We start from the raw sequence: 72,089 nt of genomic DNA, 5'->3' as shown, positions 1-72,089 counted from the left end.
TGTGAGAAAAAATCTTTTCTAAGCTTTGATTTTTGTGACTGCAGACAAAGACTTTGACTCTGATGTAACTGAGCCTCTAAAATACTAAAAAAATAATATCTCTCATCTGCAAGAATCCTACTAATGGCCTACTGCTCTGTGTTTCTGGAGATGAGTGTCGAGTGTGTCAATTGCTCTTTGTGGCAGGAAAAGGGCTTGTCTGTCAAATGCTTTGCAATTGCCAAGAAATGTGAGGTCCCTGGAGAATGATCCCTCTGTTCACCCTCACTCTGCTCTCATGGCCTTTGCTATCTGCACCCGTCCATCTCTACACACCCCCATGCACTTCTTTCTGGGGAACTTATGTATCCTGGAAATTGGTCACACTGGCTCTGTCATACCCAAGATATGGAGAGCCGTGTAAGTGAGATCTGAGGAGTCTCTCAGGAGGGATGTGCCCCACAGATGTTGTTCTTCAGATGTTCATATGTGCTTGAAAATCTGTCACGGAAGACTGTATTTTTATCATACTCTAATCCAGAGAGACCATACAAAAAAGTATATTATTCCTTCTGCAGTATTGGTTGAAATTAATTCACATCACACGTTTGTATGTGAGGCTGAAATTAATGTTTTATATAGATAAAAGCATTATCCTTGCCTTAGTAATTTGTTTTGTTTTGTTTTGTTTTTTAATTTAGAAAATGGCTGAGTATTCTTCAGTTCCACACCTCAACTGAAGTGACTATTCCTCAGACTGTATACATAGAGGACATCTGAGTAGTAGTTGACATTTATAGTCGGGGCGTCTCCCCATAGATCTCTTTGGGTCTGAATAAGCATGTATAGACTTATTTCAGTTAAAGGAATCTTGTAGTATCAAAACATTACAGGATCCGTCTGCTGTAAATATTTTCTTTTACACAGGAGAAGGAAGGTGTATCAAAGGCTGTGTATCAAAGGTTGTAGACATTACACCATTAATAGAAGATAATATATCAAGAAGAATTCTGTAGGGCTACACAGATTGATCTCAGTATCCCCACACAATTCTAAGACAGGACGGACAAGAAATCACTTCACGTGCAAACTTAAAATAATCGGATGCTATGGTATGTGGAGTGTTAATAGATAAAGAAAAACCACCTAAAAAGCACATGCATATATACCAGATGCTATTCAAAAATTATTCAGAGGCAGTTTGCAACCAACATTAAGCACAAAGAGATTGATTCCCCACTTCACAGATTCTGATCAGAAACAGTGAGTATTAAGAAATCTATATTAGAACTCACTTGTGTATCACATGTCTGTATAACTAGGTAGTCACAGCAAACATGACATTCAGAAAGCAAAGCTAGAACTTGTCAACAGTGGAGGAAGTGCATGTAGCGGATGAGGTTTGGGCATGAAACTCAAAAGTCCAAAATACCACTTAGATTTGAGTTTTGAGGACAATAAATACTTAATGAGTTTTGGGACAAAATTTCAATTGAAAGACTCCAAAAATTATTTGTCAATCAGACACACACAAACACACATACACACACACACACACACACACACACACATAGACACACAAACACACACACACATACACAAAAAAATGCATAAGCCACAAATAACTGACTTCCTCTGTGCTGTGTGTGGCACGCTGGATTTATGCAAGATATGAAATGTATTCTCCACAAGTAAGTGAAACCCAAACTCAAGGAAAAATTTAGAATTCCTCCTTCTTTCTTGAGAAAGCATTCTGTGCATGAGCAATGCTTACATTTTAAAGTTTAAGAGGGCTGACTTGAAAACAGTAACTACTGAATCTACGTTAAAACAGCATCTCAGAGATGTGTAGTGATTCAATTTTGATTTTATGGAACTGTAGCTGCTCAGTTCTCATGATTGTAGTATTAAACCAGGTCATTTCTAGACATAACTCTGTAGGGAAAGTAAGAGCTTGGATAATTCTTCAAGTTGAAAAACCTAAGAAAGCGTATTGGTAACAGCTTAATTCAAAATGGAGAAACGTGTGCTTGGGTAAGTTCTGGTACCTAAGACTGAGCAGCTGGTTCAAAGCCAAGGAAACCATTGCATGTAAACAAGCACTACTGGGTACAGAACCTGTTACTAACATGAAGAAAGCTACGGGCTTCAGGAAATGTGCATGAGGAAGACTTTGAATGGTAGAAATTATATACAATAAATTTAGTGGTACACATTGAGAGGATGAATTTTTAAATGTTTATCTCCTTAGGAGTGTAAACATTTGAGCTAAGTAAATGCTGTATCCTAGTTAGGAAAGGGAAGTGAGTTTCCATTCAGACATTGGAATTCCCGTCATGCCGAACATGAACTTGGGAGGGTTTCAAGAAATGTTGAAGCACATCAAGAGCTTCTGAGCACCCAGAAGGAGTCTGAGAGGATTAATTTTTTCTTGTTATGAGGGATTTTCAAGTTTATTATTGGAAATCAGTCAAGAGAATTTCAAAGTCTAGAAACCAAATTCTGTACACGTCTCCTATTAGCTTTGGAAGACCGTGACCTGTAAAGGCCCCAAAATGGCACAGCTAGATTCACCTTTTAAAATGCATTACAATTGGTGACTGACTGCCTTTCCACCATGTTCCCAAGGCCAGCCGCAGGGTACGACTGTGGTGCTCAACCTTCAGCAAGAGAATTCTGCTTAGCTTAATTACTGTGTTTTGTTTTTGTTTTGAGTTTTGTTTGCTTCAGGTATTAGTACTGTTGGTTTGGTTGGAAGTTTTGTTATTCATTCTTTATTAATTTTTGTTCTTTTGGTGAATTTGCAGTTCTGTTAATGTCATGCACATTACATTATGATTGTATCATTTAAGCCCTTTTTGAAAAAAATTAATATACATTTTTCAGAATAAAATGTGTTTTTCAACTCAAAAGAAACAGGTTTTTTCTTGTGTAGTGTTGCATCCTGTAATCCCAGAAACCATATGCAGAGATAGATGACTGAAATTTGCAGGGTCTTGGGATTCACAATTGTTCCCAGCAAGCCAGAGGTACACATGTGGATTGGCCTTTCGATGTGTCTAGTGTGGCCTACTCTGTATGCCAATTTCATGATGAAAAAGGTATCCATACTGTATCCTTGTCGTCATATATTTAGCTACTCCTAAAATATAGTACTTTAAGATTTATCTCATAGAACAAGTTAATGAGAAAATCAACAGTATTGCTCTAATGATTCTCAGGAAATGAAAACACTCACCAACGGATTATAAATGAAAATCAGGAAAATCAGACCCAATCTGTCTCTGCTTTCATGAAATATCATCTCAGTCGAAACCACATAGAAGAGAAAATAAATTCCATGTTTTTAGAAATATTTTTATACTTAGCTTTTATGTTGTTGGCCTTGAATATGTATTTGGTTTTATTTGGGATAGTTGTTTGGTTCAGAATTTGATCATTACAATTATTATTGCTATTATTTCTATTATACATAAGTGTTTCACTTGATGTAAGTGCTATGTACCACATACATGCAATTCACAGCATGGTTCAGGAGTGGGAACTGCAAGACCCAATCTGGGAAGATGCTCCTGTTCATCGAGCCCACCTTCCAGTGTTGCAAAAATACCCAAGAAATCCTCAATCAACTCCCTTTGAAATATGGTCTTCTGGGATTTGAAGACATCACAGCCACTAACAACACCAATTAAATTCAAGATTACGTACAACAGCTCACTGGAGTGAGAACAGTTCCCTGGGTCATCATAGGTAAAGAAAAACTGCATAGGTAGACGCAGTGATCTAATTTCCCTCCAACAGAATGGGGAGCTGATGACGTGGCTGAAGCAGATTGGAGATCTGCAGGTATGAAAGGGGTGGCAGGAAAAACCCAAGCTGACAGCAGACATTCAGTCATGCTGAGGCCAGTGCACCTGAGAGATGATGTGCATCATGGAGGGGGACAGTATTTTCTTATGATTGGGAATTTCTACAAATTGGCTTTTATTCTATTCCTCAGTGCTAAAATCTGATGCTGTTTGCATGAAACCATGGGGGAGGGAAGCTTAACAGATCACACAGGATTGAGTATCCATTCTTCATGTGCTGACATGTCTCTACCTCTAAGCCCATTTTTAACAATCCAGTGCATCTAAATCTCCAGTGAATCAGTTACTGTTTTTCTACCATGCTGTTCTGCTGAAGTCATTTTGCAGAAGTCCACTTCCTAATGATTATTAAAACAATGAATGTTGTGAAGTTTTTTTATGATCTACACACTGGCCTTTCCCTCCCTCAAGCATGTACTTCTGCATTTACAGCTCTCAGCCAGTGTTCTCAACCTTTCCCTACCACAACCCACAGACGTCGACACTTGTATGAGGATGCTGTCTGAAAAGCAGATGAAGAGCTTTAGCATTGTTGTTCCTCACTGTAGCAATATTAACATAGACAGCAGACCATTTGATGAATTCAGCTCTGTTCACAAACTGGTTAATTGCAAGAAAATCCCAAACAGTTATGAGTTGATTCTAGTCAGAGTCCCAGAAAAGTCAAATATGAAATGCAAACTTTCAGAGCTCTCCTTCAAAGACTGCCTATGAAAGAAGGTGCTTGCAAAACACTGTCCTAAAATATTTACTCCATTCACATTTTACATTTTGCTTTGATGTCTTGCAATGTCGTTTATTAATCATGGAACTGCAGGTCTCTTCTCTGGTCTCCAGTGAGAAGGATTCATTCCTAAAAAAGATGTATCTGCAGATGACTAAAAAAATAAAAATAACGAATAGATCTTGATTAAAGTTCTGGGATAAAGATGAAACATCCTACACCAAAAATCAGATTAAAAGTAGATTATATATATATATATATATATATATATATATATATATATATATATATATAGTGTGTGTGTTTTATTTATTTATTTTTTTTTGGTGTGTGTGTGTGTGATTTGGTTGCGGTATGTGAACTGTATGTTGGGTAATTCAAGCTTTTGGGGTATTGAGTGTGTGTGTGTGAGTGTGTGTGTGTGTGAGTGTATGTGTGTGTATGTGTGTGTGTGTGTTTTGTTTTTGTTTTTGTTTTTGTTTTGTGTGTGTGTGATTTGGTTGCCTCATTCCGGATGGTATTTATAGTTTCATTCATTTGTTATGAATTTCACGATGTCATGGTATTTGATTACTGAGGGGTTCTCCATTACGTAGATGAACCACATTTTCTGTACCCATTCCTGTGGTCAAATCATCTGGATTCTTCCTAGCTTCTGACTATCATGAATACAGCTGCTATAAACAGAGTACAACGTGTGTCCTAATTTTATGTTGGGGCATCATTTGGGAATATGCCCAGGAGTGGGGTAGCTAAGTCCTCAGCATATACTATGTCCAATGTTCTGAGGAAAGCCCAGAGTAATTTCCAGAATATTGTACCTCATTTCGATCCCACCAATAATGGAGGAGTCTTCCTCTTTCTCCACATGGTGACCAGCATCTGCTGTTAACTGAATGTTTGATCTTAGCCGTTCTGCCTGGTGTATCCTTTGATTTGCATTACCCTGATGAATAATGACATTGAACATTTCTTTATGTATTTCCCAGCCATTCAAAAAATTCTGATGAAAATTATTTGTTTAGATCTGTACCCCATTTTTAATAGGGTCATTTGACTTTCTGGAGTATAACTTCTTGAGTTCTTTGTACATATTGAATATTAATTCTCTTTCAGATAATGGATGGCAAAGATCTTTTTTCAAGATATTAGTTGCCAGTTTGTCATAATGACAGTGTTCCTTGCCTTACAGACACTTTGCATTTTTACAAGGTCCAATCTGTCAACTCTTCATCGTAAAGCATAAGGCACTGATTTGGGGTTCTGTTCAAGAAATTTTCCATAGTCATCACGTGTTCAAGCTTTTCCCCACTTTTTCTTCTATTGGTGTGTGGATATCTCTTTTTTCTGGATGCCCTTAATCCACTTGGACTTCAGCTTTGTACAGCGTGATAAGAATGGATGGATTTACATTAATTTACACGCTGACATCTAGATGAACCAACACAGGTGTTTACTTGCCTGTCTCTGTACCAATACCATATAATTTTTATCACTATTGCTGAGTATTCACCTTGAGATTAGGGATGTTGATTTCCACAGAATGCCTTTTATTTTGAGAATAGTTTCCACTTCTTTGTTTTTTCTTTTGTTTTTTTTCTTATTCTAAATGTATGAAAAATTTTGTTGAAATTTTCTTGGGGATTGCATTGAATCTGTACATTGCTTTTGGCAAAGGGCCATTTTTGCTATTTCAATACTGCCAATCCATGACCATGAAAGGTATTTCCACCTTCTGAGATTTTCTTCTTTTAGAGAAAGTAAGTTCTTTTCATACGGCGCTTTCCCTTGCCTGGCTTGAGTTACATGGAGGTATTTTTTGTTGTTTGTGATTATTGTGAAGAGTGTCATCTCCATAATTTCTTTCTTGGTCTGTTCATTCATGGAAGGTTACTGATCTGTTTGAGTTAATTCTATATCCAAGACTTTGCTGAAGCTGTTAATCACGTGCAGTAGTTCTCTGATGGAAATTATGGAGTCACTTAGGTATACTATCATATCACCTGCAAATAGTGATATATTGGCCTCTTCCTTTAATATTTGTATCCCTTTGTCCTCCTTTTGTTGTCTGATTGGTCAGGCTAGCACATTGAGTACTATATTGAATAAGTAGGGAGAGATTGAATAGCCTTGTCCAGTCCCTGATTTTAGAGGGAGAACTTCAAGATTCTCTTCATTTAGTTAGACTTTTGGCTACTGTTTGCTGTACATGACTTTACTGTTGTGAGTATGGGCCTTGAATTCCTATCATTGTAAGACTTTGGCTATGAAGGGGTGTTTTATTTTGTCAAATGCTTTCACAGCATCTAATGAGATGAAAATGTAATTTTTTCTTTCAGTTTGTTTATCTAGTGGGTTATGTTGATGCAATTCCATATTGAACTATCCTTGCATTCCTGTCCTGAAGTCTCCTTGATAGTGATGGATGATCATTTTGATGTGTTAATGGATTTGGTTTCCAATGATTTTATTGACTATTTTTTGTCAATATTCATAAGTGATATTGGCCTGAATTCACTTTCTTTATTGGGTCTTTGTGTGCTTTAGGTATAAGCATAACTGTGGCATCATCGATGGAATTGGGCAGTGTTCCTCTGTTTGTATTTTGTGGAATATTTTGGACAATAGTGGTATTTGATTCTAGGAAGTGCGGATAGAATTTTCCTCTAAAATCATCTGTTCCTGGGGTCTTTTCCAAGTTAGGAGCCTTTTAATACTTGTTTCTAATTTTTTAGGATTCATGGTACAGTTTAGATATTTTATCTGATCCTGTCTAAACTTTGGTAAAATTGATCATTTGATCCAGATTTTCTACTTTTCTTGAATATAAATTTCAGTAATACTACCGATTATTCAGTAATATTTCCGAAGATGTTTTGAATTTCTGCAGATTCTGTTGTATTGTTTCCCTCTCATTTCTGATTTTGTTACTTGGATACTTTCTCTGTGCCCTTTTGTTATTCTAGCTCAGGTTTATCTATCATGTTGATTTACCCTTGGATCCAGCTCCTGGTTTTATTGATTCTTTGTAGAGTTCTTTTTGTTTCTCCTTAGTTGATTTCAGACCTGAGTTTGATTATTTCCTACCTTCTGCTGCTCTTTGGTGTATCTGCTTCTTTTTGTTTTTGACCTTTTATATTTGTTGTCAAGCTGCTAATATATGCTCTCTCCAGTTTCACTTTGGATACTCTCAGAGCTTTGAGTTTTCCTCTTAGCTGTACAATCATTGTGTCCCATAAGTTTGAGTTTGTTGTGCCTTACTTTTCCTTAAACTCTAAAATATTTCTATTTTTTTTCTTTAGTTCTTCCTCTACCAAGTTATCACTGAGTAAAATATTGTTAAATGTCCATGTGTATTTGGGCTTTCTGACATTTTTGTTGTTATTGAAGTCCAGCCTTAGGTCATATTAGTGTGAGAAAATACATGGGATTTTTCATTCTTTTCTATCTGTTGATGCCTCTTTTATGACCCACTGTATGATCAGTTTTGGAGAATATGCCATGAGTTCCTGAGAATAAGGTATATTCTTTTGTTCACTGATAAATATTCTATAGTTGCTTCTTAAATCCATTTGGTTCAAAATCTGTTAATTTCTCTGTGTCTCCGATTTTCCATTCCATAATCTGGCCATTGCTGAGTGTGGGTTGTTGAAGTCTCCCACGAATATTTCGTTAGCATGAGCTTCAGTATGATATCCTTTATAAATTTAGGTGCCCTTGGATGTAGAGTATAGATATTCAGGATAGAGAGTTGATCTTGGTGGAATTTTTTTCTCTGATGAAAATGAAGTGTCTGTCCTTATCTTTCTTTTGATAACTTTTGGTTGAATTAGATACTGGAATGTATGCTCCAGGAAGTTTCCACAGACCATTTTCTTGGAAAATTGTTTTCTAACCTGTTATTCTGAGATACTATCTGTCTTTTCACTGAGCTGTGTTTCCTTAATGCAACAAAATATACTTCTTCTTTATGTATGCAGTCCGTTAGTCTATGTCTTTTTTTATTAGAGAATTGAGCATTGGTGCTAAGAGATATTAAGGAATAGTTATTGTGGTTTTCTGTTATTATTTTTGGTAGAGGTGGAATTATGTTTGTGTGACTCTCTTCTTTTGGGTTTGTTGCAAGAGGATTACTTTCTTGCTTTTTATGGGGTGTAATTTCCCTCCTTGTGTTGGAGTTTCCCATGTATTATCTTTTGTAGGGCAGGATTTGTGAAAATATACTGTGTAAATTATGTTTATCATAAAATACCTTGGTTTCTCCAACTGTGTTGATTGAAAGTTTGGCAGGGGACAGTAGCCTGGGCTGGCATTTATGTTCTCATAGTGTTTTATAAAATCCACTCTGGATCTGACTTTCATAGTCTCTGGTGAGAAGTCTGGTGTAATTCCTGTAGGTATGCCCATATATGTATTTGACTTTTTCCCTTAATGCCTTTAATATTCTTTATTTTTCTTTGTGCCTTTGGTGTTTTGACTATTATGTGAAGGGAGAAATTTCTCTTTATTCCAATCTATTTGGAGAAATGTATGATTCTTTTATTATTATAGGCATTTCTCCCTTTAGGTTAGGGAAGTTTTCTCCTATAATTTTTTGAAGATATGTATTGGCCCTCTTATATGGGAATCTTCACTCTCTTTTATACCCATTTTTCCTTTGGTTTGATCTCATTGTTTACTGGATTTCCTGGATGTTTTCCATTAGGAGCTTTTTGAGCTTTACATTTTCTTTGATGGTTGTGTAAATGTTTTCTACAGTATCTTCTGCCCCTGAGATTTTCATCCTTTATCTCTTGTATTCTCTTTCTGATTCTTCTGTCTATGACTTCTGATTTCTTCCCCAGGTTTTCCACTTCCAGGGTTGTCTCTGTGTTTTCTTTATTGATTCTATTTCCATTTATTGATCCTAGATTTTATTTAAATTCCTTCAACTGTTTGACTGTGTTTTCCTGTGATTCTTGAAGGTATTTTGTGTTTCCCCTTTAAGGGCTTCTACTTTTCTACCCGTGTTGTCCTATATTCCTTGAAGAGTTTTATTTGCTCCCTACTCAATGTCCTCTATCATCATCATGAAAAATGATATTGAATCTACATATTGCTTTTTCAGTTTGTTGGTATATCCAACATTTGCTTTCTTGGAATAAGGAAGCTCTGATGATGCCAAGTCGTTTTGCTTTCTGTTGCTTAGGTTCCTGTGCTTGACCCTTGTCATCAGGTTCTCTCTGGTGTTTTGTGGTCTCGCTGTATCTTACAGTGGCTTGACCATCTTTTAAAATTCTGTCACTGTTCCTATAGACTTCTTTTCTCCCACCAAGATGTGGGTACAGAGATATGTAGGACCAGATCAGCAATGGGTGCAGGCAGAAACAGGAAATGTCCTGTCCCAGACTGCTCTTGTTTTCTGTGTCCTGAGTCCTCCAGCCTGGTTGCTTGGAGCAGAAGGGTTGGTCACACCTGTGTTCTCAGTTGTGTTACTATTCCTGGCCCCTGGCTTTCATCTCTGGACACAAGTAGTTACTGGAAGGATCCCCTCCCTTACTCTTCCTAGGTTCATGCATCTATAGGGTTCTAAGCAGCTTCCCCTCAGCACAGGAATATGAGCAGAGGTAATGGTTTCCCCTAAGTTCTAAGAATTGTCCATGATTCTGGGAGTCCAGCTTTCTCCCCCAACGAATTTGGGTACAGTGTGCTATTGTACTATGTCATTTCTGGGCGCAGCCAGAAACAGGAAACTTGTATCTTCTTGATAGTATCATCCTAATAAATGGACATATTAGGATAGGCATTTCCTGTGTATGAAATATATATTGAGGGGATTGTCATGGGGAGGTGGATACAAATAGATACAAATTACACTTGAATAAGCGTGGTGTATTAAGATACATCCTGACTGGAATCTGTGGAGAAGAATGACAGAGACTGTATTATGTAAGATGAATTATGAAATTGAGTGGAAAAATTCTTCTAATAAACATAATATAATTTTAAATTGAATCTTCTTTATCATTTATTTATATAACACATCTTCACTAGGCATCTAGAATTTCATCGATTATGATACATTAACGATGCTAATAAGAAAAAAACACATCTTCCATAAACAGGCATTCTATATTTTTCCTTGCATCTTAACCAGAGAACTTAGGGGAAACTGTAACCTCTGCTCCCTTAATGTAAGGGAGAGAAAGAATTAAGAGTGCTGTCAAGCATGTGCTCACAGGCACTTACTTATATAATGGGTCCATGGTCTTTATTATCAGTGAGTTGGGTGTTTGTTGGGTGTAATCTGAGTTTGAATTCTGTGATTAATTTCTATGTTTTATAAATTATTTTACTATTATTTATCTTTATAAAGATTTATGTTTTATTCAGTGACTTTATTTAACTTATATTTCATTTCAGCATTTCTGCTGAGATTAGATCTCTCCAAAGTAAATGAACTAAAGAAACTGATTTAGATATTTTACTAATATATCAGATTACCGCTGATGATGTGGCTATTTGATTATAGGAGATCCCTAACTATGCTTCCTTTGGTATAGAATATGAAGATGAAACCAAAACACATGTTAAATAATTCAAATAAGGTATTGGATATAATGGTGAATTTTGTAATTGGATGGATTCACTATCTTTATAATTAGACCTGATATGATGTAGAGAATTACAAAGAGGTAATATGTGACTATTTCAATACAAACACATACAGTGACTAATTACAGTTTCATTGACGTTTTGGTTGGGTCACAAACCTTTAACAGCTGAGGTATTTTTGTAGCCTCTTATGTGGAGTTCTCATTCACACTAAATATGTTTACTCTATAGGATGCATGAGAGTTCAGTAAGCACATGGCTAAAGTATTACATCTTGGTATTATAAGCATAGAAAAACTACTGTACTAAAATAATTTTACTTAATTTGCTAATTAATTCTTTAGGTAAGTAAGAGTAAATACTAGGATGAGAGAGGCTTCTTTGTATCTTACTATGAACATCAGTGATAGATAAAAAGAATATAGGTAGTCAATTTTTTTAAACACTGATTGACTTTTACTTCACTAGAGATTACTTTCCGCTTCACCATAAATAGTATAGTCAAATCACCAGACAAAAATATACAGTATAAATGTCAATAAATGAATGTTTGGTGTTTGTGTCCTCAATGAAATAATACCAGGGAAATAACTATCATCCAAAGAGCCAAAACAAAAGAGTCTCCATGATGTGCATCAAAAATATAAATTAAACAGAAATCAGTATGCCAAAACAGTGAGCATAAAATGATGTAGAGACATAGCCATCAACATAAGGAAGCTTTATAATATTATCAGCAAAGGTTGTGCTTGTTGGCTAAGCAGGGTTTTTTAAAACACATATACAAATGTAATGAGTAGTGCATAAAATAGAAGAATGGGTAGCATTATATCACTGTGGCTATAACGTACAAAATTACTTCCCACATAATCACCTTCCACTAAAATAATCTAGTTATTAATTCTGAAGTCATAGAAATGCTCTCAGATAGTATTAGGAAATATTAAATTTGGGGATTGCATAAAGGTTCCCTGGCTAATGGTGGTTGTTTGCCAAACTGAGCTTGAACTGCTGAGATAAATCCCTGTGACCAACATGGCAGAAGCTAATAAGTCATTTCTGAAAAGTGTCCTCTCAACTAAATAAAATACTGTAGCATTTGAGCACACAACTAATGAATAAACAAATGTAAGGGGAGAAGAAAAGTAAATGAGCAAATACTATCACTGTGGGGAAAGGAGAAGGGAGATGTGAGGGCAGTCACAGAGAGCATGGCAAATCTCGTTATTTCAGCTGCATCAATACATGAGACCTTTTGCAGAAATATGTTCACAATATACATTTTTCTTATGCTTGTTATTCTCTATAAATTGTTAATTTTAATCATTCCAGAAAAACTAAAAAATGAAAAGGTAAGGAAATCATGTTATTCTACAAGTTATGAAATCTGCAAATTTCATAAATACCAAAAACTAGAATCTATACCCTTAGACATTGAAAACTAATAACTCTATAGAAAAGCTCATACATGAGAAACAGTGATGAGCAATACCCAGATTCCATGACGGTGGAAGAGCCATGGGTTTACAGAAGACTAAAAGGAGGAAAAGTCAAAATAAGAAGAGAAAAGTATGCAGGCATAACAATGAAGGAATTGTAGAATGAGTACAATATAATACTCAACCAAACAAAAGTCAGGCATGATAAATAAAAAGAAATCTGAACGCAGGTGATCCAACTGAACCCGGCAAATAGTAGAAATACAGTTCCTAGAAGCATCCAGAAAAGAAACAGAAATTTCCCATGAAAGAGGGATAGCAATTGACAAAAATGCCAGAATAGTCTTCAAAAACATCCTCCAAAAGTGAAAGAATGTAGCTATCTAATGAAAACTCCATGAATTATGGAGATTATCTTTCAAGAATGTGTTTAAGGAACATGTATGGCTTCACATTGGAGAAGGATGTCGACACTATTGTAATCCACACTCAGTCTTAGCCACAGCTCAGCAACAGCTCCTTATGTCACCTGAAAGAGGAATGATAAATTGTGTGAAAGAACCTGTGAAGGTCTGACCCAAAGGTTCCAAGTATGTATCCCCTAATATTCCAAGGAGGTAATCTGTAAATCCCAGGAACGCTATAATGCTATAAAAAAAGCTATTTAAAATGAAAATATACAACATATAAGGCCAGATATATCAAATGTTCCTATGCTTTTTCTGGTTTAGAAAGTCAGAGATAAAGGTAAGAGTTTAGGAGATTTACATTTGAACACAAAACGAATTCTAAAAACTAATCACAGTTTGCTTATTTGAAAATCATTCAATAGAGAAGTACTTGAAATTTGAATGAAAAAATTCAGTTGTGAAGATCAAAGACATAACCTACTGTGTGCCAGGAAGGCCCTGACCTATATTTCAAGCTCTTAGGATTTTGAGAAAAGTTCTCACGTTTTTCATGTTAAACTTGTACTAACTGCTCTGAAGCTCTCACATGTGAAGTTCTGGCCTCCTACTTGTCAGCCCTTTCTCAGATTTTATGGTATAACTAAAGGCATGTGTCATTACTAGTAAATGAAAGCAAAGCAAAGCAAATAAAACAAAACAAAACCACCTTTGAAATTATATATTTTTTGTAGTGTGTGTGCCTTCATGTATGAATGTGTGCATCTCTATGTTTATTTGCATATATGTCTGAACATGTATATGTTACACTTCACAGGTGGATAACTAGAATCCAACTTTCCAGCCTCGAGTCATGGACCCAATGATGTCATGAAACTTGCACAGCAGTTACTCTTATCTTAAATCCATTTGAATTCCCTTCCAACATTTCTTTTAAAAGCAAATTAATTTACCACTAAAGAAATGATGTGGGATGTTTGCCCGGAAACCGGGAAAGGGAATAACATTCGAAATGTATGTAAGAAATACTCAAGTTAATAAAAGAAAAAGAAAAAAAAAAGAAATGATGTGAAGTTTAAATGTATCAGTATATTTTCCAGGATGTCTACATAGTTTATATTAAAAAAAAAAAACAACTGAGACACTAATTTCACTTTTTTTCATGTCCGTACATGAAAAATCAGGCAATGGTGTCTATAAATCAGACCTACAGATGAGAAAGGATGATGATGCATCTTAGTTCAGAGGAGATACTCAAGCTTAGTTTGCCTTTCACAGTAAGGTAAGTTCTTGTCCCAACTTTATATTTATAACAGACTTAATTTCTAATCTACATACAGACACAATAATTTTACCTATACACTATTTTATTCTTCATGAAAATGTAGAATATTCAGGGTTATGTTTCAGAAAGTAAGTTATTTTATTTCCTTGGAGTTAAAGAATAATACATTCTATTTCTGATTCCACATAATCAGAAATTAAAACATGGCATAACATATTGAGAAGTAAATAAAAATAAATATTTGATATAAAAATAGTGGTGATCATTTCAGGACATATCAGAGCTAAGTTTCATGGTTAGAAATATTTATGTCCCGTTTTTCATTATGTATATTTTTACGTTTATTGTTTTCTTAATTACCAAATGGTAACATCCTCTGCCCTTCTGTTTCTTTATAAAGGTTATATTTTAAAATGCTGAAATGTTTAAGATGAATTCAGTAAATAATTGGCCTACAATAAATATTGATTTGAAGAATAGATCACAAAATTTGATAGTGAGAAACTCAAGGAGAGAAGATGGGGATTCTTTTGTATTTGGAGATGCAACATTGTGATTTGCTACAGAACTGGACTATTGTGAAACCTCTGTCCAGGTGCAATGCAGTAGGGGACACTGAAACAACACAATAACAGTGAGATTCATGTCTGTATCAATTAGTTGGAACAGACATTCTTTGTACGAATGATCAAAATAATAAAAGGCTCATTGGGTTCCTTAACCCAATGCATATTTTACATGTAGATTTGGAAGTTGCTGATATTATAGTTGACATAAAAGACTTCTCTGACCTAGAATGAAACATACCTTATAAATCTAAAATCTTGTCCCGAGTCTAATGACAGAATAAAGAAAGTCATGAAATGTAGTTACAGTGCTGGCCATTTGTATAAAAATAAAATCCACATTCTGAAGTGCATTGGAAGAGCTGAGGCGACATGCTAGATTATGAATGGTTGACTGTAGCAGAAGGTGATTGCTTGTCAACCCAAGTCACAGTGACTCTCTTTGGAAATGTCTCACTGCACATCACACATCAGAGCAGGTGCTATGTCTAAACATCATAGGGCAACTGCCTTCCTGAAATGCAGAAAAATAAGTGAGAGAGGTTACCATTGCACACGACATACTCTGGCCAGAAACAGCAGAACAGTATGTCACAGATCAAAAAATTTCCTCCAATTATCAGTTTCCCTAGTCTATGTCACAGATGAGAAAATGTCCTCAATTATCAGTGTACATAGTCTATGTCACAGATCAGAAAATGTCCTTCAATTATCAGTGTACCTAGTGTATGTCACAGATGAGATAATATCCACAATTATCAATGTACCTCGTCTATGTCACAGATGAGGAAATGTCCTCAATTAACATTGTACCTAGTCTAATCAAGCCCACCTTTGTAGAGTCATAGAAACACAGTAACTATGTCTGAATGTGTAATGGAACACATACAAACGAACCTCAACTTAGCCTAGGCCTGCATCTTAGTGAGTCTCCTTTGCTTGGAAATGAAGCCTTCTCAAAACCCATTCCATAAATATTTTCTTTGTAAGAAGAGAGTAAGGATGCAAATCATCATTGTTAAGTTTGGGGAAAGATTCTAGATGATCTCCAACTGTTTGGTTTTCAAATTTCTAGAAGTACATTAAGACTATTGTAGGTGTGATCTATTTCTCCATCTTCAATATATACTGAGATGAATTATTTCCAAAACTTTGGTATGTTGATTCATTAAATTATCTCCTCCAAAACCCCATCTCCATTCCATTGTTCTGCCAATGTAATTTCAAAAACCAGCTGACAACTGACAAAGTCAATTCTCTCCATTATTTTTGTTGAGTACCCATCACTTTTCATTATCCTCTCCCTGTATCCCTTCGGCTTAATGCTGAAGTTAGACCCTCTTTATTACTGTCAAGCTCTATCATAATATCTCTTAATAGACTACTAATTTATTTTTATTTAAATAAGGACATGTCAAATCCTTTTGTTTTAACACACTTGCAGACACATTCATCAGAAAGAAAACACCCCATAAACTGATCCCACTGAAATTCACTAAACCTCGAGTGCAGAATGAATGATATGCATAATTCTGTAAGAATTTTTTTCTTTTTTTCTTTATTAACTTGTGTATTTCACATTTACATTTTGATTGTTATACACTTTCCCGCTTTCCCAGCCAACATCCCCCTACCCTCTCCCTCTCCCCTTCTATATGGGTGTTTCCCTCACCATCCTTCCTCCATTAACGCCTCCCTCCCAACAATCACGTTCACTGGTGTTCAGTCTTAGCAGGATCAAGGGCTTCCCCTTCAACTGGTGCTCTTCCTAGGATATTCAATGATACCTATGAGGTCAGAGTCCATGGTCAGTCGACGTATAGTCTTTAGATAGTGGCTTAGTCCCTGGAAGCTCTGGTTGCTTGGCATTGTTGTTCATACGGGGTCTCGAGCCCCTTCAAGCTATTCCAGTTCTTTCTCTGATTCCTTCAACTGGCGTCCTATTCTCAATTCAGTGGTTTGCTGCTGGCATTCGCCTCTGTATTTGCTGTATTCTGACTGTGTCTCTCAGGAGAGATCTACATCAGGCTCCTGTCGGTCTGCACTTCTTTGTTTCCTCCATCTTGTCTAATTGGGTGGCTGTATATGTATGGGCCACATGTGGGGCAGGCTCTGAATGGGTGTTCCTTCTGTGTCTGTTTTAATCTTTGCTTCTATATTCCCTGCCAAGGGTATTCTGGTTCCCCCTTTTTAAGAAGGAGTGAAGCATTCACATTTTGATCATCCGTCCTGAGTTTCATGTTTTCTATGCATCTAGGGTAATTCAAGCATTTGGACTAATAGCCACTTATCAATGAGTGCATACCATGTGTTTTTTTCTATGGTTGTGTTACCTCACTCAGGATGATATTTTCCAATAACAATCATTTGTCTATGAATTTCATAAAGGCATTGTTTTTGATAGCTGAATAACATTCCATTGTGTAGATGTACCACATTTTCTGTATCCATTTCTCTTTTGAATGTTATGCTGGGTTCTTTCCAGCTTCTGGCTATTATAAATAAGGCTACTATGAACATGGTCGAACACGTGTCTTTTTTATATGTTGGGGGATCTTGTGGGTATATGCCCAAGACAGGTATAGCTGGATCCTCTGGTATTTCAATGTCCAATTTTCTGAGGAACCTCAGGACTGATTTCCAGAATAGTTTTTCCAGTCTGCAATCTAACAAAGAATGAAGGAGTGTTCCTCTTTCTCCACATCCTCTCTAGCATTTGGTGTCACGTGAGTTTTTGATCTTAGCCATTCTCACTGGTGTGAGGTGAAATCTCAAGGTTGTTTTTATGTTCATTTCCCTTATGGACTAAGGGTGTTGGACCTTTCTTTAGGTGCTTTTAGCGATTTGCCATTTCTCAGCTGTGAATTCTTTGTTTAGTTCTGAACCCCATTTTTAATAGGGTTATTTGACTTGCTGTGATCTAACTTCTTGAGTTCTTTGTATATTTTGGGTATAAGCCCTCTATCTATTGTAGGATTGTAAAGATCTTTTCCCAATCTGTTGGTTGCCATTTTCTCCTAACCACAGTGTCCTTTGCCATACAGAAGCTTTGCGGTTTTATGAGATCCCATTTGTCAATTCTTGATCTTAGAGCATAAGCCATTGGTGTTTTGTTCAGGAAATTTTTTTCTAGTGCCCATGTGTTCCAGATGCTTCCCTAGTTTTTCTTCTATTAGTTTGAGTGTATCTGGTTTGATGTAGAGGTACTGATCCACTTGGACTGAAAATGCTATCTTTTTTCCATTTAATGGTTTTGGCTCCTTTGTCAGAAATCAGGTGCCCATAGGTGTGTGGTTTCATTTCTGGGTCTGCAATTCTGTTCCATTGGTCTCTCTGTCTGTCTCTGTACAAATACCTTGCAGTTTTTATCACTATTGCTCTGTAATGTTGCTTGAGTTCAGGGATAGTGATTCCCGCTGAAGTCCTTTTGTCCTTGAGGATAGTTTTACCTATCCTGTGTTTTTTGTTATTCCAGATGAATTTGCAAATTGTTCTGTCTAACTCTTTGAAGAATGGGATTGGTATTTTAAAGGGGATTGCATTGAATCTGTGATCGCTTTTGGTAAAATGGCCATTTTTACTATATTAATTCTTCCATTCCCTGGGCATGGGGGATCTTTCCGTCTTCTGAAGTCTTCTTCAATTTCTTTCTTCAGAGTCTTGAAGTTCTTATTGTGCAGATCTTTTACTTGCTTGGTTAAAGTGATACCGAGGTCTTTATATTGTTTGAGTCTATTATGAAGGGTGTCATTTCCCTAATTTTTTTTTTCGGCTTGTTTCTCTTTTGTGTCAAGGAAGGCTACTGATTTATTTGAGTTAATTTTATACCCAGCCAATTAGCTGACGTAGTTCTCTGGTGGAACTTTTGGGATCACTTAAATATAGTATCATATCATATGCAAATTGTGATATTTTGACTTCTTCTTTACCAAACTGTATCCCCTTGATTTCCTTTGGTTGTCTGATTGCTCTGTCTAGAAATTCAAGAACTATATTGAATAAGTAGGGAGAGAGTGGGCAGCCTTTTTTAGTCCCTGATTTTAGTGGGATTGCTTCAAGTTTCTCTCCATATAGTTTAATGTTAGCAACTGGTTTGCTGTATATGACTTTTACTATGTTTAGGTATGTGCCTTGAATTCCTATTCTTTCCAGTACTTTTATCATCAAGGGGTGTTGAATTTTGTCAAATGCTTTCTCAGCGTCTTATGAAATGATCATGTAGATTTGTTCTTTCAGTTTGTTTATATAATGGATCACGTTGATGGTTTTCTGTATATTAAACCATCCCTGGATACCTGGGATGAAGTCTACTTGATATTGGTGGATGATTGTTTTGATGTGCTCTTGGATTCAGTTTGCCAGAATTTTACTGAGTATTTTTGCGTCGATATTCATAAGGGAAATTAGTCTGAAGTTCACTTCCTTTGTTGGGTCTTTGTGTGGTTTAGGCATAAGAGAAATTGTGGCTTCATAGAAGGAATTTGGTTGTGCTCCATCTTTTTCAATTTTGTAGAATAATTTGTATAGTATTGGTATGAGGTCCTCTATGGAGGTCTGATAGAATTCTGCACTAAACCTGTCTGAACCTGGGCTCTTTTTGATTGGGAGACATTTAATGACTGCTTCCATTTCCCTAGGAGTTATGGGGTTGTTTAACTGGTTTATCTGTTCCTGATTTAACTTCGGTGCCTGGTATCTGTCTAGAAAATTGTCCATTTTAAATCTGTAATCCCCCAAGCCCCCACACACAGAGACACACACACACACGCACACACACACAGGAAGGTCAAAGTACAACTTGTTTGGGTCAGCTCTCTCCTTCCACCATGTGGGTCTTCTGTATCAAACTTAGGTTGTCAGGCTTGGGACAAGCCTGTGTCAAGCATATTCAAACCATGATAATGCCTTTATCACTATACGCTAGTTTTTGCTTCTGGAATATAAACATGGATTCAGGATACAAGCTATTGTCCCTAATCTCTTCTTTCAAGATTTCAAGTTCAGTCCTTGCTTCTGCCTGGCTGTATGGTAGCTGTGAGCTTTTTTTTTTTTGGCTCCTTACAGGCAGAGTCATAGAGGAGGATCAATAACATTTATTCAGTATTTTCCACACATTACTGTATTAACATGGGTCCCCAGAGCAAGGTCCATCAAGGCAGGGCAATAACAAGGCTAGGTTTACATGTTCCTAAGAATGTTTCAGGCAAGCAAATGCGACGTTGTAAGATCTTGTCTCAAACATAAAGTGCAACAAAATACAATAAATACAATAAAATATAATAAACACAAGAAAAATAAAATTTTATAGCTATAATCATAGAAAGATTATTTGTCCTCAACATTTATGCTTGCATGTCAGAACAGGATTCAATGTACAATTGTCTTAACACTCTTCCAGGCAAGCCACACATCGAGGAAGGGGCAGATGTGAGCGGATCCACACTGAGTTGTATTAACCTAAATCTGAGCTGTTCTCGCCATACTGAACGTGTTACATTTCATCCTCTGTGGCTAAGACCATGTATGGACAACCTTAAGAAACCTAGGCTCTCCTGTTCTGTCTGCAACTCATTAAGTCTCTAAGAAACCATGTTAGGAATCCCAGTGTTTTCTGTTACCATAACCTTTCTCTGCCTGAGGCATCTCATCTGTAAAATAAGAATAAAAAGCCCCTTTGTTAACAAACACTTAATGTTGCTGAGACCCGGGAGCTCTCCTTGGTACTAAACACAGAGTAGAGCCAGAAACAGATTTCAGTGCTCAAGAGATTTAAAGCTGAGCTGGGAGAGATACATAAATAATATGATTATATATTTATATAATAAAGAACTTGGAAGTGGAAAAATCTTGAAAGAAAAAAAAATAAAGCAAGGAAAGTAACAGAGAATCAAAACAGAAGGTACAGTTGTAGTTAGACTGCATTTCAGCCCACTGCAAAACAGGCAGGATGGCACAAGTCCACTTCCGAAATAAATAACTCTAAAGTTCCAATTATGTGCTCAGCAGAAAAAAAGTGCCTATTAAAGATAAAACTTTTAAAAAGTTTTGTTTTTTCCCAGACAACATCTAATGGAATTGCTAACCAACTCTACTAATTGATGAAATGTTAAAATGGTGCCACAGAGAAGACATAGTAATTAAGAATGCAAACTTCTTTTACAGAAGATCTGAGTTTGGATTCAGGCTCCCGTGTCTTGTGACCCACAACCACTTGTTATTTCAGCTCCAGGGGATCTACCGCCCCCTACTGGCTTTCTTGGACATCGTGTTCATTTGTGTACACACACACACACACACACACACACACACACACACACACACAGATAATTAAAAATTAAAAAGTAGACTTTGAAAAAGAATGTTACAGAAGAATCATTTAAGGAGACAAATAATGAGTCAGAATTTCATATCCATACACAGAAATCAGTGCATGAGTAACAGAGTAATTTAAACAGGACTAAAAATAACATTTTCAGTCATGATGGCTCTGTAACATGAAATAATAGCAATATATGTTCACTTTAGAAGTAAATATAAAGTATACAGCAAGCTAGAGCAGATGGGCAGGAATAATTGGAAATATAAGATTCCACGGGCTACGTATTAATACAACTAAAGAAGTATTTAACTTGGGGTGCGTCTGGATTCTTTGAAACATATTTTAAATAACAGGTGTGGTGGGAACGCATAAAACAAGTGTTTTAATTTTTTTAATACATCTCAATGCTGAGGATCAGGTATACCAGAACATCTGCTTACATCCTGCTACTAGAAAAAAACTGGCCTCATCTGTAGTGCCCATTCTTGTGAAGGTAAAAAAAAAAACTTGTTTATGTCTACTGGGTTTGAAGAACATGTGGACTTTGACGAGTTGGGAGCCAGAGTGCCTGCAATATCTACAAAACACAGTACTGGAGAGAACAGTGAGAGATTCAAAGAAGATCACACTGTACCTGGGCCTCCTTCTGCTGACTCTTCTACTGACAAACTGGGACAGGTAATGTCCCCACACATTCCAGGTTCTCATAAACCTTCCTCTCTTACCATATAGATCTTGGATCTTCCACTTTTCCAGGAGTTTCTGGAACTATCCAAATGTTTCCAAGAATCTATAGGTCATTCCACATTTTCCCAGGTGTCCAAAGTCTTCCCACAGATCCTGAAAAGAAATCATACATTCTCCTCTTCCAGAAGGAGTGTCTTTTTTATTCCATATTTATTAAATTGGGTATTTCTTATTTACATTTCAAATGTTATTCCCTTTCCTGGTGTCCAGGCTAACATCTCCTAGCACCTCCCACTCCCCTTCCATAGGGGTTTTCCTCTCCTGATGCACCCCCACATTCTGCCCTTTCCCAACAATCCCATTCACTGGGGAGTTCAGTCTCGGCAGGACCAGAGACTTCCCCTTCCACTGGTGCAGGACTCCCAGCTGCCGAGATGGTTCTTTTCTGCGCATGTGCACACACGTGTGTTGATGAGCCCGCAAACCCTCTATTCCTCTGGGAGAAGGTTGCCCTATAGATATAACAGCCAGAATATAGGCATCGAGGCCCTGGCAGCCTGAGAGTTCTGCAGAGACTGACAGTCTCCACTGCCCCTTCTGTGACAATCAGTGTTGAATGTCTGGGGATTCTGAAGTGGCTTTTGTTGTATCGACTGACCTGTTAGCAGAAATGTGAGAGCATCAGTAACCCACACAGAGGTGGCTCACATCTCACAGGTGACAGGCGGGGCACTTGTGCTTGCCCAGATGCCCTTTTATGGTGTGGATGTGTTTCTCTCCCTCTCCAAGCAGGCTTCGGTGCAGGGAAAAACCCAGTTATCTCTCTCTCCATGAAAGGATATTCAGTTCTGGTTTGAAAATCAAACCAACAACCATGTGTGCCATGAAACAAGAATCAGTACTGAATTTTTTACGTTTGCAAATGTATTCCGTGTGATAATTTGGATTTATAATTTTAAAATTATTACCAGCAGCTAATGAAATTAAGATTTAAATATCGTGCTCCAATTAAATGGCAGTTAAATTTTTGGCTGGATCAGGAATCAGCACATTGTTGGGTAAATACTAATCAGGCTCTGATGACATCCCGTAATTAGTTAGGGCTTGGGGGGGGGATAAGATTTCCTTTGCTACCTGCCATTTTAGCTCAAGGCAACTTTGAGGCTTCAGGCAGAATGCTCTCAGTCTCAGAAGGGTTTCCATTAGAAGGAGGAGATGGTGGAAGCAGTTCTCCCAGCTCAGGGTGAGAGTCTAACTCTAGACCTGGGTAATTAGGACAACAATTAGATCTAACTGCAGACAAACAATAGGATGCAGTTCAGGCTGATTAGACACACTAAGCCATTAGGTGGATCAATGAAAAGTCAGCATTTCTCTTCCTGAGCCGAACAATCCACACTGGAGCTGTGCTTGGTTGGCTGCAGGCTCGAGTCTCTACAGGTGCTCTCTGAGCCACCTGCAGGTATAGTATGGTATACAGTCTGGGGCTCTAGCATTTATATGTTCTCTGAAAAGTCTCCAGCATCCCAAATGTTACACACGTGCAAAATCTGTCTGCTGCTGGCAAAATCACGCCCCTGCCAGAGCACCAGGCAAATCATAGGCAGCCAGTGTTGACAATCTAAAGCAACCCCATGCCCCACAGCCTGGATTAAAACAAAACATACTCTTATAATATTTCTATGTTTTTAAATACACCAAAATTCTCACTGCCAATAGCCAGTTTCATTTGGATATTAGTATAACTGACTTTCTATCCTTTAATCCACGGAGGGCATCCTGATTAGCTTGAATCAGTCATGCTAGCTTTGTTCTGTACATGTCACTGGTGTTGAGGTGCATCAGAAGACTCACTGAGACACACCAAAAATCTTCTGAGGAAAGACGTTTTTCTGCCAGTCAAAAATAGGGAGCTGTGCAAGACAGTTTCATCTCTCTTCCTCTTCCTCCCATCCAGGGTTGGAATTCTGCTGTGGAGGAGTGTGATGTGTTCTCTGTGGATGCAGCCGCCATCTTGTGACTACATTATAGCCAATCACTGAGGGCAGTAGGATGAGAAAGATGGATGAGCCAAGAGTCCTGTGGGATGGCTGTGCTGGTGAACTGATGCTGTGTGTGCTTTGGTGTTTCTTCCCAAGTCAATCACACCCTTGGGATTAAGGGACACTGATTGGTTTTATATTTCTGTGACCAGACACATTCCCAGCAGATATATTTATTGTGTTTGCAGTTATGAGGCCAAGATTATTGCCAGCCTCATTTGAACTCATCTTCTGTCCTATCGGAACCCCACTTTGCCAGCCCCTCCCCAGGACCTCCTTAGCAATTAGCAACCACAAACTCAAAAAAGGTCCAATGTCCCAGGAGGTGGATGCGATACAGCAATTAAAACACACACACCCAGAAGGACAATGGGATATTACTTAAAATGTTTCTGCCCAAAGAAGAGTGAAGTCAATATAATTTTGAAGTTACATTCTTATATCTCCCCCTCTCCCCATTAAATGTTTGATAATTATCTGCTAAATATCTGACCTTTCTCAGGACCACAGAACACAGATGATGTCCACACCTGCCTTCTTCATGATTACTGTGGGTGTTAAGCTATAGTTCATGGACTAAAGGTATTTCCTTTTTTTGTGGAGGAAAGGCAGATAAGGTTTCTTCCAGAAACTTCACATTTCCCAAATGCAAAATGCCACCCTATTGAGAAACAATGCAAAATCCTTCATATCTCAACATGACTTCCTGTCCTCTCATTAGAAATTTAACCCACATGGCATTGTCATGGAAGGAACGTGCGCCTTAATGAGAGACTGGTGTGACAGAGGAATGGCTTTCAAAGATATTGAGGTGGGGTTCTTGGGCTAAGGAACTGGCTTAGCCAGTAAAGTTTTTGCCATGTAAGCATGAGGGTCTGAGTTCGGTCCCTAGAACCCACGTTAAAAAATAAAAGTTAGACATGGTGGCCTGGAATCCTGGTACCAGAAAGGTGGACAGATGCATCCCCGATGTTTCTGGTCTACCAGCTCGACTTGTATGTTTGGGGTGTAAGTGTGAGACTTTGCTGCAAGAAAACAAAGCAAGGCAGGGTGGAACTGACTCAGTTACTTCTATTTTCCCTGAAGAAATAGTGAGTGAACTATCTCAGGGAGGAAAGGGTTGAGTTCAGCTTGATCAGTGCCCATCAGGAAGAAAGTCAGGGCAGGAACTAAAGGCAGAGACTTGAAGGCAGCAACTGAGGCAGAGGCCCTGGAGGAACAACTGCTTACTTGCATGTTCCTCATTGCTTGGTCAATGTGCTTTCTTCTGTAACCAGGACCGCCCACACAGAGGTGGCGGCATTCACAGTGGGCCTCCACAGACCAATCATTATTCCAAAAATGCCTCACAGATCTGTCCACAGGCAAATTCAATGGAGGCAAAACAGCTGAGGTCCCCTGTACTAAAAAAATAAAATAAAATAAAATAAAAAAACTTAATAAATCCTGATGCAGGGTTACTCACCTCAATTGTTTCAGTTACGGAATGAATAAAACACGCCCAGCATCTATATCTAAATCAGCCCATAGCTGGGCAGGTGCCTCCCCTCCATGCTGTTAGAATCCACCTCCCAGCAATAACTCCAAGTTACTATTTACTAATTTCTATGCTTCATCTTGGCTGTTCTTGACTCCAAGTAGCAGCCCTCTGGGCCATGATCTCTTAGCCCTTTTATATGGCAGCTCTGCCCTTCTGCATTTTATTTCCCTTCCATGGCAGCCTCTGTCTCCCCTCCTCCACACTCCCCTAAGGCATGGGGACCCCTCTGTCCTGCTTGCTCCAGAACCCAAGCCCGGGAACCCCATATTCCTTCTCTCTCTCTGTCTCTCTCTGTCTCTCTCTGTCTCTCTCTGTCTCTCTCTGACTCTGTCTCTCTCTGTCTCTCTGTCTCTCTATGTCTCTGTCTCTCTCTGTCTCTCTCTGACAAAAGATGCCTCACAGATCTGTCCACAGGCAAATGCAATGGAGGCAAATCCTCAGCTGAGGTCCCCTGTAGTAAAATAATAATAATAATAATAATAATAATAATAATAATAATAATAATAATAATAATAATAAATCCTGACGCGGGGTTACTCACCTCAATGGTTTCTGTTCCCGAATGAAAGAAACACGCCCAGCCTCTATATCTACAGCAGCCCATAGCTGGGCAGCTGACTGCCCTCCATCCTGTTAGATTCCACCTCCCAGCAATAACTCCAAGTTACTATTTACTAATTTCTATGCTTCATCTTGGTTGTTCTTGACTCCAAGGAGCAGCCCTCTGGGCCATGATTTCTTAGTCCTTTTATATGGCAGCTCTGCCCTTCTGCATGTTATTTCCCTTCCATGGCAGCCTCTGTCTCCCCTCCTCCACACTCCCCTAAGGCATGGGGACCTCTCTGTCCTGCTTGCTCAAGGACCCAAGCCCAGGAACCCTGAATCCCGTCACACACTCTCTCTCTCTCTCTCTCTCTCTCTCTCTCTCTCTCTCTCTCTGTCTCTCTCTCTCTCCTTCCCAGCTATTGGCGGCTAGCATCTTTATTTACCAATCAGAATTAACTGCGGGCAGGTTCCCAGAAGCTAAGTGCAGACTTTCTCCTGCAAACTAATTTGGGGAACCCAATTAGTATTAGAAAACAAGCAGCTACAGTCTCTTCTTCCCAGGTGTGTCAACTTGACCACTGAAGGGAGTTGAGCCAGAGACTGAGGACGACAGCTAAGGTTGACCTCTGACCTCCCATGCTTATGCAACCACACACACGTATGTATTCATTTATTTAATTCCAGAGCAGGATATTGGCATACAAGGCAGGGAGAGTGGATTTGGGGACAAGTAGATAAAAGAGAAACAGGTATTTGTAATCACCACAGAGAGCTCCCTTCTTTCCTCTCAGAACAAAGGAGACTACAGCCAGAGTGTCCTCTGCCTGACTCTGTAGGGGCTTCTCAAGGGCAAACCCCAAACCTGCAGCATTTCCCCCCAAATCTTTGTTCCATGATGCAGCAGTGTGCATTAAGTTGAAAACAAAAACAAGAACAAAACAACAAAACTCCCCCAAATAGTACTAAAAGTACCAAGAAAGATTAAAACCATCTTGTTTAACAAGAGACACCTGTTTATTCCTGTTTGATAAACGGTGTTTCACCAATAGTTAGGATGTTTTAAAATTATTATTAAACAAAATAGAAAGAGAGTAGAAAGGACGAGAACAAGACAAGAAGCTGTTGCTGGTCCTCTGGGGAAACGCTAGATAGAATCAGGCAAATTTTAATTCTGAGAAAGCTCAGGTTTGACAATGCGGGCTGTGTGTTATTTCATGGTTTCTTGTGACCTCATCTGAACTTTGGTTTTGCATATGTGCACTGAGGCACCCTTCTGTCTTGGACCTGTGTGGTGTTTTGCATGCCCAGGGTGCCCTTCATTCCTCAGACAGATACACTCAGGATTCTGTCAGGTGCTAAGCCCAGGTTGGTAATAGTCCCACATGGTCCTCTCTTTGGTGAGCCTGAGAGAGAATGGGTCAGGGGTCAGCTAATAAAGCAGACTCTTTCATGCAAGTGGCAGCTTTATAATGTCTTATTTATTAAGAAATGGTAATTAACTTTAATTAATTACTTAAAAATTAGTTAACTAGTTAATTAGTGTGTGTGTGTGTGAACTTGCCACTGCACACGTGTGACCTCACGTCCTCAGGCCTGGCAGAAAGGGCCATGACCTGTTGAGTGTCTCACCAGCCTGGAGCAAAATCCTGACCAAAAGTGGCAGTCGGCCTTGAATGAAGTGTTTTCTTTTCTTTTCCTTTCCTTTCTTTTCTTTTCTTTTCTTTTCTTTTCTTTTCTCTTTTTTTTTTCTGAGATGGGGATTGAACCCAGGCATTGTGCTTGCTAGGCAAGCGTTCTACCACTGAGCCAAATCCCCAATCACAGGTGTTTTCTTTTTAATCTCTTTTATTATTGTTTGAGAATTTATATAGATGCATGTAAGGAATATTTGTTCAAATCCAGCCCTTCATTGCCTCCCTCCCAATTCCCTTGTACAGCATCTGTGTTACAGGAAGTGTCTAGAGAAGTGTGAATTTTTGGAAGCCTTGGGTCAGGTCTGAGCTGCTCACATCGGCCCTTCAGGGAGACCTGGTGATTAGCAGGACCATTAGCCACTTAGTGGGTGGGAAATGCCCCACTATTTCCATTTTAAATGTCTAACTAGGCCCGGTGGGATGCAGATTCTTATCACTTCAGAAAAGCCTTCAGTCCCCTTGACCCCTGTCCCCAGCCCAGTGCCAAACCTAGAGGGATCTTGTGTTTGGTGAGGATTGTCCTGGTGTGCTCTGGGATTTCTGCATTTGATGGAGGACTCTGGATGTTGGTGTGACTCAGACAGCACAGGGCTCCTGGCTTCTCTGGATTTCCATGAGAGAACTCCAGTCCTTCTGCAGACTTGATTGACAGGGTGTCGGTACTGCTATTGGCATTCCCATTAGGGGCTGATTACTACTCTGGCTCATTAACCTCTCACTGAAGTCTGGCCTCCAAGGTTTGCCAGTCAGACTCTTTGTCTTTATTCAGGGAGGGAGCACAGAGCAGGTCTTAGCAGAAAAGATGCTGTTTCTGAATCGAGGGAGAGTGTGAACTTGGAACAACTGCAGCTTTGTCTGACGCTTGATGTCTGGATTTGCCTTCCCTGAGATTTTTGCCACACCCCCATCTCTGCTACTTCCTTTCTTAGCCCTCCCTTCCTGTCCTCCATCCTTCCCCACTTCTTTTCCATGGTGAAGATCATTGCTTCATCATCTTATTATTAGACATAACAGAGGCAAAGACATTGGACCTTGTAGTCACATGACTTCATAGAGGAGACAAAGATACTCAACATAACAGGCTGAAGAGGTGGGTCCCTGCTTCCCTCTGGTGCATCCCTCCCTTTCTCAGATAATTTGAATGTGAAATGCTCCTCAGAGACTGCAAACACAGAAACACAGCTCTCACCTTAAGGGACTAAGGGACTAAAGGGTCTAAGGATGATTTATTCTGGAGCCATGTAGAGTGATCATGGTCCAGGAACACAAATTTAGGTCACCCCTTATTCCAGTGTGGACGCAGTTTCACGAAGTTTCATAGTTTTACAGAACACAGAAAGTTATAATGCAAGGCAAATGCAAAACACGTTGGTGGGCACACACGCAAGGAGGTTAAAGCAAATTGGGGGGATCTTTTCTATGTCCCCACGATGCTATCTGATGACATTCTTAGCTTTTGGATTGGTGGTTTCTAGGGGTTTACTAACTTAATAGATCCCAAAAAGTTGTTTTAAATCTATGATATATATTAGTTTTGACAAAGAGGTAGGCAAAGAATTCTGGGGGCTAAAACTATCAGGTAACTATTCTCTGGATCAGCGACGTCCCAACATCTCCTCACCACTGCAGCTCTAACCAGCCAGTCAGCTTTCGCAGACAGCTTCTTCCTAGAAATTCTCATTTAAAGGGCACACATGTTTAAACAGTCGGACCTCAGGTGCTGGCACCATTTTGTGAAGGGATTGAGGAACATCTTGGACACGGGGACAAGCTGGCAGCCATAGAGCCACTGAGGCAGACTGCGAGGTGCATGGCCTGCCTGTCACTGATCCAGCCTGTTTCTCTATATCATGGGAGCTCAGTGTACAGTGGAAACCTCTTTTATCTTCTGTCATGTACTTTGTTACGACAGTAAGGGAACTGATTAGAGCAATTAATAGCAGTTCAACTAACTAGAAGCAGTCTTGAGAGCCAAGGGTACTGTTCTGGCTTTGTGCTGGATGATGAGTTGGTGAAGATGCTGTTGTCTCCTTCCAGAATGAGGAGTTGACATCTTTACATGCAAATGTCTGTGTATGTCATTGATTGGCAGGCAGGGCCTTACCCATTGTAGCCGAGTGAAGCTGATCCCATATGGACTGGAGTTGGCTCACGCTCCATTGCTTCTGAGCCCATGAGAAGAATTGGAAGCAGAGGACGTCACTATGTGACAAAAGAGGCAGGGATGGACCATGTGTCCATAAGCCAAAGGATGGTTGCATCCTGCGGAAACAAGGGGAAGGGCAGGGACCTCTCTCTCTCTCTCTCTCTCTCTCTCTCTCTCTCTCTCTCTCTGTGTGTGTTTGTTTGTTTGTGTGTGTGTGTGTGTGTGTGTGTGTGCACTTGCATACGCACACACAGCCCTATTGTCACTTAGGCTCTAGACACTCACCTTCCAGAATGCTGAGAGAAGGAGCATCTGTTGTGATATCCCCCATGTATGGGCATGTGTTGTAGCCACTTTAGGGCATCACACTGAATCCCTTGCTGCTCTCAACATGGCCCAAGCCCAGTGGGGATGAAATGGCCACACAGATGGGGAGATGCTTGCCCTGAGATAACCCCTGTAGATCCTGTCATAGCTCTCAGCTCTCTGGGTTGAGTGGTTGTATATCCCAGGGCCCATTTGTAGTCAGGACCCTGTTCCTAAGCAAGTGCTATTCTTGATAGGATGAGCAGCCAACTCTTAGTGGGATGTCCGCTGCTGGAGCCACTGCTGGAGCTTCTCCTGGGACAGTGGCACTGCATGTGTGGGACTATTCCTCTCTTAGTGCTAGACACAAGTTAAATCCGGTCATCCCCAGGACTGCTCAGTGTGGGTCTCCTTCCTCCCCTTCTGTGTATCACCATCTGAGAATTCAGGATGGGTCTGTATGTGCAGAGTGGTGAGGACTGTTCTCTGCCAGGAGAGCCTCTCTTCTCTTCACTTCCACAAAGCTTCATGTCTCATTCATGTCAGCATAGAGGAGACACGGCTGATGGTGTAGTAAATCATTCTTAACTCCTCTGGGAGGTTGTTAGAGCTGCTTAGAGGGGTAGAACTTGTGGATTTCTGCCTGCAAAGGCAGGTCCACTCTGTGGAGAAGGGAGGGGGCAACAGCCTGAGGGGTAGAACTGAGCCCAGCCTGCTCCGAGATCCCTTGTGTTTCCAGTGCATCTCCATTACACAGTTTTGTTTGCTCAACTCAGTTTTCGGTAGCATCACTCTGGGCCCCCTTTGCTTGTGGTTTGAAATTTTGAGCTAATGCTAAAGTAACCTCTGGAAAGGGGTGGAGCTGGGAGATGTTGTTTCTTCTGTTCAAGTAAATAACAATTTGTAAGCGGTGGGCGAAGTTGTTGCAAGTCTAGCTATTTTCCTCTCTGGGTATCAGACATCAGGCTACAGGTATGACCAGGATTTGATTGTGAATCTCCAGGTAACAAGTCCCATTGGTGGCGAGTCTCTTCATGACTCTCAGATACCAAACTCCAATTTTGACACAACTTCTTGTGGGACTAAGAGAACAACATCTAGTGAAGAAGACAACCTGGCTTGGCATCCAGAGACAAGTCTCAGTTCTGAAGAGACAGTCCTGGATCAGATGAGGACCTCTGTGGATCAGAATGTGTACCCACGTCATAATGGAACACTCAAAATAGAAGAAAGCCTAGAACCTCAAGTGACTTCACTTAGTTACCAAGCCCCCTATGTAGGAGAATCTTCAGATACTTCAAATTCCCCTTTGATTCAAATACAGCCTCAGGAAATCTCTTCAGCTTCTGGTTTGGACCAGGGACAGCATCCAGAGATAAAGTTAGACCTCAAGACCCAGAGCCCTGTGTCCTTGAAGAACCCTCATAACTCAAAGTGATACTGCTATACCTACCAGGGTTGTAAGAAATCTTACAAAAAGTCTCAGCACCTCAAGGACCACATGAAGAAACACACTGGGGTGAAGCCTTATATGTGCAATAAGCCTGGACGCGATTGGAAATTCTTCCGTTTAGTAGATCTCAACAGACACAAACAAAAGCATAGTGGGGAGAGGCCCTACCCCTGTCCCATGTGCAACAAAAACTATTCCAGATTTTATTACCTTAAGGAGCATCTGAGGAGCCATATTCAAGCATCACCTACCACTGCAACCTAATTGTTCACAAACAATATCTTCCCTAAAGAAGCTTTATTGTTTCCTACCTTTTAGCATCAGAAGGGGTTTACAGATAAACCTCTGAATCCAGTATCCCTAGGGGACAAGGACCCTCTTGTGTCTGTTGCCATGACAACCACCACACATTCCCAGAGTACTACTCACCTGCGTGCAGAGGTGCCTGTCATTCATTACCTGGCATGTATGTCATGGCCTGAATAAAAGACAGAATCCCCGACCCTTCACTCCTTTTTTCTTTTTTTTCCTCTTTCTGCTTTCCCTCCCCCAACCCCCAAGACAATTAAAAAAAATGTCTTCCATGGGAAAAAAAAAAACAGAAACAGGTATTTGTAATCACCACAGAGAGCTCCCTTCTTTCCTCTCAGAACAAAGGAGACGACAGCCAGAGTGTCCTCTGCCTGACTCTGTAGGGGCTTCTCAAGGGCAAACCCCAAACCTGCAGCGTTTCCCCCCAAGTCTTTGTTCCATGATGCGGCAGACACTTTACTGACCTAGTGACCTGCTTCTTTGCAGTCATGCATTTTAAAAGAAAAAGCTTTAGGAATGGGAACCAAATAGCTGACTCTTTCTAGGGTGAATACAGAAATCAGATACCACAAAACTAGGATTTATATATATATGTGTGTGTGTGTGTGTGTGTGTGTGTGTGTGTGTGTGTGTGTGTGTGTGTGTGTTGTTTATATATATATATATGTGTTTGTATGTATTGTGTATATATATATATAGTATATTGTATATATACAGTATAAAGGTATCACATGTGTGAAACTAAGTGCACACACGCTAATATGTATATATGTATTCATAAAATTATCAGTGCGTTCCATGTATGTATGTTTATGTGTGCATGCATGCATGTATGCTCATGTTCTTGGTGTGCATATGCATGCGGATATATGTGTCATGCAAGTCTGTATGCATGAAAGTGTATGTCTGTGTTGATGCCACTTAGTCTTGTCCTCCACCTGCACGCCGTAACCAGCCTGATCTCACTGTCACTTTAGATGGAGCTGGGTGTCTTCTCCTTCTGGTAGGAAATGATGGACCAAAGTGAATACGATCATAGACTGGAGACCCCAGCACAGTTCATACACACATGGTGGAAGTGGCTCTGTACTCAGTTAGAAGCAGGTACTCAGGTCTCTGACTCTTGTCTATGAGCCAGAGAAGGACACCTTTCCTCTCTTCTCTCCTTCTCTGGTTTCCATGACGTGTCCTCATGCTGCTCCTCAGAGTTGCTGGTAGGACGCTCCCTGCCTGTTGCCGTAAGAGACAGACCTGTACCCGGAGAAGCCCAAGTGGGCAGAGTGGGTATCTGCTGGTCCCGAAATCCCGGTTAACTCCAGCACTCCTGCCGATCACGTAACAGAACTGTGCACTAGTCGTGGGGGTATAATTGATTGTTCCCACCTGGCTTGTAAACCTTGGGCCATTATCTTTCTAGTCCAGGCTTCAGATAATGGCCATACAGCGAGTTTTGCTACTACCTTGCCCTGGGAGAGAGCAAAAAAAATTTTTAATAGATATTATTAAAAGGGTGTTAATCCATGAACACATAACCAGCTGAAATGAGCTGAAAGTGACATTGTGACTGAATGGAGGATGTGTGAGGCATCTTTATCTAATAACCACCATTTGCCATAATAAATATTTCAAATCAAAGCTGATGAGTCAAGTTCCTTTCTTTAAATATGCTTCTGCCAATAGTCCTACACATCCGTAACCCATTTTACTGCCATCTCTTCTACTGAGAGCGGAGGCAAAGGCTTTCTATTCTCCCCAATGTCCCCACAGACTCAGTACTGATTCCTTTGGGCCCTCCGTGGCAGGTACTTTTAAGCCTAAACCCGCAGGCACCGTTTGGTGGGGGGGGTGGTTGTGTGGGGTTCAATGTCCCCATTTGTGTGTCCAGCTTGCGCTCAGTTCTCACATCATGTTCTCTTATCCGCGTGCTCGCCCACACAGAATCATTTCAGACAAAGTTGTACCCGCTTTCTTATCCCAGGTGGGGCTTCTGTTCTCTTCTTGTCTCTTGGGTTTCACAGAAAGGGCACCCCAAAGTCCCCTGAAATAGTTGACAAGGTAAAGCACATCGTTGGGTGACCAGCAGGGGTTTTCAGAGCTACAAGGCACAACGGAAGAAATGTTGGTGAGATTTATTAAGTCATGAAGTAGTCCTGGGACTAATAATATATGAAAATAAAAGAAAAAAATAACAATTCTTAAATAACTATGATCACGCGCGCACACACACACAGACACACAGTCCTTCTACACAAGCATGCACATGCACTCAGGAGTTCACAGTTAACAGACAGGTGTCATCTTCTTCAGTGTCTGACTGTGTTCACTGCTGGCTGAACTTACTGTGGTAAAGACCGCCACCTATTTGATTATTAAACCCTGCCTTTCCTCCTGGGCATCCAGCTCAGTGACATTGCCTGGTATCCGTGGACTGAGTGCCAATGGAAAGGTCAGTGTATATGACTGGATTACTGGCAGCCTCCTCTCCAGCCCCTCGTGTCCTTTCTCCCCTCCTTTCTTGGCTAGCTCTATGGATTCTTAGGCTCATACTAGGGCAGAGCTATGGGGAAGGGGAAACCTGGGTCCCAGGAGACAATGTGGAGTCATGTTAAGAAGGTAATTGCAGCCAGAGAGGAGATCTGGGCCCTGGGTTGGCAGCTGATATTTCAAAGGCTCTTGTCTGAGTCATTTATTGACTTCCTCTTCAGAGATAACTACAGTAGGAGAAGCAATCCTCTCTATACGCCACCAGCTGGAAAGGAGCTTTCTTTATTGAATTTCCACGTTTCATTTTTCATTTTGTAATGTATGCATCACGTGTACTCACGGTCGTGTGCACATATTTGTGGAGGCTGAAAGACTGGTGTCAGTCTCGGGAACACCACCCACATCATCTGAAACAAGGTCTCCCATTGTCCTGGATCTCAATAGTTAGGCTAGATAGGCTGGCCCCCCAAGTTCCAGGATCCACCTGTCTCTACACATCAGCACCGTATTAATAATATACAGTGTGCACACACACTCCCGGCATTTCCTTCAAAGTAAGAGCTTGGACTTAAGGACTACAAAGTTAAAATAATCAACAGACTGGAGAGAAAGCTCAGCGGTTAAGAGAAATGACTGCTCTTCCTAGACGTCCTGAGTTCAAATCCCAGCAACCACATGATGGCTCACAACCATCTGTAATGGGATCTGATGCCCTCTTCTGGTGTGTCTGAAGATGGCTACAGTGTACTCATAAATAAAGTAAATAAATAAAAAAAATTGAATGCATTGTTTTTGTGGATTACATAGGACTGCCTCCTTCTCTTCTCTTTCTTCTTCTTTTCCTTTTCCTCCTTGTCTTCTAAGGCATATATATATATATATATATATATATATATATATATATATATATATATATATATATATGTGTGTGTGTGTTTGTGTGTGTGTGTGTGTGTGTGTGTGTGTGTGTGTGTAGGGGTGTTTTATATGAACGCATGTATATGTACCTTGGGCATGCCTGGAGCTCAGGGAAGCCAGCAGAAGGTCTTCCCTGAAACCGGAGTTACAGATGTGTAGGGGCTGCCATGTGGGTGCAAGACATCAAACCTGAGTCCCCTGCAAGAGCAGCCAGTGCTTTTAGCTGCTGAGCCATCATTCCAGCCCACACTGGGGTCTGATCCTTAACAGCAGAAGGGATCGTGCTTAGTCTTTTTGATCTGGTAGGAGGTGGATGCAAGAGTGATCATGAGAACTGCTGAATTAGAAAGGAAGAATGGAGTAGAAGGCTCATTTCATACATACTGCAAGGAAAAGGCATCTAGATATATAGTTACTGGAGAGACAGGGACGGCCTCATGCATACATCAGTCCCCTATTAGAGTAAATGTTGACTGGATTGTCCTCTTCTCTGCTTAAAAACACTAAAGTAAATGGCTCATAAAGTAGAAAGAAGTCCCCCCACCCCTTTAACAGAAAGAACTTAGACGTGCAAATGTTTTGACAATTAAAGGGTAGGTCATGAGAGACACGTGATGCCTGTTTTGACTGAAGGTTGACAAGGCCTCTGTAAGCATTTGAGTTGGGAACTGCAGTGGATGTTTGGGTTTGTTACCTCTGTCCTCTGTCTGGTGGCTTGCACTTCTTGAGTGCCATCAGTCTTATGAAGATCAGAGTGTGCTGTGGTTAAGGTGCGATAATGGTAGCTTAAAAATTCGTTAATGACTAGAAATTGTAGAAGGGGGGAAGGTGGCCGCTATCTGTTTAATGAGATCTGGAATTTTCCTTGAGTTCTTTTACAGTAAGATGATAATTTTGGGGAGCAGACTCAATGCTGCGCTGTAGGCAATACTGTAGCCCTCTCTGTCAGTTAGAAAACAAAGCAAAACAAAAAGAAAAAAACACCACATGAGCAGCAGACACGCTCCAAGACTGGGTCTTTTTATACAGCTCAGAACCCACCTGTCTAGGGTATGGTTCCCCCCACAATGGGCTTGACCCTCCTAATCAGTGAACAATCAAAGCAGTTCCTCATAGACATGTCCACAGACCCACAAACCTCTGGGCAGTGGAGCTCAGGCAGGAGCATTATTGAGATACTTGTGTTTCTTTCGTCTTGTGGCTCTCCTCTTTGTTTCTTGACTTAGAACCTTCTGTTTGGTTACTACGTGGGGGAAGGGAGCCCACACAGGAAATGTACTGCAGAGTCCAGCTTCACCTCTGCCTCTGGTCCTCTTGTTGGCCCTGTGGGATGCGTTAAGTTCCCCCTCTCTTTCTGTTCCCACTGCTAAACGTTATAACCACTGGGTCATTAGCACTCTTTCTTGTCCGTGGAATAAGGACAGAAGTGACTGTGTCATCTCCTCGGTAATGCAGACTGTCCATCATTCTCTTGAGCCTGTCCAGGTCACTGTGACTTACAGTGATAGAAGAGCCAGAAGCTGCAAGCACAGGCTCCTGGGAATCTGTGAGGCCTCAGTCCTCGCTGCTGCCCCATGGAGTCTGTTCCAGTCTCCTTTCTGTGGCTGTGATAAAACGCTTGGATGGAAAGTAGTGTAGGGGAGGAAAATGTTTTGACTTCAACTTTCAGGTCATGGAGGGGAGTCAGAGTAGGCACCACAACAAGATTTTGAGGCTGATGCCACCAAGGGACTCTGCTTGATGGCTTGCTCCAGCTCAACTAGCTTTCTTATACATCTCAGAACGACCTGCCTAGGGATGGTGCTGCCCACGGTGGGCTTGGCCCTCCTAAGTCAGTCAACAATCGAGGCAATTCCTCATAGGCCTGCCCACAGACCAACACGATAACACAATAAGACATTTGCTAACCCCCCCTCACGTGTGTGTCTGTCTGTCTGTCTTTCTCTCTCTTCAAGTGATGCTGAGTTGATCAGAGGTTATAGTTAACCTGTTTATGCTAGCTGCAGCACACATCTTGCTTTCTTGTTTCTGTAGACTCATAAATGGTGCAGAGATGTGCCCCATGGTGAATCATACCCGAGTCTCACCAGGAACTGATTTAGATGAGATTTTTGGTTCAGGAGTGAGTCTGCACTCTGAAGTACTTGGCTATGAAAATGACAAGCATTTTGGATGCCGGAGGGTAGAATTGGATTGAGTTGTGTTCTCTTTAAAAAGATACGCTGACATCTGTGATGTCAATGGCACGGTGGGTTCCATGGGGAGGTTGAGGAGACAAATTACTCTTTAGAAAGAACTTCATGAGGAAAAGGTCAGCACCACAGACAGCCATCACAGTCATGATCAGGACCTGAAGCAGCAGTGAAAAACCTCTGACCCTGATGGGGAACTTCCTTTGGAGAGATGGTCACCAAAGGGAAATCTTTTGTCCTCACTCTTTTGGCTTCAGTGTCTCAGCATGGGCAGCAACAGCATTTGTTCTGGGAAAAGCGAGGTCTGACAGAGTCCATGAAGGGGCCCTCCTGGATCTTACACACTCTGTAAGACCAGTCTTGCAGCTGGTCCTAGTTGGGCTCTGCTCCCTGCTGGGGACAGAGTCTACTCAGTGAGGCCCGAGACGTGGGATCTAATTCCCCATCAATTGTTTTAGACGTGTTTACTTTTTCTCATGCATCGCTTTAGAACCGGCCTGTTTATCAAGGACCACTGGTCCATGTAATTCATCAGCTAAGGAAAATGCTCAAATGGCTTTCTTTCACACTAGCAGGATTTTAAAAGGTGGTTATTTAATTACAGGCTACTCGTGAGAGGGACAGATAAACCTAATAGAGCATTTTATTTAGTGGGGGAATGACACCTGAGCACAGCAGATGCGTGTGTGTGTGTGTGTGTGTGTGTGTGTCTGTGTGTGTGTGCATGTGTGTGGGTCTGTGTGTGTGTATGTGTGTGTGTCTGTGTGTATGTGTCTGTGTGTGAGTGTCTGTGTGTGTCTGTGTGTGTGTGTGTTTGTGTGTGTGTGTGTGTGTGTGTGTGTGTGTGTGGTGACAGCACTAACACTGTCAATTTCTCCCTGTCTACTCTTCAGGTTTGATGCTAACTTGGAACTTTTAATGTGACTTCAACCTCTCCCCTACACCTTTGCCTCCTTCTCTTTCCCACATCCTTCTCTCCTTTTATCCATCCTCCAGGGTGGGACACCAGCATTCAGTTCACAGGGTAAGAAAGCCCAAGCCTTGAAGATGCAGACAGTCTTCTCTATACCTTAGAGGGTGCAATCAGAACATGTCCACCTCTGAATTAGTTCTCCTGGTAAAAGAGACACTCTGTTCTGGGTGTAAGCACAGAGCCATGTGGGGGTGAAACCGTTTATGTGAGAGAACATCCCTTAGGATACTGAGAAACACACAGCAGAAGGCAGGGCATGAAGGTTGTGATAGACTATATCCTGATGGGGACTGGGAAGATAGCTCAGTGGGCAAGAGCCTTTGCTCTGCAAGCCCAAAGAGTTCAAATTCTCTCTGCACCTTTGTAAAACTCCAGGCATGGCTAATCATGTCTGCAACATGGTAGGGTGGAGGCGGTTGGATTTCCAAGAGGATCCTTGGCAGACACACTAGTCAAAAGGGTGGGCTGTGGTTCACTGAGAGACGGAGAGTAGTGAGGAAGAGAATGCACATTCTACTCATCTCTGCACGTATGAACACACGTATGTGCTCTTGCACTTGGGAACAGGCACTTATACAAACACATGAATCCCCCAACCACACCCCTTTGGAACCATGAATTCAGTTGCTCTATAACCTATGTGACTGAGTATTCTAGCAACACAAAATTTTACATTCTCCTTGTCTTGTAAACTCCATTTTCTGTTCTGTTTACAAACACAAGAAGCTAAAGTTATGATTTCCCAGGCCCGGGATGGTGTGTCATAGCTTTTGGTCTTTCTGGAACAGCATCTGTCTATCAACAGAGGGACGTCAACAGAGGGGCTTTCCATCTTACCCTCAGTGACATGGAGCCATTTGAGGGTTTTAACCAGTGACTGCGGTGCTGATTTTTCCTTTTGAGAAGTAGATTGTACAGAATGTACAACATCACTCGGTTACGGGATGAACAACACATCAGAGCCTGGGAACAGTGAACTGATTGTCAATGCGGTTTTGTGTATGTGGAGTATGTTAAGACAGTGGATCTGAGAGAGAGAGAGAGAGAGAGAGAGAGAGAGAGAGAGAGAGAGAATGAGCTTGATCTTACAATATCTGTTCAATGTATAATGTGATCAGAATACTACACCTCATACTTCAAATGTATACAGTCTCAATTTGTCATGCATAATCGATAAATCTCAAAAAGAAAGGTAAAGGGGAGTTGGGACGGAAAGTTCTGGAAGGGGCTAGGGAGAGAGTCTAGCAGTTAAGCACTCGTTCCCCAGAAACTTACATAGATGCCCCATGGATGTGGAGACCATCCTATAAGTCCACCTTGGAAGGCAGAGGTATGAGGCCCAGAGCACGCCGTCTGGAAAGGTGACCCACACCAAAAGGAGCTTTGCCTGTGAGTGAGAGTTGCTGCCACAGTGAACAAGACAGACAAGACATTAAGGATATTTCCTGAGTGTACCAGGTTCTTCCACATGTGTGTGCATGCACATGTGTTAACTGGGTGATTAATTCTCTCTCTCTCTCTCTCTCTCTCTCTCTCTCTCTGTCTCTCCCTCTCTCTCTGTCTCTCCCTCTTTCTGTCTCTCCCTCTCTCTCTGTCTCTGTCTGTCTCTGTCTGTCTCTCTGTCTCTCTGTCTCTCTGTCTCTCTGTGTCTCTCTCTCTCTCTCTCTCTCTCTCTCTCTCTCTCTCTCTCTCTCTCTCTCTCTCTCTCTCTCTCTGCTTACAGAGCAGTAGCTCTCTATTGCTCCCGTGTTATGCTCCCTGCCATGATGATGGACCAGACGTCTGAAACTGTAAGTTATCCTCCAATTACATGCTTTCATTATAGTAGTTCCTTGACCATGGTGTCTCTTCACAGCAACAGAACAATGACTGAGACAGGGAGCCGGCCAACAAGCAGTTCTCCTTGTTACCGCTTCAAGCTCCTGCTCTGGTTTCCCTCAGTGATGGTCTGTTACCTGTAATGTAATAACCCTTTCCTCCCCAAGTTAGTTTTGATCATGGCATTCATCACGGAGAGAAGGAAGCAAACTAGAAAGTCACAGGTCAGTACATGAGCAAGTCTTACCTTTAAATTAAAACAAAGTGTCTATACGTCTCTAATTGTGGTTATGAGGTAAGCGTCTGTGGCTCTACTAGACACACTGTTTCTATAAGAAATTGTCTTACTTAGAGTTCCTATTGTTGTAAGGAAACACGGTGACCAAAGAGCAAGTTATGGAGGAAAAGGTTTATTCAGCTTACACTTCTACATTACTGCTCATCACCAAAGGAAGTTGGGACAGGAACTCAAACAGGACAGGATCCTGGAGGCAGGAACTGAGTCAGAGGCTATGGAGGGGCACTGCTTACCATCTTGCTCCTCATGTCTTGCTGAGCTTGCTTTCTTATAGAACCCAGGACCACCAGCCTAGGAATGGTGCCACTCACAGTGGGCCGGCCCCTCCCCACCAATCACAAAGAAAATGCCCTCCAGCTGGATCTTATGGATGCATGTTCTCAACTGAGGCGCCCTCTTCTCTGACGACTCTAGCTTGTGTCAACTTGGCATAAAATCAGGGCGGTGGTTACAATGTGATTGTCCCATGGGAAGTGTGGCACAAGTAGGAGGTGTGGCCTTGTGGGAGTGGGTGTGGCATTGTTGGAGGAAGTATATCTCCAACACCATGTCTGCCTAGACGCTTCCATGATTGCTGCCTTGATGAAAATAGACTGAACTTCTGAACCTGAAAGCCTGCCCTAATTAAATGTTGTCCCTTGAGGTTGGGGATTTAGCTCAGTGGTAGAGCGCTTGACTAGGAAGCGCAAGGCACTGGGTTCGGTCCCCAGCTCTGAAAAAAAAAGAACCCCCCCCAAAAATGTTGTCCCTTATAAGTTGCCTTGGTCATGGTGTCTTTTCGCAGCAATGAAACCGTCAGACAACCAGCTAGTATAAAAATACCCAAATAGCAGAACTGATCAGTGATAGAAAGTATTTTCAAGTCCTGCAGTGAGAAACTTATTCTTGAGAGAAGAAACAGCAATGAATGAGTCCAAGATAAGGTTGTCTCCAAAGACACTCTTGGAGTGTAGATGTGGCTCAGAGAGACATCATGGAGTGCACAGGGGCTTCTCAGGAGGAGAGAGCTACATGGTCAGGAACCGCAAAGCATTTTGATGTCACGGCAAATGGCATAGGAAAGAGCTCAGCACCTCTGCATTGAAGGCACCATCAAGAGTTTCTGAGGATGAGCTCACATGTAAGTAAAAGACGTGAACTTCCTGGGGTAGATACGGTAACAGGGCCCCGCAGGTGTGTAGGAAGCCATCCAGTCAAAGGAGAGCCAGGAAACACCAGCCAGTGCAGGAGCTCTTTGTGGTCATCTAGGGGCATTGGGAAGAGACCTCAAAAATATTACAGGATGAAACAGAGTCTAACGTGCTCAGGGAAGCTAAACGCAGGATCAACGTAACACCGGACAGAAGCTCACGGCATCCTCATCTTCCCTTTTAAATTACTTTTGCTGATCATACAAAATAATGGGCTTTATGATTCTTTCAGGAATGGATAGATATAAACGTAGTTTGGCATTCACTACTCTTGAGTTATCCTCGTCAAAATGTCCTCCTGGGAAGCCTCCTCCTCACATCCACCTTCTGTAGTGATGGTTGGCTGTTTTTTAGGATCCAAAGAGACCAATATGGATGCGGCCCAAGTTCAACTCATTCTAGACCCTTTCTGTTCTTCCTATGTCTCCTGCTTCACTTTGTGAGAACTCCATTTTGTCATTCCTTCGTCCCTCAGTGTCCTCTACTCCCTCATGTGTTCTTTAGTCTTTCTTCCACATCCCCATCAATTTAATCTTTCTTACCCTCATCCTGGTCTCTTCTCTGCATGTGAAGTTTGGATTTAATTGAAAAGATGACTTTAGGGGCCTGGAGAGATGACCAATGGATCAAGAGCTCGTCTGCTCTGAAAGAGGACCTGGATTTGGTTCTTTGAGCTCATGTCCAATGGCTCCCAACCACCTCTAATTCCAGCTCCAGGGGACCTGACTATTCTTGTCTCTGTGGTCTCCTGTGTTCATGCCCTACCCCACCCACATAATTAAAAATAATACATCTACAGATGAGAAACAGGTTTCATTAGGTTTCGTTAGTCAAACAATCCCCGACCTTCTCTGATTCTCAGTCTGCTTGGATCAGTTTATTGGGTTTCCCATTGAGTCCAAGACCACCTCCCTGTTACCTGCCCCTCTTTACCCAACAGTCTGTCTCTCCCTCAAACTTCACCTCAGAGAGTCTATCTATTTCTGGCCCTTCTCTACGGCTTCCTAAACATTCATCTTTCTTCCCCTGTGCCATCCCTGCTCCTCTAAGCCTCATCTCCAGTTCTTTTCTCTCCCTAAAAACCAGACCAGCTCAGTCCTGTTTGTTTTAGTCTATGTCACATTAGACTCACTGTTCACAGCCTTGACTTTCCCAGCTTCCTCTCCATGTTCCATCCACCACAGCCCGTCTCCTCCAACAAAGTGTTCACACACAACACGTCACATCGCACGTTTTAATTTTTAGAGCAAAAACAAATTCCACTGGAAAAGATACTGGGGTTGTCAAAGGCCCTTGTGTGTCTGAGACACAGAAAAACAAATATTTTCCCCCCAATCCTATAAATTCCACATCTATGTCCCCCAAACTTTGTGAATCTCACCTTAACAGATCTTTTCCACCAGATTATAGACGTACATGTGGACGTCGCCATCAAACTTGATGAAGTACACGGAAGGCTTGGCTGGAACTTGGTAAATGACTTTGCCGATCTTTTTGGACCTGTCGCTTCTGGTGAACTGCACACATTGACCTGTTAAGATGTCGCTGTCAACGTCTGACTTCACCTCTGCTGGAGGAGTCTCTGGAATGATACGGAGGTTACCTTCTGTGTAATCATCCAGGAGCTGGTAGATGTATAGGACTGGATCTTTCTGGAAGGTGGTGTAAAACCAGTCCTTCATGATCGGCACCTGGGCTGGGACCACCCCCATCCAGTTGTCCTTAGAGCCATGTTTGCCCTCAAATTTATGGTCCACAGCTCGGCCAACCATGACCCTTGCGAGATTGGCGTCTTTCACTTGAGGAAACACTACTTTGTGAGGCAAGACTTTAAGCTTTAAAATCCTCTCATCACTGTGAAGTCCCAGTCCGTAGACACAATCAATTCCATCATATTTGACCAGATAGAGAGAGGGATTTCTCGGCATTTGATCTAGAACGATGGCCTTCCATTGGGTGACAGGCTCATCACCTTCCTCCCATCCGTGAGAATTTCTGCAGCCCACAATGTCCCGAAGGCCTGGGGAGAAGGCCTCCTCCTCCTCTGCTTCTGGAAGGATGGTGTGCTCATCCTCCTCAGAGACATCCTCCTCTTCTTGGCTGTAGACCTAGTGTGGTAGGCCACGGCATCCTGGTCCACTGTCTTGTGGCTATCGTTCTGTGTTCAGGCTTCATACTTGCCCGTGGCCTGGGTTTGAAGAGCTCGCCTGCTTAAACCAGAAACAATGCTGGTGCCTCTGTCATGTGACTGCCTGCAAGAACAATGGGGGTGGGGTGGGGAAGGCGCTGGACCAAGGCTCTTGTCTAAGAGAACTTTGGAGCAGGTGAGGAAGGTAAACAGGGTTGAGCATCGGAATCTAATTCTGTCGTAATCAGAAGTTCATAGGAGGGCTGTGCAATGGTGGAGCACACCTTTAATTCCAGCACTCAAGAGGCAGAGGGAGGCAGACCTCTATGAGATCAAGGCCAGCCTGGTCTACAGAGTTAGTTCCAGGATAGCCAAAGCTACCCACAGAAAAACCCTGTCTCAAAAATCAAAATCAAAAGTTCAAATGGAAATGAACAAATGGTTCTCTACAGCTCAGAATAACATATTCAGACACATTTCTTCAGCCCGTGGCACTTTGCCTCTCCTGAGGAACCTCTCCTTGAATGTCTAGGTCAGTGTGGGATTAAGTATCCCTGTCCCCACTTTAAGCAAGCAGAACAGAGAAAGGATAGCAAAGGAGCCAGAAGGGTGTCCACACCCCTCTTCTACCTTCTAACTATGCGCTATGTGGCAACATCCACAAGTGTCTGCCCAGAGACACAGCACACCAGTCCACTGGCTTTCTGTACTGTGCATCCTGACCCAGCTCCAGGTTTATTCCGCGACGCTGTTGCATCTTCGACCGCAACAACAGTCTTTTGTGTAGGCAACAGCAGTCATTTAGAAATAATATCTCCTGGGGTTGGGATTTAACTCAGTGGTAGAGCAGTTGCCTAGCACACAGAAAGCCCTGGGTTCGGTCCTCAGCTCCGAAAAAAAAAAAAAAAAAAAACAAAAAACAAAGGAACCAAAAATAAACCAAAGAAATATTATCTCCTAAAATGCACAGGCACAGAGAGGAGCTTTGTCATTTTAGTAGGATTATGAATTAGATATTGTTAGCAAAGGATAATAAACTCTTAGACTGACTAGCCTAGACCATCCGCCGAGCTCTCAAACGTGGAAGACATCAGAACATAAGGTTACTCGCTGTACGAAGGAAAACTTTTAGCTTTCTGGGCTACAAGGGTCCCAGTTATCTTCATAAACGTATTTACCGGGAGAAAAAGTCCAGGTCGTCCAGATTTTGTCTTCGGAAACCGGTCAGGCACCAAAAGGCTGCTGAACAATTGTGGGGTTCAGGAGCTGAACTGGCTTTCACAGCCCGCTGGGAAGATAGTGAACCCACCTTCCAGGAGTCTAGCACCCCCAAGTGGAAGAGAAGCGGAACCTCCGCCCTTCTCTCTGTGACATCATCCAGGCTCTGCTTATGTCATAGAAGCCCACTCAGCCCAGGTACTTCCCTAGTTACGCTTAGAAACTTCCAGCATCTAGGTTTTAGCTTCTCATGTAGCCTCGTGGAGACCCAAAGTAAAGTCCCCACCCAAATATTCTGATGAACCGAGTCACAGTCTGCCCATGTAGCTCTTTTCATGCATTTTTTTCTGAAAAAGTCTTTGGTTTCTGAGTCACCAACATCCTTGGTGGTTATTTTCCCAGGTCCTATCTTTCCTTTGGTTATCTTTACGTCATTCTCTGTATCAGAAATATTGGTAGACTCTTTCTCTGAGGGAGCCCACTGGATAGCACCCCAAAATTAGCTTTATCAAAACCCACAATTAGAGGAGGGCCATTTTTATTCACACAAAGCTGGAATTTGACAGGATTAAATACCTTGTATTGAAGTCAATGGCAATCATGAATTATGGATTCTTTGCAAATAGCGAGGAAAAATTAGCTTCTGGACCTGCTTCCAAATTCGGGATAAACTGATGACAAACCTGATATCGACCAGACATATTTTAAATGTCTTTAAAATTTACCAGCACTTCTGGTTACAAGGAATATATTAGATCAAATGCAGCAAATCAGGATGAAATAGATGAGGTAATTTTATTTTTGAAATATGGGTAGACAGAATAGTGGATGCAGGTAAGTGTGGAATTTACCTGTAATTACAGGGCACTTTAATTGTTTGTGTCACATAGTTCTTCAGATCTTCAAAAGGATTCTTTTCAGAACCCTCCCCCGTCCCCACCACACTCTGACCCTCCCTTCCCTCTCCCCAGTAATTCCCTCCCACTTTACCATTATAATTTTTTTAAAATGTACTTAGAGCTTAACAACTTATGGCAGCTTTTTAAAATCTGTCCACTTTTCTAAGTGCACCGTCTTACTCTCTGTCTGCTGTTATGACTCCTCTGCCATTATGTTACTTTGGTCCACTATGTGGATGACCTCAAGCTGGGGTTAACTCAAAGGACATGATTTTTCCCCATTTTCTCCCCTTCATCTTCCTTCTCTAGGCACCTGCTGAGATTTACAGCCTTGGGGTTTTTTTTTAAGCCTGGAAAGCAGACTCACACACACACACACACACACACACACACACACACACACACACACGCACAAACACACAGAAACACTTATAAATACAGAAACGCACACACACACACTCACACATACGCACATATACACAGAAACACTCATACATACACAAACAAACACACACACACTCACACATATGCACTTGCACACAGAAATTCTCATACATACACAAACACACAAACACACACATACATACACACAAACACACACACATGCACACACATACACACACAAACATACACATATACACACTCAAACACACAAATACAGAGTGAGACAGAGACAGAGACAGAGACAAAGAGAGACATGGTGAGAGACAGAGAGCCCATGAGAAAACATGTAATAACATCTTTCTAAGAACAATAAAAAGAGACAACTTTCAAAAAAGGGAAGAACATGTAGACAACAAGAAGAACAATCTCATCACAGCTGTCAACTTGAGGAGGAAAGAGGTTGTCTCACTCTATCTTCTAGGTTCCCGTCTGTTACTGAGCGACATTGGGGCAGGAACTCAGGCAGGACTCTAGAGGCAGGAAAGGAATCAGAGACAACTTAGAAATTCTGGGTACTTGATTGCTATCCATGACCTACTCAGCTTTCTCTCCTTCTCCTACAACCCTGGGCCACCTTCATAGGGGATGATATTCCCCATAGTTCCTCATAGACATGTCCACAGACTCACAAACCTCTGGAAAGTGCCGCTGAGGCAGGGGCATTATTGACATACTTGTGTTTCTTTCGTCTTGTGGCTCTCTTCTTTCTTTCTTGACTTAGAACCTTCTGTTTTGTAACTAGGTGGGGGAAGGGCGCCCACACAGGAAATGTACTACAGAGTCCAGCTTCACCTCTGCCTCTGGTCCTCTCGTTGGCCCTGTGGAAAGCGTGAAGTTCCTCCTCTCTTTCTGTTCCCACTGCTAAACGTTATAACCGCTGGGTCATCAGCACTCTTTCTTGTCCGTGGAATAAGGACAGAAGTGACTGTGTTGTCTCCTCGGTAATGCAGACTGTCCGTCCTTCTCTTGAGCCTGCCCAGGTCACTGTGGCTTACAGTGATAGAAGAGCCAGAAGCTGCAAGCACAGGCTTCTGGGAATCAGTGAGGCCTCAGTTCTCCCTGCTGCCCCATGGAGTCTGTTCTAGTTTCCTTTCTGTGGCTGTAATAAAACGCTTGGATGGAAAGTAGTGTAGGGGAGGAAAATGTTTTAAATTCAACTTTTAGGTCATGGAGGGGAGTCAGAGTAGGAACCACAACAAGGTCTTGAGGCTGATGCCACCAAGGGACTCTGCTTGATGGCTTGCTCCAGCTCAACTAGCTTTCTTATACATCTCAGAACGACCTGTCTAGGGATGGTGCTGCCCACAGTGGGCTTGGCCCTCCTAAGTCAGTCAACAATCAAGGCAATTCCTCATAGGCCTGTCCACAGACCAACACAATAACACAATAAGACATTTGTTAAGCCCCCCCTCATGTGCGTGTGTGTGTGTGTCTGTCTGTCTGTCTTTCTCTATCTTCAAGTGATGCTGAGTTGATCAGAGGCTATAGTTTACCAGATTCTGCTAGCTGTAGCATGCATCTTGCTTTCTTTATTCTGTAGACTCATAAACGGTGCAGAGGTGTGCCCCATGGGGAATCATACCCGAGTGTCACCAGGAACTGATTTAGATGAGATTTTTGGTTCAGGAATTATTCAGCACTCTGAAGTACGTGGCTATGAAAATGACAAGCGTTTTGGATGCCAGAGGGTAGAATTGGATTGAGTTGCGTTCTCTTTAAAAAGATACGCTGACATCTGTGATGTCAATGGCACGGTGGGTTCCATGGGCGGGAAGAGGAGACAAATTACTCTTTAGAAAGAACTTTATGAGGAAAAGGTCAGCACCACAGACAGCCATCACAGCCATGATCAGGCCCTGAAGCAGCAGTGAAAAACCTCTGGCTCTGATGGGGAACTTCCTTAGGAGAGATGGTCAAAAAGGGAACTGTTTTGTCCTCACTCTTTCGGCTTCAGAGGCTCAGCATGGGCAGCAACAGCATTTGTTCTGGGAAAAGCGAGGTCTGACAGAGTCCATGAAGGGGCCCTCCTGGATCTTACACCCTCTGGAAGACCAGTCTTGCAGCTGGTCCTAGTTGGGCTCTGCTCCCTGCTGGGGACAGAGTCTACTCAGTGAGGCCCGAGACGTGGGATCTAATCCACCATCAATTGTTTTAGACGCATTTACTTTTTCTCATGCATCGCTTTAGAAAAGGCCTGTTTATCAAGGACCACTGGTCCATGTAATTCATCAGCTAAGGAAAATGCTCAAATGGCTTTCTTTCACACTAGCAGGATTTTAAAAGGTGGTTATTTAATTACAGGCCACTCGTGAGAGGGGCAGATAAAACTAATAGAGCATTTTATTTAGTGGGGGAATGACACCTGATGCACAGCAGATGCGTGTGTGTGTGTGTGTGTCTGTGTGTTTGTGTGTGTGTGTGTGTGTGTGTGTGTGTCTGTGTGTCTGTGTGTAGTGACAGCAGTGTCACTGTCAATTTCTCCCTGTCTACTCTTCATGTTTGATGCTAACTTGGAACTTTTAATGTGACTTCAACCTATCCCCTACACTTTTGCCTCCTTCTCTTTCCCGCATCCTTCTCTCCTTTTCTCCATCCTCCAGGGTGGGACACCAGCTTTCAGTTCACAGGGTAAGAAAGCCCAAGCCTTGAAGATGCAGACAGTCTTCTCTATACCTTAGAGGCTGCAATCAGAACATGTCCACCTCTGAATTAGTTCTCCTGGTAAAAGAGACACTCTGTTCTGGGTGTACGCACAGAGCCATGTGGGGGTGAAACCATTTATGTGAGAGGACATCCCTTAGGACACTGAGAAACACACACAGCAGAAGGCAGGGCATGAAGGTTGTGATAGACCATATTCTGATGGGGACTGGGAAGATTGCTCAGTGGGCAAGAGCCTTTGCTCTGCAAGCCCAAATTCTCTCTGCACCTTTGTAAAACTCCAGGCATGGCTAATCATGTCTGCAACATGGTAGGGTGGAGGCGGTTGGATTTCCAAGAGGATCCTGGCCAGCCACACTAGTCAAAATGGTGGGCTGTGGTTCACTCAGAAACGGAGAGTAGTGAGGAAGAAAATGCACATTCTACTCATCTCTGCATGTATGAACACACGTATGTGCTCTTGCACTTGGGAACAGGCACTTATACAAACACATGAATCACCCAACCACACTCCTGTGGAACCATGAGTTCAGTTGCTCTATAACCTATGTGACTGAGTATTCTAGCAACACGAAATTTTACAGTCTCTTTGTCTTGTAAAGCCCATTTTCTGTTCTGTTTACAAACACAAGAAACTAAAGTTTTGATTTCCCAGGCCCGGGATGGTGTGTCAAAGCTTTTGGTCTTTCTGGAACAGCATCTGTCTATCAACAGAGGGATGTCAACAGAGGGGCTTTCCATCTTACCCTCAGTGACATGGAGCCATTTGAGGGTTTTAACCAGTGACTGCGGTGCTGATTTTTCCTTTTGAGAAGTAGATTGTACAGAATGTACAACATCACTCGGTTACGGGATGTATAACACATCAGAGCCTGGGAATAGTGAAATGATTGTCACTGCGGTTTTGTGTATGTGGAGTATGTTAAAACAGTGGATCTGAGAGAGAGAGAGAGAGAGAGAGAGAGAGAGAGAGAGAGAGAGAGAGAATGTGAATGAGCTTGATCTTAAAATATCTGTTCAATGTATAATGTGATCAGAATACTACACCTCATACTTCAAATGTATACAGTCTCCATTTGTCATGCATACTCGATAAATCTCAAAATGAAAGGTAAAGGGGAATTGGGACAGAAAGTTCTGGAAGGGACTAGGGAGAGAGTCTAGCAGTTAAGCACTCGTTCCCCAGAAACTTACATAGATGCCCCGTGGATGTGGAGACCATCCTATAAGTCCACCTTGGAAGGCAGAGGCAGGATGCCCAGAGCACGCTGTCTGGAAAGGTGACCCACACCAAAAGGAGCTTTGCCTGTGAGTGAGAGTTGCTGCCACAGTGAACAAGACAGACAAGACTTTAAGGATATTTCCTGAGTGTACCAGGTTCTTCCACATGTGTGTGCATGCACATGTTTTAACTGGGTGACTATTTCTCTCTCTCTCTCTCTCTCTCTCTCTCTCTCTCTCTCTGTCACACACACAGAGTCTCTCTTACACACACACACACACACACACACACACACACACACACACACACACACTGAACAAAAAAGTTAAGATCTGGATGCCCACACTGGATGGATAAAATCAGAAAAAACAAATTGTGTTGGACCTTGCTGTGAAGGAAGAGGGGGACCAGAGGGAGAGTTGTGAGTGTGGCTGTCTGCTTGTGCCAAAGTGTAAGGCCGTATAAACCCAGTGCCACCTCCTCCAGGATCTCAAAGCCACAGCTCTAGCTGAGTTATAGTTAGTCAGTGATGTCGGCTGTGTGTGTGTGTGTGTGTGTGTGTGTGTGTGTGTGTGTGTGGTCACTTTTGGGGTGAATGTGACCACAAGCCCATACTCATCAGTTCACGATCCCAAAAGTGCTTTGGCCACATCTTAAGTCATCACAGCTCTCAGTGCCTGTGGTTAACTGACTTCCAGAAAGCATCTTAGTAGGGCTGACTAATGTTTCATTACATCACAAGAACATTTTCTACTGTAGATAAAATAAACTCATATACTTTAGAATAGACAGAGACTTGAAAAATGTAAGTTGAAAAAAATATCACTACCGAGTTTGCATTAAAAAACATATTTATGTTAGAATTCTCCAGGATAGTTGCAATTTCCCATATAACCTACACATGATTTCCATATATTAGCATCTTACATAATCATATGAAAATAATTAGGAGAAATTAACCTTTGGAAAAAAGAGTACTTTTTTCCTTCCCAGCTCCCGATCCCACAATGACAACTCTGAAACTAATTATTTATTAAAAAATTCATAAGCCACAAACTTTTGCTCATTCCCGGACTAACTTATTTAACCCATTCAAACTATTCTGTGTCTTCTACATGGTTATTTACTGCGCTTTCATCCCCTTTCTTAGCATCTTCCTCAACATCTCCTTTAGCATCTGCCGCAGCGTCCCTCCCTGGGTCTCCTTTTATACACTATTTCCCAGAATCCTCTCTTGCTGCCAGTGTCCCGCCTTCTATTTCCTGCCTCAGTTCATAGGTCATAGACTTTTTTTATTGACAGGTGATGCTGAGAATAGATTCTCTCTACAAACCTCGGTGCATTAACATCAACTAAATGACTCATTTTAAGTTCTCGTTTTTACTTTTGTTCGTGGGTCTTTTTTGTGTTATGTTATGTGACTGAAGTACCTGCAAAGGCCAGAAGAGGGAGGCAGATCTCCAGAGCCAGAGTCAGCTGTGAGGATGCCAAGGGTTCTGAGTAGCTGAGCCATCTCTCCAGCCTCTAAATGACACAATTTTGTCACAGCAAGGGGAAAACTGGACACTACTACTCCTATGCCTTTTCACACTGTAGATTCCAATCCACACTGTATTTAGAAGCTATGTGTCTGGTAAATGTATTAAAGTTTTTTTATTCCCACTTTGGGGGGTACCTAACCCTGTGTTTCCCCTAGACTTTGAAGGTTGTCAAGGTATGAATGGCCCGTTTTACAGGCTCTTTGCTTATGGTCCACCTGTCTGGTCTACTGAGATTCCCTACCCTGTCCTGTAGGTCCTCGATCTCTGATGATCCCCTCACCCTTGTGGATTCATGCTTTTGAACCCTGATTTCCAATTTTTCTTGTGCAGCCGTAGGGAGGTTCGGCACCAAGTGATTTCATTCAGCCTGTGCTATTTGACAGATAAAAATCCGCTAAACTTTACAATATTCATTTGAATAATTTAATTTTATATAGATAGAATTATGATCTGGTGTGGATTTCAAATATTCCGCCACCAAGGAACTGAATTTAGGACGTTGTATAACCTTTTAGAAATCATTCTCTGGTTTCAAATTGTGGGGTGTGTGTGTGTGTGTGTGTGTGTGTGTGTGTGTGTGTGTGTGTTCATGTGTTTCACGGTGTCTAGGATCTCATCTACAAAACCTGCATAGGTAAATCCCATAATAGACGGGTGGAGACTCTGGAAGCTCCTCTACCCCAATTGAGGAACTACTGGGAAATGATGACTACAGGGCAGAGGGCCCATTTTCTTCATGGATTTGGCCTGTGATGGCTGTCCATGCTCCCCTGGATGTTTGTACTCACCCCCACACGTCTAGTCAGCACTAAATGGACTAAGCAGTTTCTACTAAAATGCACATGGAATTAGGAGGGAGGAAAGGAGAGGGATTTGAGGGGAGGGGATGGGGAAGAATTTGCTCATACACATTATGTGTATGTACCAAGTTCTTAAGGAAAAAAATAAATAAAGTAAATAAATAAATAAATAAATAAATAAATAAATAAATAAATAAATAAATCTGCTCATGTGTGCACATGTGCATGGGTTTATGTGTGTGTGTGGGGGAGTTGCAGCACCCTGCTACAAGAGGATACCATGCAGTATCTTTCTCTATGTCTCTCTGCCATTTTCTTTTGATGCACTGTGGTGGTTTGAACACGATTGGCCTATGGGAAGTGCCACTAGTAGGAGGTGTGGCCTTGTTGGAGAAAGTGTGTCACTGTGTAGGCCAGCTCTGAGGGCTCCTAGTGTTCAAGCTCTGCCCAATGAGGAAGATGGATGCTCTTCCGGCTGCCTGTGGCTGCAAGTCTCTTTCTGGGCTGCCTTCGGATTTAGATATAGAACACTCTCCAGCACCATGTCTACCTGGACTCTGTCGTGCTTCCCACCATGATAATCAGTGACTGAACCTCTGAAAATGTAAGCCAGCCCCAATTAAATGTTTCCTTTATTAAGAGCTGCCTTGGTCATGGTGTCTCCTCACAGCAATGGAGCCCTAACTAAGACAGGAGGTGACTTTGCCTGATCCCAAACTCTCATATTTTCATCCGGGATGGAAGCCAGGAGACTTTAGTGATTCTGTTCCCCCTTCCTGTCCCTGGGGTTGTAGGTTTCCCCTGCCTGTTTCATGGTGACTGGGATCTGAGTTAGGGTCTGCTTAGGCAGCAAGCGGTTTCACCCACCCATCCTCCTCAGACCCATCCTGTGGTTTTTAAGGCTTACCAGACTATTACGGTCAAAATGCAAACACAAATTAGGGATGGCAAGTGCATCTTGACTTTACCTTGTTTCAGTATATTTGAGTTTTTTCAGTGTCTTTATTTCACATTGTTTTGGTATATTTGAGTTGTTTCAGTGTATTTGAATGATAGCTGAGGATTGGGAGACTTAGCAAGAGATGGGAAGAAGAAAGTGAGGATGCAAAGATCTATCGGATCCCTGCCACTTGCCCTTGCATTCAACATTTCATATTTGAAAGCACAACAACCACCACCAACAACAATATTCAACAACAAGACATGCATACAACACACTGGCAGAGAAGACACTAAAGGGCATTACATACTTGTAACCTCACTTTCTCCGCTAAAGCCTCATGTATTGAGCCGATGGATTTTGTTGTCAAACCCTGATGATTAATCCCTAGATCGGAGCCCCATAACAGTGTGATGAATGACACCGTGGTTGATGGGATAGTCAGAGCTTGTGATTTTCTTTCCTTGTAAAATCAAGCCAGTAGGGAACTAATAATGACAGCTCACATGTGTAAATAAAAGAGCCTTTCACAATGACAATTGGAATTGTTACTATATATCCCAGTTCTTTGCATTTTACTTTCATTAGTGTGTTGTTTTCAGTGCAATGCTTGCTACATAGAAAACTGTGCATTTTCTACACTATGTATCTTTTGGGGGTGCACTCTGTAAGCTGAAGACTAAATCAATCCATATCAAAGGGTTCCTCCCTGTCCTGTTTACAGAACTGAAATTAAACAGTTTTCACAAAACATTTCGCACTTGCCTGGCTCATTGTCGTTAGGGCTTGTGTGTGAAATTTCCCCAGGGTCTCAGCTGTGGGAACAATTTGTCTCAAGCTGATGGCACTGTCTAGGAAGGTGGAGGAACCTTTCATACTGTGCTGTAGCAGAAGTAGGTCACTGGGGCAGGAAGGAGGGTGCTGGCTGGTTCAGACCGAACTCTTGGCCGCCTGATCAAACCAAATATAAGCAGGACTCATGCAGGCTCTCAGTGACACAGATCAATACACTGTGGCCATGTAGTCATTGCCCCGACAGTCTGAACCCAATGACTGTGACTGTGTGCCCTAAACAAACCTCTATTCCTTCATATTGATTGTATCATGAATTTTAATACGTTGACATAAAAATAATGTAAGTGTGCATCTGCGTGTGTGTGTGTGTGTGTGTGTGTGTGTGTGTGTGTTTGAGAGAGAGAGAGAGACAGAGAGACAAGAGATAGAAAGAGACCGATAGAGGGAGAATGTGCATTATACTAAGTACGTATAATTTGCTCCTTGAATCATAAGGCAGTCAATTGGTTTGATTTATGTTCAATATTTGAATTCTTTAGAGTCATACAGCCTTACATTACGTAGCTAAAGCTAATAGTCTAAATTTTCTATTAAATAATAAATTGTCTTTATCCTTGAGAATTTCATACATGTATACAATGAAACATGGCCATAAACTCTTCCATTTCACCCTCTTCTCTGCCCAAATTCCCTGCCAATAACCATCCCTCAAAATTCATATCCTCTTTCCCAACCTATAACCACTAAGCCCAATTAGCATTGGTTATGTACTTATGGGTGTGTGACTATCTACAGGCATGTGGGAATTCTACCAGTGACCAAACCCTCAGAAAAGAATGATTCTTTTACCCCAGCAGCCCTCAGCACCTGAAAACCTCCTCAGTAAGGGATTTTGTCTAGCTGGTGGTCCTTTATAGACCTATGCAGGTGACCACAACTGCTGTGAGCTCACGATTGCAGCAGCCACATCCTGTCCTGAAGGCAGCAAACCACAGCCATTCTTCCCACCTTCTGGGTCTTACACTCTTCCCACCTCCTTGTCCAAGATGCTTCCCGAGTCCCAGGAGTTTAAAGAGACTGAGTGCTCATCCATAAATGGGGCATCTTTATTGCTTCCCACGCTAAACTGCTCTCTTAAGAAACTTTATTTTAGGGCTGGAGAGATGGCTCAGTGGTTAACAGCACTGACTGCTCTTCCAAAGAGGCCTGAGTTCAATTCCCGGCAACCACATGGTGACTCACAACCATCTGTAATGGGATCTGATTCCCTCTTTTGGTGTGTCTGAAGACAGTGACAGTGTTCTCACATACATGGAATAAATAAATAAAGCTTTAAAAAAAAGAATCTTTATTTTAAATGTGTACTGGAACCAGCAACTTTTTCTTTTTATTAACCTTTATAACATTTACACACACACACACAAACACACACACACACACACAAACACAAAACACACAAACACACACACAAACATACACACACAAAGAGAGAGAAAGAGAGAGAGAGATAGATAGATAGAGAGAGAGAGAGAGAGAGAGAGAGAGAGAGAGAGAGAGATCTAAAGGACTAAAATATACTCCTAAGTCAAAGATAAAGCCCAGACACTTGTCAACAGGATGATGGAGAGTTAAGGGTGGAATGACCGTGGAGCCTCCAGAAGGCAGGAACCAGAGACAGAGGCTCTACCAGGGAGGCCGTCTCCTGTTTTTCGATGCCTTCATGACCAGGATTGGTGAACTGCAGACTAGCCGTGTGGGTGTCAGCCTACAAAGTGCACTTTGTATGGAGACTGACGTGGGCTGCCCAGGCTGCCTTGGTGCCCTCTCACGTCTAGGATTCCTAGGAGAGTAGGAAATGTTTCACCAGGTTCAGTGGTATTATACAACCTGCAATCATGGGTCACTTTCTCTGCTGTTAGCTGTCTGTGGAGTTTGTCTCCAAAATTCTTCAATAGCCTTGAAAGGGATTCTGTTTAACTCATTCTAGGTTGATCTGTCTTTGTTTTCCATAAAGGTTATGTGAGATAGACAGCGATCTTCTCCCAGTAGTGAACCAATGTCTTGAGCTTCTGAATCTTCCAAATGGAGTCCTTGGCTGAGGTTTGTTAGAACGTCAACCTCCTCCCAACAGATATCTGAGCCTGGAAATGTATCCTTTATGTAGGTCTATTCTTCTGGTGTGTGTGTGTGTGTGTGTGTGTGTGTGTGTGTGTGTGTGTGTGTGTGTGTACGTGATGGTATCGCAGAGAAGGCTGTCGAATCTGCCATTTATTTTTTTACTATGTGTGGGCTTTCCTATTGAAAATTGTTCTTAAGTTTAATAAGAGTTTCCATACAAGCTTCATTTTTAGGGAGAGGATCTTCCAAATGCTTCTTCCTCTGGTCTCAAGAGATGAGAGTGAGTCATTAGCATGGAGGGCTGAATGAGAGCTGCTGTTTGGGTCCCAGGGATGCTGTGGGCCCTAACTTTGTAAGATCGGCCCTGTGCGCCAGCCAGAGCCTCTGTGTTCTTTGAGCCCCTCCTTTGGAGGTGAAGTATGCATTGTTTGTACTGTTTGCCTAGCACTGAGCCTCTTTTGAAATTGTTTTCCCTGCCGCCCTAGACACAGTGCAGTGTGAGGTCCTTCCACATGGAAAACCGCTGGCCACATTGAACAGGGGAGAAGGGAGATTCACAGTAAAATACAAATGAAGAAAGCAGGAGTGACAGCCATGTATGCGATACCCCGACAGCTAAGGGGGTGCGGAAACATGCAGGTGGCTGCAGAACTTGCAAAATTTGGTTGGCACTCATTCCTCCACAAAGCTCACCTAATTTAGCACCAAATATTCGGGTCCTTTGATGGCTACCTTTCTGTAAATCCTCAATTGGGCTGTGCGTGTCTTCGTGTATATCTCTGCATGTGTGTGTCTGTGTGTATGTCTCTATGTCTGTCTCTCTTTCTGTGTCTGTCTCTGTCTCTCTCTCTCTCCCTTCCCCTCCCCTAGTCCCTCCCCCTTGCTTCACTTCTCCCTCTCTCTCTCTCTCTCTCTCTCTCTCTCTCTCTCTCTCTCTCTCTGTGTGTGTGTGTGTCTGTGTGTGTGTGTGTCTGTGTGTGTGTGTGGATGTTCAGAGATTGTCCACAGAGACAAATGGCAATTTTGCTACCAGTCTTTGGCAATTTTGCTGTGATAAACTCTGAAAACGAGGATGGTCTTCCAAGACATCCCTTTTTCTGGCCTTTCCCGTACAAGTCTTCTGAATTCTTCTTTCTTGGTTTTACAGATTCCCTCTAGTTCGTTTTACCACACCCCACCTCCAGGCTTTTCCTAGTTTGCTGTCATATAGTAGGAACCTCCGAAGTTCAAACACACTTCTTGTGCGGCGTTCTTCCGCCTGAGAAACCACATAATCTGGAAGCTTGTGCTAAACCTGGACACTTAAAAGTTACTAGTTATTAGAAATTGTGTTTAAATTTAAAAACCATTTCCTCATTTGTGTGGGCTCACCCGACACGTGTAGGCAGTGCTTACTGATTGATCATGGCGCCGAACACTTCCGACCTCACACAGACCCTGACAAGGATTACTTCCGGTGCTGTGTGACTTATTTTTTCTCCTTCCAATGAAGGTGCAGACTTGAGCCATTTCCGGTGTCAGCACTTAAATGACCTACTTCCGCTTTCTCACAGGCTTCCAGCATCTAGGTTGAGTCCTTGACATGGGACATCCGGGACACGGCACAGCGTTCCGTTGGGCTGAGGAAGAGGGATCTCTGGTTTGGATTGTTTTCTCTGCCCAGAGCACATGGATTAAATTCGCAGACCCCATGAGTCTATTGTGGCTTCTGTGAACTCTGTGTGTTATTATCTTTTCAAATCCTCTTAGTTCTTGGCCAAGTTGCTGACAGCTGCCTCGCACTGTGAACTGGCTGCCGTCGTTCTATTACAGCGATTTGATCGATGTGTCGCCTTCATTTTTTATCTCTCGTAGCTCCATTTTCTGAGAAAGGCTACTTCCCTCTGTGCGCATGGCCTCAGGTGTTGGAGCTACCTCTTACGATGTCTCAGGCCCTTCCTCTGAGGCTCTGCATCCCTGCAGACAAGGAGCTAAAGTCTTTGAAACAAAATCCAGTAACTCCACGGTGGCTTTTTCATGCCTTTTGAGAAATCCGAGGACAAGTCTTTCCACTGGCAGCTATTCACAGACATTAAACTCTTAAGTCGAGAAATCCAACTTGAGTTTTAATCCTAATATCAAAAATACATGAGTTACCAGTAGATTTATTGAAAGAATCAAGTATGAGTTTGGACACTCCTTTGTCTCTCTCTCTCTCTCTGGAACACAATATTTCCTCTTTGAAAGCTAAAATTTCTAATTTTATTCAAGTCCATTAAAAATCCACATTTTTCTTAATTTTTTGATGGGAATGACTTTAGTTATCTTCAGAGTGACCTGATCCACCCCCCTCTTTCCATGACTAAAATGAAGGCATTTTTAAAACAGTTCTGCCTAATGGAAACCTAGTTTTTTTTTCTTTTGTCAAATATTATTTCTTGACTTCAGGAATTTTTTTTATAATACCAATAAGGCACCGACTGTTCTCTAGATGTCTCCCCTCCCCCCTTTTTACTCTATTCTTTGGTAAACATGGGGTGAGCCTCCTCTATGTTCATTATCAAACCCTTTTGATTCGATTTGTGGACAAAAACAACCTACCGTCTGCCTTTTTCTAGTGCTGTTCGTTTTCAGGGAAAGAGAAATACCAAAGCCTGCCTGAGAATTAGGATTTTTCAAAAGTCTCATCTCATTTTGGATTCCAGTTTCCAAAGTTGACATGCATTAAGGGGAACGGATATGAACTTCCCATCACGGTTTGGATGTGTATTATTATTTCCTGTTATATTTATTTTCCTTTGTGACTTGAGATGTAAGCCTGGTGGGCTTGTGAAATCTCAAGGCCCCCACCTCCCATTGACACATCTCTTTTAACAAAAACACAACTCCCAATCATTTCTAAACAATCCACCCACTGGAAACCAAACATATTCAAGTATTTGAACCTCTGAGGGTCACACTTATTCAAAATCCTAAAGTATGTTTTTTTTTTTCTTTTAAGAAAAGTCAGGTAATGAGTGTCCATAGCATTTGGTAGTATATTTTATCGTTACATTCCATATCTCAGAGTTTAGGGTTATTTGCATAACAAGTTTCCAATCAAGCCATCACTCTCCCATAAGCCAAAGGCATCATACCTCCCCCCTTTCTACTTGATTATCCACATAGGGGTTATGGAAACATATCCCTTCATCCTGATTTAGTTCAAAGCATGGGGAGCTATTGATGTGCAATTAATTGCTATTCATAATGGGATAAAACAGAAGCCAACATGATTGAGTCTATTGTTGCTGGGAGCTGAAGATTTCCCTTCCATTTAATAAAACGTGATAAATATGATTTTAACGCAAGCCTAGAAACCCCAACAAAGCCTTTAGTTTATATTTGTTTCAGTATTTCCAGATCATTCTCTGTGATACACAGGAACCTAGAGGAGGAGAACTGTGTGGAGTCACTGACAGACACTCAACAAAGGATTCGTTTGCACAATAAGGAGATATATCGTGTCCTCTGAGAGTTGGCCCCAGGACACCCAATGATCTAAATCTCCTCAGGTTCCTTAGGTAAAACGACACATCATTTGCATATAACGTATGCAAGCCTCTCGTATACTCTAGTCATATTTATATGTGTGTATGTGTGCGTGTGGTCATAGAAACATGTAAGTGCAGAGGTTGGGGGAGGGTAGAGCGTGTTCTGCTCCTTCACTCCCTACTGTATTCCCTTGTGACAGGGTCCCCTGCTGAACCTGAGGTGAGGCTCACTGTCAGGAAGTCCCGGTCATCCTCCTGTTCCCATACCAAGCCCTGGTGTTTCCATGTGTGACCACACACTTGGCTTTACCCCTCTGCCGTCTCTCCAGACCCTCCTACATTTTAAATAATCTCTGCATTACTTTGGTACTTAATGAAATTAAATCATGAGGGGCTGTTATTTAGGAGATGACAAGAAAAATGGTTTGTATGTGTTCAGTACAGATATGGTATTTATAAACCACTTTTATTAGTTCCTTGAGAACTTCGTACATTATATATTGATAGAATTTACTTCTCACGTCTCTTCCTAACTCCTCCCAGATCCATCCACACCTAATCCCTTCTCCCAAATTCAAGCTCCCTTTCTGCCCTCTGTAACAACCCACTCAAGTCATTTATGCTGCCCATAAATTCATGGGCCTTGGGCAAGGCCCTGGAGCCTGGCCAGCTTATCACCATCTATATCTTTGTAGAAAATTGACTCTCCCTCTCCTGTCAGCTAGGGCTGAGGGATAGTGGTCCTATCGTGTATACAAGACACTGCTTTGTTCTGGTTCTCGCTGACATCTGTATCTTATATTTCCACTCCCTCTTCCTTGAGGGTTCCTAAGACTCAACTCCTTCCCATTTTGCCTCTCTGTGAGTCTGTGTATATGCGTGTGTGTCTATATTATAGACGTGCCATTTTACATTCAAGCACACACATGGTGGGGGGCGTATTTACAATTGACTGCTGATGGTATCTCACCCCAGACAAAATGCTGCAATGCAGACATGGTGTAGCTCAGTCCCACAAAGAAATAGGGGATGTTGAGAAACCTACCCAGCTGTTTCTAGTGTGCATTGATGTTTAGACCTCTGACACAACCTTCTGGCCCTACCCTATGGGTTTAAGATACACATTGTCCAAGTACAATGTTCAAAGGTGGGACTATGAAAATCGATTGGACTCTGTGGGCTGTAATCAATGAGTTGATGGATGTGTATGAAGGTGGCGGGAAACGAGGAGATAGGAAATTAAGGGACTTGGTCATTTGGGACGTGTCTTGGAGGGTGTTTTTTTCTCCTTGGTCTCTTCCTGTGTTGATGCTTCTTGGATGCCAGTGAGGTTAGCAGTTGGGCTCTATCGTGCCGCTTTCATGGTCATGTGACCATGGACCGAAACCTATGAAATTATGAACCAAAATAAGTTTGTTTACTATGTGAGTTGCTAGGCAACGTGGAAGAGTGATGAATGGGATTAACATGAAAGTGGCCAAAAATGATGCTGACCACACCAGGTCAGGACCGGATTTAATGTAGGAGGACCCATGACTTAACCCTTTAAACTCTTTGTCTGGAGGCTGCACGCTAAGAGAAGACCCAATGTTTCCCAAGTGGTTTTATCCAGACGATTCTGCCAATGTATCTGTCGTCTTAGAAAATCAAGAACCTCCTGCTTCCCACTCTGGTCCTTCTCCTGACTTCACTTCTGTGTTTTTAATAGACTTTGATATCGTATGAACTAGTGGGAAATGAGTATTTAAAAAAGGGAAGGAAGCTATAAATTTTGCTGTAAAATCATTAAATTACGCACTTAAAATAAATGGATTTTTTAAGTATGTAAATTTTATTTCAATAAAGCTGCAGAAAAGGCTTGGCCAACTGTGATGCTTGTCGTGCGATTTGCTATTTGTCATAGTTCCTGTGACTTTGATCTTAATAGTAGTGTGTTTTATTACAGATGACTCAGACACCAGGGTAACCATGCAGGGAGAACACTCCGTTCTGTCAGGGAAAAAAAATCAAGTCAAATTCATTGACTTTCTTGATGAGGGTTTTCTGGTCACAGCTGAGTTGGCTGGAAGTTGGACAGCTATAGGCTGAGAGCAAAGATGGAGAGAGCACAATGTTTACGGGGATAACTGAAGGTTGTTCTCACTAAAGGGTCTGAGTCTCACGGAGTGCATTTGCAGAAGCTCCAGTGGCTGGTGGAGCTGGGGCCTAGGAGCCTTGCAAGATGGCCATTATATGTTTTGTGATGTCATGGCCAAGTGTGAGATGAGGCTAGATGAAGTGGAAAAATTTTGGTATCTATGGAATCTCACTTGTGTCACAGGATGTTTTTCTGGAAGCTATGTTAGGAGAGGATGTTTTGCTGAAGCAGACACATGAGAAGGCATGTGGTATTTAGATGGAGCACACGCTTGAAGGGGGACAGGATGTTTATGTAGAACATAAATGTAATCGCACAGAGAGGGAGAGGACATCTTTACATTGCTATACCTTGCAAGGTTTCGGTGGTCTTTGCTGGTCTTCATTCCGTAATGAGAAATTCACAAAAGAACCTGTGCTATTCGGGCTGCTTCTGGCTGCTTCTGCTCCTTCTTGTTGGTTAGAGCCTTGTGGTCTCTGCCAGATCAAGGCACTGCTACTGATTCGTATTTTGCGTTTGCTATTGGATCGTACTGCACAATGAAGATTTGAGTTACCCCAAAGAATTACTTCTAAATAGGTCCACAACTCTCTCTCTTTTCCTATCAACTTTCTCTCTCTGCTACCTCTGGTTGGTGGGCTAGAAGGTTTAAGAAACCTAAATAAAGTAGGTTTTGAAAAAATCTAAGTGTACAGATAGATTCATGGGTTTTGAGAAAGGGCTATGTCTCCTGCTGAGAGGAGATGATATGTAGGTTGTGACGTTTTGGTTCTCTGGTCTACTGTGACCCATGAAATGGCCAGTGACTGACAGTCTCCCAGTAAGTGCAGCACACACTAAAAGGCTTTTGCTTGGCGTTGGGAGCTGTAGAATGTATTCATTTCTTGTCACATATCCTCGAGTATTCATGTTGGTGACAGTAGTTACTCTTCAGTTCTGCCATACAGGGAAGTGGGTCTGTACACTGAGAGAAGAGAGTGTCTGGTGGTGAGTATGTAGCATGGAGTAAGAGAAACATTACGGTGCTGGGTCTCTCTCTCTCTCTCTCTCTCTCTCTCTCTCTCTCTCTCTCTCTCTCTCTCTCTTCCCCCAACTTGACAATCTGGAACCAACTGAGAAGAGAGAACAATTCAAGAACTGCCTCCATTAGATAGACTTTGGGTAAGTCTATGGAACATTTTCTTGATTAATGATTGTTGTGGGAGGGCCCACCATTGTGGGCAAGTTCATCAGTAGTCATGTGTAAAAAGAATAGCCTTTTAGGCTGTAAGAAATAGTAATGGAGCAAGCCATGGGGAGTGTGGCGGTTTGAATAAGAAAGGCTCCCACAGTCATATATTTGAATATTTAGTTAACAGGGAGTGACAGTATTTTCAAGGACTAGAAGGATTAAGAGGTGGGCCTCATTGCAGGAAGTGGGTGTGTCAACAAGGGAGGGGTTTGAGTTTTCAAGAGCCCCATGCTTTCCCAGAGTTTCTCTCTCTCTCTCTTTCACTCACTCCCTCCATCCCTCCCTCTCTCTCTTTCTCTCTCTCTGTCTCTCTCTGTCTCTCTATCTCTCTCTCTCACCCTCCCTCCCTCCCTCTCTCTCTCCCTCCCTCAATCTCTCCCTCCCTCTCTTTCTCTTTTCTCTCTCTCCCTCCCTCCCGATCTCTCTCTCTCTCCCTCCCTCTCTCTCTCACTCTTTCTCTCCCTCTCTGTCTCTCTCTGTCTCTCTCTCTATTTCTCTCTCTGTCTCTCTCTCTCCCTCCCACCCTATCTCCCTCTCTCTCTCTCCCTCCCTCTCTCTCTCTCTTTCTCTCTCTGTCTCTCTCTCTTTCTCTCTCTCTGTCTCTCTGTCTCTCTCTGTCTCTCTCTCCCCTCTCTCTGTATCTGTCTGTGTCTCTCTGTCTCTCTCTCCCCTTTCTCTCTCTGTCTATGTCTCTCTCTGTCTCTCTCTGTCTCTCTCTGTCTCTGTCTGTCTGTCTCTGTCTCTCTCTCTGTCTCTCTGTCTCTGTCTCTGTCTCTGTCTCCCCTCTCTCTCTCTCTCTCTCTCTCTCTCTCTCTCTCTCTCTCTCTCTCTTCTTACAGAGCAGTAGCTCTCTATTGCTCCCGTGTTATGCTCCTTGCCATGATGATGGACCAGACGACTGAAACTGTAAGGGATCCTCCAATTACATGCTTTCATTATAGTAGTTCCTTGACCATGGTGTCTCTTCACAGCAACAGAACAATGACTGAGACAGGGAGCAGGCCAACAAGCAGTGCTCCTTGTTACCACTTCAAGCTCCTGTTCTGGTTTCCCTCAGTGATGGTCTGTAACCTGTAAGGCAAATAACCCTTTCCTCCCCAAGTTAGTTTTGATCATGGCATTCATCACGGAGAGAAGGAAGCAAACTAGAAAGTCACAGGTCAGTACATGAGCAAGTCTTACCTTTAAATTAAAACAAAGTGTCTATACGTTTCTATGTGTGGTTATGAGGTAAGCGTTTGTGGCTCTACTAGACACACTGTTTCTATAAGAAATTGTCTTACTTAGGGATCCTATTGTTGTAAGGAAACACCATGACCAAAGAGCAAGTTAGTGAGGAAAAGGTTTATTCAGCTTACACTTCTACATTGCTGCTCATCAGCAAAGGAAGTTGGGACAGGAACTCAAACAGGACAGGATCCTGGAGGCAGGAACTGAGGCATTGGCTATGGAGTGACACTGCTTACTGTCTTGCTCCTCATGTCTTGCTTAGCTTGCTTTCTTATAGAACCCAGAACCACCAGCGTAGGAATGGGGCCGCTCACAGTGGGCCGGGCCCTGCCCACCAATCACTAAGAAAATGCCCTACAGCTGGATCTTATGGACGCATGTTCTCAACTGAGGCTCCCTCTTCTCTAATGATTCTAGCTTGTGTCCAGTTGGCATAAAATCAGGGCGGTGGTTAGAATGTGATTGTCCCATGGGAAGTGTGGCACAAGCAGGAGGTGTGGCCTTGTGGGAGTAGGTGTGGCCTTGTTGGAGGAAGCATATCACTGTGGGGGAGATATGCTTCTTCTCCAACACCATGTCTGCCTAGATGCTTCCATGCTTCCTGCCTTGATGAAAATAGACAGAACTTCTGAACATGAAGGCCAGCACTAATTAAATGTTGTCCCATATAAGTTGCCTTGGTCATGATGTCTTTTTGCAGCAATGAAACCGTCAGACAACTAGCTATTATAAAAACCAACAAATAGCAGAATTAATCAATGCTAGAAAGTATTTTCAAGTCTTACAGTGAGAAACTTATTCTTGAGAGAAGAAAGAACAATGAATGAGTCCATGATAATTTTGCCTCCAAAGACCTTCGTGGAGTGTAGATGTGGCTCTGGGAGACCCCATGGGGTACACAGGGGCTTCTCAGGAGGAGACAGCTACATGGTCAGGAAGCACAAAGCATTTTAAAATCACGGCAAATGGCATAGGAAAGAGCTCAGCACCTCGGCATTGGAGGCACCATCAAGAGTTTTCTGAGGATAAGCTTACATATGAGTAAGAGACGGGAACTTCCTTGGGCTAGATAGGGTAACAGGGCCCACAGGTGTGTAGGAAGCCATCCAGGCGAAGGAGAGCCAGGCAAGCAAAGCCAGTGCAGGAGCTCTTTGTGGTCATGTAGGGTCATTGAGAAGAGACCTCAAAAAATATTACAGGATGCAACAAAGGCAAACAGCGCTCAGGGAAACTAAACACAGGATCCACGTATCACCTGACAGAAGCTCGTGGCATCCTCATCCTCCCATTTAATTTACTTTTTACTGATCATACAAAATAATGGGCTTTATGATACTTTCAGGAATGGATAGATATAAACTGAGTTTGGCATTCACTACTCTTGAGTTATCCTCGTCAAAATGTCCTCCGGGGAAGCCTCCATCTCACATCCACCTTCTGTAGTGATGTCTTGGCTGTTCTTTAAGGATCCAAAGAGACCAATATGGATGCGGCCCAAGTTCAACTCATTCTAGACTCTTTCTGTTCTTCCTGGGGCTCCTGCTTCACTTTGTGAGAACTCCATTTTGGAATTCCTTTGTCCCTCAGTGTCCTCTACTCCCTCATGTGTTCTTTAGTCTTTCTTCCACAAAACCATCAATTTAATCTTTATTACCCTCATCCTTGTCTCTTCTCTGCATGGGAAGGTTGGATTTATTTGAAAAGATGACTTTAGGGGCCTGGAGAGATGACCAATGGATCAAGAGCTCGTCTGCTCTGAAAGAGGATCTGGATTTGGTTCTTTGAGCTCATATCCAATGGCTCCCAACCACCTTTAATTCCAGCTCCAGGGGACCTGACTATTCTTGTGTCTGTGGTCTCCTGTGTTCATGCCCTGCCCCCACCCACATAATTAAAAATAATACATCTACAGATGAGAAACAGGTTTCATTAGGTTTCGTTAGTCAAACAATCCCCGACCTTCTCTGATTCTGAGTCTGCTGGATCAGTTTATTGGGTCTCCCCTTGAGTTCCAAGATCACCTCCCTGTTACCTGCCCCTCTTTCCCCAACTGTCTGTTTCTCCCTCAAACTTCACCTCAGAGGGTCTATCTATGTCTGGCCCCTCTCCACGGCTTCCTAAACATCCATCTTTTTTCCCCCGTGCCATCCCTGCTCCTCTAAGCCTCATCTCCAGTTCTTTTCTCTCCCTAAAGACCAGACCAGCTCAGTCCTGTTTGTTTTAGTCTACGTGACATCACACTTACTGTTCACAGCCTTGACCTTTCCGGCTTCCTCTCCATGTTCCATCCACCACAGCCCGTCTCCTCCACCAAAGTGTTCACACACAACACGTCACATCGCACATTTTAATTCTTAGAGCAAAAACAAATTCCACTGGAAAAGATACTGGGGTTGTCAAAGGCCCTTGTGTATCTGAAACACAGAAAAACAAACATTTTCCCCCAATCCTATAAATTCCCCATCTATGCCCCCCACACATTGTGAATTTCACCTTAACAGATCTTTTCCACCAGATTATAGACGTAGATGTGGACGTCGCCATCAAACTTGATGAAATACACGGAAGGCTTGGCTGGAACTTGGTAAATGACTTTGCCGATCTTTTTGGAACCATCGCTTCTGGTGAACTGCACACATTGACCTGTTAAGATGTCGCTGTCAACGTCTGACTTCACCTCTGCTGGAGGAATCTCTGGAATGATACATAGGTTACCTTCTGTGTAATCATCCAGGAGCTGGTGGATGTAAAGGGCTGGATCTTTCTCGTATGTGATGTAAAACCAATCCTTCATGATCGGCACCTGGGCTAGGACCACCCCCCTCCAGTTGTCCTTAGAGACATGTTTGCCCTCAAATTTATGCTCCACAGCTCGGCCAACCATGGCTCTTGCAATATGGTCGTCTTTCACTTGAGGAAACTCTACTTTGTGAAGAAAGACATTAAGCTTTAAAATCCTCTCATTGCTGTGAAGTTCCAGTCCGTAGACACAGTCCATTCCGTCATACTTGACCAGATAGAGAGAGGGATTTGTTGGCAGTTGATCTAGAATGATGGCCGTCCATTGGGTGACGGGCTCATCACCTTCTTTCCATCCGTGAGAAATTCTGCAGCCCACAATGTTCCCAGGGCCTGGGGAGAAGGCCTCCTCCTCCTCTGCTTCTGGAAGGATGGTGTGCTCATCCTCCTCAGAGACATCCTCTTCTTCTTGGCTGTAGACCTCGTGTGGTAGGCCACGGCATCCTGGTCCACTGTCTTGTGGCTATCGTTCTGTGTTCAGGCTTCATACTTGCCCGTGGCCTGAGTTTGAAGAGCTCGCCTGCTTAAACCAGACACAATGCTGGTGCCTCTGTCATGTGAGTGCCTGCAAGAACAATGGGGGTGGGGTTGGGAGAGCGCTGGACCAAGGCTCTTGTCTAAGAGAACTTTGGAGCAGGTGAGGAAGGCGATGGTAGACAGGGTTGAGCATCAGAATCTAATTCTGTCATAATCAGAAGTTCGTAGGAGGGCTGGGCAATGGTGGAGCGCACCTTTAATTCCAGCACTCAAGAGGCAGAGGGAGACAGACCTTTGTGAGATCAAGGCCAGCCTGGTCTACAGAGTTAGTTACAGGGTAGCCAAAGCTACCCACAGAAAAACCCTCTCTCAAAAATCAAAATCTAAAGTTCAAAGGGAAATGAACAAATGGTTCTCTACAGCTCAGAATAACATATTCAGACACATTTCGTCAGCCCGAGGCACTTTGCCTCTGCTGAGGAATCTCTCCTTGAATGGCTAGATCAGTGTGGGATTAAGTATCCCTGTCCCCACTTTAAGCAAGCAGAACAGAGAAAGGATAGCAAAGGAGCCAGAAGGGTGACCACACACCTCTTCTACCCTCTAACTATGAGCTACGTGGCAACATCCACAAGTGTCTGCCCAGAGACACAGCACACCAGTCCACTTGCTTTCTGTACTGTGCATCCTGACCCAGCCCCAGGTTTATTCCGCGACGCTGTTGCATCTTCAACCACAACAAGAGTCTTTTGTGTAGGCAACAACAGCCATTTAGAAATAATATCTCCTGGGGTTGGGATTTAGCTCAGTGGTAGAGCACTTGCCTAGCAAGCACAAGGCCCTGGGTTCGGTCCTCAGCTCCTGAAAAAAAAAACAACAACAAAAAAGAAATATTATCTCCTAAAATGCACAGGCACAGAAAGGAGTTTTGACATTTTATTAGAATTATGAATTAGATATTGTTAGCAAAGTATAATAAACTCCGGAGACTGACTAGCCTAGACCATCCGCCGAGCTCTCAAACGTGGAAGACATCAGAACAGACGGTTACTCACTGTACGAGGGAAAACTTTTAGCTTTCTGGGCTACAAGGGTCCCCGTTATCTTCATAAACGTATTTACCGAAAGAAAATGTCCTAGTCGTCCAGATTCTGTCTTCGGAAACCTGTCAGGGACCAAAAGCCTGCTGAACAATTGTGGGGTTCAGGAGCTGAACTGGCTTTCACACCCCGCTGGGAAGATAGTGAACCCACCTTCAGGGGAGTCTAGCGCCCCCAAGTGGAAGAGAAGCGCAACCTCTGCCCATTGCTCTGTGACATCATCCAGACTCTGCTTACGTCATAGAAGCCCTCTCAGCCCAGTTCCTTCCCTAGTTATGCTTAGAAACTTCCAGCATCTAGGTTTTAGCTTCTCATGTAGCCTCCTGGAGACCCAAAATGATGTCCTCACCCAAATATTCTGATGACTCCAGTCACATTCTGCCCAAGTAGTTCTTTTCATGCATTTTTTTTTTTCTGAAAAAGTCTTTGGTTTCTGAGTCACCAACATCCTTGGTGGTTATTTTCCCAGCTCCTATCTTTCCTTTGGTTATCTTTAAGTCATTCTCCGTATCAGAAATATTGCTGGGCTCTCCTTCCGAGGCAGCCCACTGGATAGCACCCCAAAATTAGCTTTATCAAAACCCACAGTTAGACGAGGGCCATTTTTATTCACACAAAACTGGAATTTGACAGGATTAAATTTAGAGGCTACTGAACCAGAATCATACAGAATCTGCGTCAGTATAGACGAGCCAATCGGTCCCATTCTGTTTGACCATACAAGCGTGAACATGCCTCAGAATTTTGAACAGCCGGGTCATATGGGAAAGCGAAGCTGGCAGAGAGGAGTAGGTGGTTAGTGCTTACTGAGGACAAGATGGGTTCAGGGTTAGCGTGTGTGCTGTCCGTGAAAGAAACAGGACAGAAGAAGAGTGTAGATTGGAAAGGTGCAGCTTGGGAGGGACTCAGACATCTACTGTTGGTCTTGTGGGGACAAGGAGCCATTAGGGAAGGGAAAGATCGCCAGGGATAGCTTCAGCCACTACTTTTGGCTAGCATAACCCTGTTTAGAATATTCATCTTCGAGGATGTAAAAGAAAACTGCCTGGAGTCAGTTGATCCATCCGTAACCATCAAGAGTGTGTCCACTATTACAGAGGGACCCAGGAAAAAGCCTGATCGTGGAAGATCCTTTGCCTTCCAGAGATGGAGACTTCTCCCCGGCAACACTGGGCAACCCATCTACGTCGGTAAGGGCCTCCCACCAAGTCCAGATCAGTGGTCCTTAACCCTTGGATTGAGACCCCTTTGGGAGCTCAAATGGCCCTTGCACAGGAGTCACATATCATATATCCTGAATTCCAGACATTTACATTAAAATTCATAACTATAGCAAAATTATAGTTATGAATAGCAATGAAATAATTTTACAGTTGGTGGAGCTGTATGAAAAGGTTACGTTAGGAAGGTTGAAAACCACTCTTCCTGACCCATCTAAGTTATGCCTGTCTGTATGGACAGGAGGTATAATCCCTTTTATTCAATCAGGCAAATCCAGAAAAAACAAAACACCACCAAAAGGTTATGAAGGATAAACAGCCACTGCACCCAGAGTGTCAGGACTGCTGACATCTTACATAAATGACCTAAAAATGGAAATCACTTCACACCATGACAATCCCCTTAAATAAAAAGCAGAGGAGGAAAACCAGTTCCCTGGTGGTGGCACCAAGAGAAAACCCTTGTCAGAATTGTCTGCAAGGATTTTAAAGCAAGGATTCAAGTGTCGTCAATGAGAAACTTCCAAATCAAAAGGATGCACATCATCTTGGTGAGGTAACAGAAGAAACAAGAAAAAATCGATTAGGCACTCACTGAATTAAAGCAAACACTAAGAGTAGGAATTAAAGACAATTCTGGGCAGGATGAACAATGAAGTGGAGTTTAGATCAGGCAGAAGGGACTGGGGAGATGGCTCACTGCTTAGGAACACTGGATGCTCTTGCAGAGGACCAGGGTTCAGAGGATCTGATGGACTCTTTAGTCAAAACACACTCACACACACACAAACACACACACAAACACACACACACACACACACACCTCATAGAGATAAATTTAAAAAAAATTAAAAACAGAAGGAGACAGGCATGTCCCTTTAATCCCAGCACTCAGAAGCAAGGTGATCTCTGTGAGTTCAAGGCCTACCTGGTTTATACAGTGAGTTTCAGGCCAGCCCTACCTACATAATGAAACCCAGTGTCAAAATAAAACAAAAAGAGTGTTATATTTATTTCTGATAATGTAGGCAACAGAGAAACTATTTCTATAGAGAAAGAACTTATTGTTGAGAGAATCAGTGGGCTGGAAGGAGACCCCAATTCTTTGTATCACTAACTCCATCACAGCCTCAGCAGGAAGCAAGAATGTGTACAGCTGAAAAGGAAGCAGGTTGATTATGAGTAAAGCTGTGGACACGGATCAGCCCATCAGCAACAGAAGCAGGCAGAAAACCAGCTGGGATGGGATGGCTTCACCAGCCAATGTCTCTGAATGACAGTCCCTAGTAGCACCAGGATGTTCTTTTCCTTCAAGTACCCCTGGACTTTTCAGACACTCAGAAACCAACAAACAAAGTGTGGCAAATGCCTAAGAAAGGATGTCCTGTGGGACATATTTGTTTATACAAGTTTCATGTAGCCCAGGCTGGCCTCAAACACATTATGCACCCGAGGATGATTTTGAACTCCTGGCTCTCCTTCTGGTAATGGGACTATGGGCATGTACCTCCACACCAGGCTTATGAGGTACTGTAGGTGGAGCCCAGAGCTGTGTGAGAGCCAAGTGAGCACTCTGTCCACTGAGCTGCATCTCCAGCCCCTCGGGATGTGTTCTGCTAATACAATAAAACTAAAATAAACATCTTCAATGAGAAACAACAGGAGTCTCCCAGTCCAGAAACATTAAATTACTCATTCACAAGTAATAGAGATGTCAAGAAATAATGAAACTATGTAACAGTAGGAGAAAAAGAAGAAGATAGGAAACATACTATCAAAATGTGTGAGACAGAACTATGACAGTGCTAAGTGGAAACTTTATTTACAACACTAATT

General features: G+C 42.3%; 2 pseudogenes; both read right to left on the bottom strand.

Annotated features, from left to right (window-relative positions):
* Nucleotides 1–30,747: 30,747 nt before the first annotated feature.
* Nucleotides 30,748–43,956, bottom strand: LOC147998064 (Y-linked testis-specific protein 1-like; annotated as a pseudogene).
* Nucleotides 43,957–66,976: 23,020 nt separating this feature from the next.
* LOC147998063 (Y-linked testis-specific protein 1-like) lies at nucleotides 66,977–67,944 on the bottom strand (annotated as a pseudogene).
* Nucleotides 67,945–72,089: the final 4,145 nt, after the last annotated feature.

The sequence above is a fragment of the Rattus norvegicus genome, chromosome Y (genome assembly GCF_021556685.1).
Source record: "Rattus norvegicus strain SHRSP/BbbUtx chromosome Y, alternate assembly SHRSP_T2T, whole genome shotgun sequence".
NCBI lineage: Eukaryota > Metazoa > Chordata > Mammalia > Rodentia > Muridae > Rattus > Rattus norvegicus.
The sequence above is the reverse complement of the archived record's forward strand: the minus strand, read 5'-3'. Positions and strand labels throughout refer to the sequence as shown.